The 66,702-nt window shown below is 34.8% G+C and overlaps 3 protein-coding genes and 1 pseudogene across 3 annotated transcripts; 2 read left to right on the top strand and 2 right to left on the bottom strand.

The window, feature by feature from the left end:
* Positions 1–6,256: 6,256 nt before the first annotated feature.
* Positions 6,257–7,174, top strand: LOC142845009 (olfactory receptor 4K3-like). Its single transcript, XM_075963774.1, has one exon. The coding sequence runs from the start codon at positions 6,257–6,259 to the stop codon at positions 7,172–7,174; it is 918 nt and encodes a 305-aa protein (XP_075819889.1).
* Positions 7,175–13,370: 6,196 nt separating this feature from the next.
* LOC142845008 (olfactory receptor 4F15-like) lies at positions 13,371–14,309 on the bottom strand. Its single transcript, XM_075963773.1, has one exon. It carries the CDS (start codon positions 14,307–14,309, stop codon positions 13,371–13,373), a length of 939 nt encoding a protein of 312 aa, XP_075819888.1.
* A 23,975-nt stretch (positions 14,310–38,284) lies between these two features.
* LOC142845007 (olfactory receptor 4K3-like) lies at positions 38,285–39,195 on the bottom strand (annotated as a pseudogene).
* A 19,307-nt stretch (positions 39,196–58,502) lies between these two features.
* On the top strand, positions 58,503–59,438 carry LOC142844308 (olfactory receptor 4F3/4F16/4F29-like). Its single transcript, XM_075962641.1, has one exon. The coding sequence runs from the start codon at positions 58,503–58,505 to the stop codon at positions 59,436–59,438; it is 936 nt and encodes a 311-aa protein (XP_075818756.1).
* The last annotated feature ends 7,264 nt before the right edge of the window (positions 59,439–66,702 follow it).

Here is a 66,702-nt window from a genome sequence, read left to right as displayed (position 1 = left end):
ATGAGACTAGCTTTCCTATCATTTAGTCTGACCTACAACTCACTATCTATCCAAGAATGATCCTCAGGTGTTGCCACCTCCCAAGTGGTACCACAAAAATTATCTAAATTTAAAAACCGAAATAAAAACAACCAAAACAGAAAACAACAAGATGTCATTTTATTAGTAGTTTAAAGAAAATGGAACTTATGTAATATTGAGTTGATGGATCTATTTGGGAGATCCACAGCATGTATTTCAGAGGCTTTCATTTGAGAACAGAGTTTGATAATTAGACTTATGGATTACCATATTCTTTAGATATGGATACAACTCCTAACTCCGACAATTTGTCTCTCTAAAATACTGAGTTTCCATGTACATAATGGATGTAAAAGTATACCACTGAGAATTTTATGAAGTTTAATTGGGATAACGTGCTAAGAATATGTCTTTTGCAGAAAAAATAACAGAAATTTTGCATTGACATTAGCATGGTACATCATATTTTACTTCAGTATGTGTACTACATCTTTATAGGAAATTATGCAATACTAAATAAGTTCATGTTTATATTTTTGATTTATTATTTAAATTTTGTGAAAGATCTAAATACATAAATGGCAACTCCAAAGTTACTTGTACAAACAAAATAAGGTAAACTGAGGAAAATATTCAGTTTGTCAAGAACAGAATTAATATCAAATACAAGAAAAATCCAAGATCCAAAAAAATTAATATGGTATGTACTCACTATTAGTAGATTCTAGCCATAAATAAAGGATACTGAGCCTATAGTTCACAAGCCTAGAGAATCCAAATAACAAAGTGTACCCAAAGAAAAACATATATGGATCCTCCGGGAATTGAAAGCAAACAAGACTGCCAGGCAAAAGTTGGGATCATACTTTCTTCTTCCATTCTTCCATTGAAGGGCATCTAGGTTGTTTCCAGGTTCTGGCTATTACAAATAATACCGCTATGAACATAGTTGAACAAATGCTCTTGTCATATGATAGGGCATCTCTTGGGTATATTCCCAGGAGTGGTATTGCTGGGTCCAGGGGTAGATTGATCCCGAATTTCCTGAGAAACCAAAACACTGATTTCCAAAGTGGTTGCACAAGATTGCATTCCCACCGGCAATGGATGAGGGTACCCCTTCCTCCACAGCCTCTCCAGCAAAGGCTATCATTGGAGTTTTTTATTTTAGCCATTCTGACAGGTGTAAGATGATATCTCAAAGTTGTTTTGATTTGCATTTCCCTGATCGCTAAGGAGGTTGAGCTTGACCTTAAGTGTCTTTTGGCCATTTGACTTCCTCTGCTGAGAATTCTCTGTTCAGTTCAGTGCCCCATTTTTAATTGGGTTAATTAGCATTTTAAAGTCTAGTTTCCTGAGTTCTCTATATATTTTGGAGATCAGACCTTTGTCTGTTGTGGGGTTGGTGAAGATCTTCTCCCAGTCAGTAGGTTGCCTTTTTGTCTTGGTGACAGTGTCCTTGGCTTTACAGAAGCTTCTCAGTTTTAGTAGGTCTCATTTATTCAATGTTGCCCTTAATTTCTGTGCTGTTGGGGTTACACATAGGAAGTGATCTCCTGTGCCCATCTGATGTAGGGTACTTCCCACTTTCTCTTCTATCAGGTTCAATGTGTTCTGACTGATAGTGAGGTCTTTAATCCATTTGGACTTGAGTTTTGTGCATGGTGATAGATATGGGTCTATTTTCATTCTTCTACAGGTTGACATCCAGTTATGCCAGCACCATTTGTTGAAGATGCTTTCTTTTTTCCATTGTATACTTTTGGCTCCTTTATCAAAAATGAGGTGTTTCATAGGTTTGTGGGTTAAAATCCGGGTCTTCTATATGATTCCATTGGTCGACTTCTCTGTTTTTATGCCAGTACCACACTGTTTTCATCACTGTAGCTCTGTAATAGAGTTTGAAGTCAGGGATGGTAATGCCTCCAGACAATCCTTTATTGTATAGGATTGTTTTGGCTATCCTGGGTTTTTTGTTTTTCCATATAAAGTTGATTATTGTCCTCTCCAGATCTGTGAAGAATTTTGATGGGACCTTGATGGGGATTGCATTGAATCTATAAATTGCCTTTGGTAGAATTGCCATTTTTACTATGTTGATCCTCCCAATCCAAGAGCAAGGGAGGTCCTTCCATTTTCTGGTATACTCCTCAGTTTCTTTCTTCAATGCCTTAAAGTTCTTGTCAAATAGATCTTTCACTTCCTTGGTTAGAGTTACCCCAAGATATTTTATGCTGTTTGTGGCTATCGTGAAAGGTGAAGCTTCTCTGATTTCCCTCTCGGCTTCCATATCCTTTGTGTATAAGAGGGCGACTGATTTTTTGGAGTTGATCTTGTATCCTGCCACATTACTAAAGCTGTTTATCAGCTGTAAAAGTTCTTTGGTGGAGTTTTGGGGGTCGCTTATGTACACTATCATATCATCTGCAAATAACGAAAGTACTACGCTGCGATAAAAAACAATGACTTCTCGAATTTTGCATGCAAATGGATGGAAATAGAAAACACTATCCTGAGTGAGGTAACCCAGACACAAAAAGATGAATATGGGATGTACTCACTCATAATTGGTTTCTAGTCATAAGTAAGGATCACGGAGTCTACAATTGGTGATCCTAAAGAAGCTAAGTAAGAAGGTGAACCAAAGGAAAAACATATAGTTATTCTCTTGGCTATGGGAAGTAGACAAAATTGCCGGGGAGAAAATTGGGATCTTGGGGGTGGAGTGGGATGGGCGTAAGGGGAGATGGGGAGAGAAAAGGGAGAAGGGGAGGATGGGGGGAACTTGGGGAAAAAGGAGGATTAGGATAAAGGAAGGTTGGATAGGGGAGTATGGAAGCACAATTCTTAGTTACGGGAGCCACCTTAGGGTTGGCAAGAGACTTGAACCTAGAGTTGCTCCCAGGTGCCCAAGCCGAGGTTCCCAGTTAATTCCTTGGGCAGCTGAGGATAGGGAACCTGAAATGACCCTATCTCATAGCAATACTGACGAATATCTTGCATATCATCATAGAACCTTCATCTGGTGATGGATGGAGATAGAGACAGAGACCCACACTGGAGCAATGGACTGAGCTCCCAAGGTCCCAATGAGGAGCAGAAGGAGGGAGAACATGAGCAAAGAAGTCGGGACCACGAGGGGTGCACCCACCCACTGAGACAGTGGAGCTGATCTACTGGGAGCTCACCAAGGCCAGCTGGACTGTGACTGAAAAAGCATGGGATAAAACTGGACTCTCTAAACATGGCGAACAATGAGGGCTGATGAGACGCCAAGGACAATGGCACGGGGTTTTGATCCTAAGCAATGTGCTGGCTTTGTGGGAGCCTAGCCAGTTTGGATGTTCACCTTCCTAGATATGGACGGAGGGGGGAGGACCTAGGACTTACCACAGGGCAGGGAACCCTGACTGCTCTTTGGACTGGAGAGGGAGAGAGAAAGGAGTGGGGTGGAGGGGGAGAAGGGTGGGAGGAGGGGGAGAAGGGTGGGAGGAGGGGGAGGGAAATGGGAGGCTGGGAGGAGGTGGAAACTTGTTTTTTTTTTCTCCTTTTCTCAATAAAAAAAAGTTGGGATCATGGGGGTGGGGTGGGGTTGGGCATAGGAGTGGGGAAAGGGGAGGGGGGAGAGGGAAGGGAGAAAGGAAAGACTGGGGAGAGTTGAAAGGAGATTTTAAATGATTTTAGCAAAACAATTTACATATAAAGTACTAATATGTAATTTCTTTATAGCTGTTTCTGTCAAAACATAATAGTTTTCACCTTAATTATATATAATGAAGTGAATTTGAAAAAGGAGAAATTGTGCAATCTAAAATAAAATTATTTTGTCTGGTCCATGTGTATTTTAGTGGTTGATCATAAAGTATCAAAAAAGTGAAAAAGAAAAAATTCTCTCTGTTGGCATTTCCAGGTGTGGTGATAATTGTCTAAATGGATACATCAACTGTGTAACTGGAGATATGTTTTCTCTCTTTTTGAAATAATTATTACATTTATTAAAGTGGGTGCATGTGTCATGAGTGTAGGCATGTGCATATGTGCAACAGCACATCTGTGGAGATCAGAACACAGCTGAGTGAGTGGTTTCTACCCCTCCACCTTGTGGCTCCCTAATATTAATTCAGGTCATCTGTCTTAGCAACAAGTCAAACTAACTGCTTTGGCATCTCCCTGGCACATGTGCATCATCTTACAACTTGTAAGTTGCCATCACACAACTTAAAATATTAACTCATATTTACAAAATATTTATGAAAGAAATTAAGGGAACACTTTATCTTTATTATGAGCTCTCATATTCAACTCAAGAAAATTTGGAGGCTAGGGATCCCCAAGGACTATGAAAGCAAAAGGCTTTCCAACTGCATAGTCCTATTTGGATAATGGGAAACTTTCCAAGGCAGATATGACCTTTGTCATTGCATATAAGCCACTCAGAGGTGAAACACACGAGCATCACTGGACATAGCAGAAACAATGATCTAAGAGGTTCAGATTCCAGGGACGATCAGAGGAAACATCATCCGAAAGGAAATATCTGTTTTATAAGGTAATTCTTGTAGTGTGAGTGCATCACAAACTGATTGTCATACTGTGATTTTTTATTGCAACTATTGATTTAAACTTTGTTTTAGTAGCATATTTTTAAATACTTCATGAGTTTACACTGTTTGTTGCATTCATATGTTTTTAAATGTGTGGCCGACAAAAATATTGTAGTTGTCCCTTCCAACTACTCATTGAGACATTTGGAAACATAAAGGAGTTTTATATGCTCATATCTAACGATTTCTTAGGATAACCTTAAAAATACCACGTCTCTTAACAAAGGAAATCATTGTACTCACAGGCCAATAAACTTACTTTAATGTTATCTTTTGATTTTGGAGCCCCTATGTTCTCAGTGATACAGAGAATATATTAATGAAGTAGTTATTAGAAAATAAAGGGAGATGACAGTTATACTGTTTAGAATAATCATAATTCACTAAGAATTTGCCAATTAAAATAGATATGTGAAAATGTCATTGATATTCAAAGAGTTAAATATGTTCAATTTTAAAAACAAAAAAATTAAATTTACATTTACATGACCATTATTACTTCTTAAACTGATCATTTTTATTTATTTGTGTTTGTATTAAAATACCTTGAGAGAAATGTCATTGATTTTTTTGACTTCTTAAAATTAAAATTTTTATTCATAATCTAGGAGTAATATTGGAGATTTGTAATCAAAGAGACCTCATTGTGCACCACAGTTTGATTACTTTATAGATCTGATTGAAAAAAATTAATAAACATCGTTATTGCTATAATACTTCAAATACTTAACAAGAAATTACAAAATATCCTCTAGTTTATTGGCCTTTTAATTTCCCAATTTCAAACAGAAAATTAATAAGAAAAGTGGAGATATTAAGATTTAGAAGAAAAACTCAGAGAAGTAAATAATGGGAGGGAGTTAAGAAAGGAAAAAGAAAAAAGAAGAAATGAAACAAAGTTAGAGAGGCAGAAAAAGCAACTTTCATAATAAATTTTTCAAATTATCATATGAAATCTTACGATTTAGCATTGAAAGGCTGTAAGTATATGACAATAAGCAACATCCATCAGACCTAGCAATACATTATTTTTTAGAGTTATCTCCAGTGAATAAGACCAAACTTCAAGGAAAGACAATGCTAAAATCTTGTCCTAAGCATGTTATTTCTCATTTTATTTGATGATCAATTTTTATCAAATATTTTAATAGAATTTATTCAATTATATCTCCTTATATATAAAATCATAAATAGGTTGGTGCCTAAGAATTGTGTGTTTGTATTTAAAGTATGTCAAAGGCTTCTCATTCTGGAATTATGGCAGTCAAGGAAAGAGACTGTGACTATATCTCAGCTATTCCTTGAAGAAAATTGTCTCTGAATCCATGCCAAAAGATAGATTTATGGTGGGACAATGAACAGAATAATTGGTATTGGTATTTCCTCATAATATATTTATTTACATACTTATAAAGATTATTCTTCAGATGGGTAGTCTTTCCTATATTCACCAAATTACCCGATTAGAAAAAATATGCAAGCTAAAGGAAGTTAATTAAATGACTGGCTACAGTGCTTAGATATAATGTGTACTCTTTTTACTTGATTCTGAACATTAAGTTATTGTATCTGTTTCAGGAATTTTTAGTAAGGCTCTGTCTCTCTCAACATTTGGGAGCCCAGTGTACTAAATGGAAGAAACAAACCAGTCTGTGGTGACCGAATTCATTTTTCAAGGACTTTGCACCTCAAGGGAACTGCAGATGTTTCTCTTGTTGCCGTTTTCTACACTCTACCTGATGATTGTGGTAGGCAACCTCTTTGTGGTGATATTAACCATCACTGATCACCATCTCCATTCTCCTATGTACTATTTGTTAGCCAATCTCTCATTTATTGACTTTTGCCTTTCCTCAGTTACTACCCCCAAAATGATCACAGACCTAATAAAAGAAAATAAAAGCATTTCCTTCGGGGGCTGCATGAGCCAGATCCTCTGCGTGCATTTCTTTGCGGGGGGTGAAATGGTTCTTCTTGTAACAATGGCCTATGACCGCTATGTGGCCATCTGCAGGCCACTCCACTACACCAGCATCATGGACAGACAGAAGTGCATCTGGCTGGTTGTGATATCGTGGATCACTGGATTTGTGCATGGCATTAATCAGCTGATCCTAGTTTTGGAGCTACCTTTCTGTGGGCCAAGAGTGATAGACAGCTTTTTCTGTGATATTCCTTTGGTGATGAAATTAGTCTGCATGAACACTGATATTCTGGGTATCATAATAAATGCTGAGAGCGGTGTTTTAGGAATAACTTGTTTCATTCTCTTGCTGATTTCTTACACTTACATTCTACTAACTGTTCAGATTCATTCTAATGATGGTTCATCAAAGGCACTCTCTACCTGCACCTCCCATATCATAGTGGTTGTACTATTCTATGGTCCTGTCATTTTTATCTATCTGTGGCCAGTCAACATCACACTGGTGGATAAGTTTCTCTCTGTGTTTTATACAGTCATCACACCTCTCCTGAATCCAGCCATCTATACACTGAGAAATAGAAATATTAAGAATGCCATAAAGAAGCTGCTAAATCACATGTGAGTTCTGTAATAATTTTTAGACATCTTATGTTATCAACAAATTCATTGTTTACACATTGTTTTATAAGAATTGTAGTGGAAAGTGAATTGAATAGCATCTTGTTTCTAGAATCTAAATGATGTAATTAGTATATAGTTATGAAAATGACCATTAGAAAATTATATTCAAAATTGTAATACTTATAGTTTTATTACATAAAATGAGTAATAGTTTTGCATAATATACTTATATAGAGAGAAGAATAGAATATAGTGATATGTTGCAAAAATAGTGATTGCATGTGTTCTCAAAGTGTGCTTGTCACTTTAATTAGATTGTTAGTAACACAATACCCTTTGAATTATTTATCAATCTTACCATCTTTTAAAATATGGTATTATATGTCAATCATAATTCTATGTATCAAGAGTTATTGGAGATATCTGTTTAGACTACAGCCACCTAGAAATTAAAATGCTAAACAAAGCACATGATAAAGTTATTTACCTTATAATGTTATAAAATCTGCCAGTTTTCAAGTCTTAACTATTCATTTAGATTCAGAATTTTCAAATATTGTTTTCCATAACTGAAAGGACAATCTATTTATAACATTTGAATGTATTTTCCTCAGTTCATACGTTCTTTGTACGATCATAATTTTATACTATATAATGAAATAACATAATTGTCAAAGCTAGTTAAGTAAACATTATTGTTCCTTTTTGTTGTTTTTTGGAGGGGTCGTTTTTGTTTTTAGAGACAGGGTTTCTCTGTAGCTTTAGACCCTGTCCTGGAACTAGCTCTTATAGACCAGGTTGGCCTAAAACTCACAGAGATCTGCCTGCTTTTGCCTCCGCAGTGCTGAGAATAAAGGCATTCACCACCACCCCTGGCTACATTATATGTTCTTGATAATATGGTATTCATAATAATTCATATTATATACAATTTGGGGTAGAGTATTATTTGCTGAATAAACTATATTTATACATGTTTTCAATAGCTGAGTTCTAACTCATGTCTAAACAGTTATGAAAGTCTGAACTTCTTAAATTTCATGAGCTAATGGTAAAAAACAACATGTATGTATGTTCTATTAATTTAAAGAGGTTGTCATAATATAAATTATCTAACAAAAACACACAAACCACTGTATAAAGTTTTTCTGAAATCATATGACTACAGATAAGCGTTGCTCATGTCTGGTCACAGACTTTGATGTATACATATGTATAGATTCTGGTATCTTTTTCTGAAGAAATTATCTGTAGTGTGTTTATAGATTTAACCCTCAACAGTTTTGTTACCATATTTTCTTAAATATGATTTTGGCAATATCTGCAATAATCCCATTATATCTAATATAATCCTTGACATTTTATATCCCTTTATTGCTTATTACCCCCTTTCCAAGCCATACAATCCATGGGACAACCTTTCTGTATTTATATTTTTTGTTTTGCTTTGTGGTACACTGCAATGATCCATTGGAATCTGTGTATTCATTGTTTGTAATTACCCCTAGGGTACTATGATTGCATCAGTTGGTTGCAATTGAAGAAAAAAGCTAGCACTGTTCCAGAAATATCAGTAGCTCACAGGTCAACAAGGAAATGTAGCAATACATCGGTACTCTCTGAACTTTAATTAACCATTTACTCTTTTCTTGTATGGTACACATGTTAGGAAGCTTTGGTATTTTAACTTTGGTATTTAGCTTTTTCTGTGCCAGGTCTACAAGATTGCATTTCATAATTCTTACATTCTTGCTAAACTCTTCCTCATTCTTTCTCAGCATTATATTATAAGTGATTTTTAATATACAGTTTACCCTCACATACCCACAGTAATACTTAAACAACAAAACACCTTAAGGACTCTGTGCTAAATTATTGAACTATAAAATGACCTCTTATTGCCTTTGTAGGTTATAAGGATATAAATTTCATTTAAATTTTAGCAATCATCTTGGTGACAGTACTTGTTTTTAATGTGTCTCAAGAAGCAGAATGGAGACCACTGAGACAGCTCAGCAGGTAGAGGAGCTTCCTGACAAACCACAGCATCTGAATTAAATCCTCCCCAAGCTCACATGTTATAGGAAGAGTTATAACTCCTATAAGTTTTTTTAACTGACTTTTATTAAGCTCTGCATTTTTCTCTGCTCCCCTCCCTGATTCTCCCTTCCACTTCAACCCATTCCCAATGTCCCCATGTTCCCAATTTACTTAGGAGATCTTGTCTTTTTCTATTTCCCATGTAGATTTGATCTATGTATGTCTCTCTTAGGGTCCTCATTGTTACCTATAAGTTTTGACCTAGCATCTTCAAGTATAATATATATATATATATATATATATATATATATATATATATATTACACTATATATACTACACAAATCATACTCATTCTACTTGCTGTCACTTATTTGCTTATTCTGCACCCACTGGTGACTTTCTTCTTCCAAGTTACCCTTCTTTCATTTATATAAATATAATTTACAATGTTCATCCTCCTGAATCAGTGTCATTTCACTTAACTTGATCTATATTTTTGTTCTTTTGATGATAGCTATTCTGAATAGGCAATAATATTATCTCAAAATCTCAATTATTTCTTTTTCGTGTATTTATTGGTTTTTGTTGAGAAGTTTTGTGTTTTTATTGTTTTGTTTTACTTGTTTATTTAGTTGTTTTGTTTGATTGTGTGTTTTTTTTTGAACTAAGGGTTAAAATAAAGGTCTCATGTATACTAGGAAGTCTTCCTAACACTAATCTATATATTACCAATATATTTATGCTATTTTCATAAAATCGTGAAGTGGGAACTTTCTAAGTGGCTCGGGTTAAATTTGACTGCAGTTTTCCCACCCTGACTTCCCAAGAAGCAGGAATTGCAAGACTGTATCTTCAGGCCAAATAAGTTTGATATGTATTTATACATTCCTAAACATTCAACCTAACACTTCTAAAGATTCAGCTGTCATTAATTTCAGAAGTAGAAAAACATGATCCTAAAAATTATTAAATAAGTACAAGTTAATTCGAAATGTCAAAGAAATCTTTAGCCAAGGAAGTGATGTCAGATGTTTCATAACACTTGACTTCAAAATATACAACAGAATCTTAGTTATAAACAGCATGTGACAGGCACAAAATAATAATGTTAATAAATTTGTAGCTTAGAAATAAACTTACAAAGCTAAGATATGTGGCTTTTTGCAACACGTCAAAAATATACTGTGGAGGATAGGATAATATCTTTAATAAATTCAGAAGAACAAATCTCACTTATCTGTAGTCTTTACACAATAAAATTCAAAATGGATCAAAGACTTACAATAAGCACATTTACACAGAAAACTAAGTAGTTACTTTTTTAAGTTATTTATCTTATTACCTGCAACTTTGAAATTATTGAAGAAGAGGTAAACATTATGGTAATACTTTAAGTATAGGCATGCACAAGAACTTTTTGAATAATGCTTCAAAACCCAGAAAATATTTTGATAATTGGGATTGCATGAAATTAAAAGGCTTCTACAAATCAAAGTCAACAACCAGCAGAGTATATAGACAGTTATAAAATGAGAGAAAAAAAACTGACAACTGTTCACCCATCAAGGGCATACTATTCATGCTATATCAAGAACTAAAAAAATTAAGAAAAAGAAAAAAAGATGCAATAAAAATAAGTGGCCAAATGAACTGAGTAGACATTTTTCAAAGAATAAATATAGATGACTATTAGATACATAAAACAAGATACATCAAGCAATGTTATTTTTTGAAGATTATTACTGTCATTTATGTTTGGGTAAGTATATATGCGGGGGAACAAGTCCATGGAAATCAGAAGAGGAACTCAATTGCTTGAGGATGAAGACACCATTCACTGAAGACACAGATGCCAGAGACCTTGAGTTGAAGCTGATCTGAATACTCTTTCTCTGATAACAAGCTTTTAGGGTAGAAAAGGGACCTACTACTTCATGGTACCTAAATGGCAATAATGCATGGTTTGAATTTGGTGATATATGTGATCAAAATAAAAACAATAGTACTGGTGATTAAATGTCATAAAGAGCTGTCATTATAAAATGATATTTTATGTAGAATAACATGACCAAAAGAACATTAATATTGGGAAAGAGAAAGGTACCCAGAATGACAGAAAAGGAAGAACATGAAAGGTGATAGAGAGGAATTGTGTTAAAAGTACACCAGATGAGTAGATTAAAATGTGATATAAAACCCATTGCTTGTTGAATTTACATTCAATAATACATTTTTAGATGCCTCAAATAGGGGGTAAACAGCAAGTGAATACTTGGAAATAAGTATTTATCCACATTACATCTGTCTTTTTCCTTTTTGTTTTGTTCTTTTTGTTTATGTGTTTGTTTGCTGGTTTATTTATTTTGTTTTCATTTCATAAAACAAGATTTTTTTTGTGTAACCATCGCTGTTCTGGAACTAAATCTGTAGACCAGGCTTGTCTCAAACTCATGGAGTTCCATCTGTCTCTGCCTATTCAGTGCTGGATTAATGTTTTGGGCAAATATCACCCAGCTTCATTTTTGATATTATAATTTAATCACATCATCCTCTCTTTCTCCTCCTTCTTCTAAATGCCCATATTCCTCTATACTCTCCTTCAAATACATGGCCTCTTTTCAATTAATTGTTATTGCATAGATAGATAGATAGATAGATAGATAGATAGATAGATGATAGATAAAGAGATAGAGAGATTGATAGATGATAGATATAAATATATACCTCATTTCTATACACTAACATAGAAACAGTTTTTTAATCTGAAAAAATGCTATAAGATAGAAGAACTCATATTGAAAAGTATAAACAACAATACTTGTTTAATTCCGATCAAAAGCGGCTATTGAGATAGCTTACTGAATAAAGAGGCTTTTCACAAATTAATCTTATGAATTTATATATGATTTGAAATGTTTTGAAAAGTAACTACTCTTGTAGACATTTCTTTATTTTTGAAAAAATATCATCATTGCTTAAATAGAAGAAGTTTGTGGCACATTATAAATTTCCTTATTACTCATTATTTATTTCTTCAAGTTACATGCTATACATTTTGTGTTAGTGCATTTTATATATCTACTACTTTACAAGTATTTTGTCATGAATTGATGGATTAGTCTTCTTAGGAAATGACAACATGCCTACAAGGTCCCCCACAAAGGTGGTAGGGCAGGTTAAATAGCTTCTGACATCCCCAGATATGGTTGATCAACTCAAGGTTGCCAAACAACACTGAAAAACATTGGTGTGATCATGCACAAGAGGAACTTCCTGTATTGCTAGTGAGCCTGGAGTTTAAGGGAGTTCATTGTGCATGTACCTGCCTTCTTCTGGCCATCTCTCCAGGAAAACAAATCTGTGTTCCAGTAAATATTCATGTCAGCCTTTTCAGCTTCTATCTCCAACACCCTGCTCCAGCCCTTCCTCCCTTCTACCACCTTTCTACCCTCTTCTTTTCTACTCCTCTATACCGCCTTCTTCTCTCACTCCTTTTTTCACACAACCTTGAACTCTATGTTTTCCTCTTCCATGTTTACCTACCCCCTTTTTAATACCATTCTTCTTTTCCAGGAGCCACTAAATTTTGAAGTAGCATCCCCTTCCCCATGAATCGTCTCTCCCCGGTCTTGCCCGGTATTCCAGGCTCCTAAATCTCTTGAAATGAAATCCTGCCAATTACATGTTTGACCTTTCTACCTTACTTTCCTCTCTCTGCATTCCCTTTCCAACAAGCGTCCAGATTACATCTATTTCCTCTTCCTGCTGACCTTCACCCACACTATACAGTCTTGCCATTCACTTATTCACCACACACACACACACACACACACACACACACACACACACACACACACAGTTAAAAGCAAGAAGAATGTGATGATCCCCATTTTAATCCTAGGGCTCAGGAGATTGATACAGGAAGATTTTGAATTTGAGGCCTGCTTTGATTAAACTTAGACCCAAACAAGAAAACTAGTACAAGAAACACTGGGAAGCAAAGATGAATTTTTCAAGTGTGAAAACAATATATATTTTGTTACTTTCATTTACCAAGTTGTTGGAGTAGGAATAATAAATCATATCAAAGCAGAGGATGTCATTTATCATTTGTGTTTATAATAGAGTATTCTGGTTGTATACTCTTCTGGGAAATTTAGCAGATATCTTTCCTACTCAGGAGCTGTTTACTCAGTCTTTTCATTGCCACCTTCATGGCTTCGTTCCTCAGTGTGTAAATGGCAGGGTTCAGGACGGGAGTAATCATGGAGTCCAGAATAGCAAGAAACTTATCCACTGGTACAGTAGGTAATGGCCACATGTACACAAAGATGCATGGTCCAAAGAACAAAATGAGCACAGAGATGTGAGCAGAAAGTGTAGAGAGGGCCTTGGACAAACTGCCCAAGGACTGTTTCCATACAGTGAACAGTATGAAGATGTAAGAGACAATCAGTAAGAAGAAGGTAGTGACCGATATTAGTCCACTGTCAACAGTAACCAAGAACTCCATTCTGTAGGTGTTTATGCAGGCCAGTTTGATGAACCTAGGAAGGTCACAATAAAAACTATCTATCTCATTAGAACTGCAAAAAGGCAAATGGACAACAAAAGCTAATTGACACACTGAATGAATGAGACCAATAATCCAGGTACCAATCAGAAGCAAAATGCACTTCCGTGGGCTCATGATGGTCAGGTAGTGGAGGGGCTTGCATATGGCCACATATCTGTCCCAGGCCATGACTACCAACAACACCATCTCACAGCCCCCCAGGACATGAAGGACAAACATCTGGAAAATACAACCCTGGAATGAAATGGTATTGTCATTGGAGTATAGATCAGAAATCAACTTAGGAACAATTGTAGTAGAAAAACATAAATCAACAAATGAAAGATTAGCTAAAAGGAAGTACATTGGTGAATGTAAATGGGTATCAAAGATAACTGTAAGCATGACTAAGAAATTTCCTAGAAAAATTGTTGCATATGATATTGTGGAAAATGCAAAGAGGAAAATTTGTGTTGGTCTGTAGATTGATAATCCCAGGAATATAAACTCAGATACTTCAGAATAATTTGCTTCATTCATTGTATCTTTCTTGAGTTATCTACAATACCCAAAACAAAACAGGCAAAACAGTTACTAGAATAATAACCTAGCAGTAAAATATATTATTTGTAAATTCATTACAAGAAAGTAATTTTATATTAGAAGGTACCCTTTAAAACTATTGAAAAAAATGCTTAAATTGTCCTGAGATACACATTAATAAAAATAATTCCTCCTGGTCATCCATATTTTGAGGAATTAATATCTCTATTCTACTTATATCCATTATGAATATATACTGTTTTCCAAAAACTGTGTTATGCCCTCTGGTAAAACTATAGTTCTGTTCTTGGCAGCATTGAAATCAGGTTGAATATCTGCTTTAAATACAAACCAAAAACAAAAAACATTAAATACAAAGAAAACATTTATGACTAAGATGAAGAGAAAACACAGGGCATGTGTTGATTTATATCAGTGGATATGTGTTGGTTTATATCAGCTGCCTATAATCTGCCAAACACTAGCCATTCCCTTGAAGATGATTTAGAGTGTCCAAGGTTTATGTCCTCTGCAATAACCTTGAGACAAGGGAAGTGTATCAAGAGTAAACACTTGTATTAATAACTTGCTGTTTTATCCTATCAAGAATCTCATACTCACCATGTAAATAGTAAAGCTACTTTTGTACTATCTGAGGAAGCATGAACATAAGAGTAATGATAACTGATTTCCATTGTGTCATCAAATTCTTTATAATCTGATGAAATTCTGTGAATAACACCTCTAGGGAAAAAAGAGTCTATACATTGAAAATTGGAATGTACTTTGCTATGATTTCTTTCTTTCTTTTCTTTTTTCTTTCTTTTTCTTTTTTTTTCCTGGTTTTTCAAGGCAGGGTTTCTCTGTAGCTTTGGGGCCTTTCCTGGAACTATCTCCTGTAGATCAGGCTGGCCTCAAACTCAAAGAGATCCACATACCTCTGGCTCATGAGTGCTGTGACTAAAGATGTGTCCACAGCCTGGCCTTCATATGATTTCTTTAACAGATACTTTCGAAAGAATATCAAAACTCCAACAACAGGAAAATGAAATCCAGTATTATATAAAAAGGTGAATAATATATTTTAATAAAAATTATTATGAGCCGAAATACATAAGAAGCCTATATTAAAGAGTTACATTTCTATGAAAAAAGTGGAGGGTTCTTTCAAACTTAATTTCTTATCTCTGTTCTACTGTAGATGCAGTTAGTAGTTTAAATGATATAAAACTAACATTTCTGCAGTTCAAAAAAGGACTTATATAAATTTTATATAACCTAATATATCAATTTACTTTTTCTGTCTTAGCTTGTTAAATACTATTTTTTTAGGCAACCAAATCAAATAATTTATGTTTATCTCACACATAACTGACCACCACCATGGTCTCCCCACTTGTAATTACATTTCTAAGCTTCTCTCTAGCTTGGCGCTGACAATGATTCATTATCTTGTCATTTCCTCTCCTATGTGTCATTAATCACCAGGTCTGGATCCATATGAAAAAAAATTTATATGGCATAGTCACATATATAGAATATACTGCTGCAACACCAGGTGCACGTTGGAGCCAGAAATCAAGTTCTGTGCAGCAAAACCAGACATGAGAGGCATTATGATTGTTAGAATGTAAGAGTGGATATGTAAGCAAAACAAAACACTGCAGGTTTAAAAAAAAAGCCGCTTAGTGATGATTATACAGATAGTACGTAGGGAACATAATAGCAGAATTCAGTGATTAGTTTGTTATTGAATCAGAAGAGGAAATAGTATTTTTACACAATGTTATGACACATATCTAAAGTATATATAGGCTAAACCTGAATTGAACAATCCATAACATACATTTATATATAAATATAATATAATATATAATATATTTTAATATTATTTTTATATTATATATATAATTTTGTCAAAACATCATGGGAAATACATTTTTATGTATTAGTTACAACCTTATAATTTAAATTCAGAAACAACTAAGCAAGGGATGAAGGCACAATGATAGATGTAAATCAATACATTTTTTCTATTAAAGAAGCTTTAATTTGCCCTAAAAGTTGTGGTCATTCATTGTGAGGAGCTGACAGCACGTACAGCAGAAGGACAAAGTTGCAAATTTTGTATTTCCAAAGAAAAGCATCAAAATCAAAAGTCAGGGCTGAGTTGGTTTAGTTGGTAAAGTGCTTTCTGTACAAGGAAGAGATCTTGAATTTCATCCCAGGAATCCATGTTAAAAATCTAAGCAAAGCAATGTGAGTTTGTAATTCTAATTTGCAGACAGGCAGATCCATAAATTTCACTGACTGAACCAACCAAACCAAATTTTTGAACCCAGTCCAGTAAGAGACTCTGTCTCTCTCATACATGCTCAAACAAACCAAGATAGGAGGTAATTGAAGAACAGCAATGATCGTTGTTCTCTTGCATCCACACATGTGTACCGATACATGAACAAACATACCTATTAAATTAACAAACACTAATAGAAAACAATTTGATAAGATTTATTTATTTATTTTTGTTTCTAAATGACTGCAAAACTGAATAGTTTATACTGTCTTTCTTTTTTTATGTCAAATTGTTCTTAGTATTTGATTATGGCTTGGAAAGCTACCATCATTTATATTGATATTATAATGTTTGATAGAAAGATCAAAATATTCATGCTGCAAAGAGTAGATCTCATTTTAAGGAAAGAAATCTCTGTGCAGGTAACTCATAAAACAAGAGCAAAATGGGCAATAGGGTTATTAACAATCAACCTTATCAGTCATTAGTAGTTTGTTATTGTTTAGTTTAACAAGCAGTGTAATCAAGAAAGAGGTCAACAAAGGGTGATAAGGCATAGATGAGAGAAAGAATTTTCAGTATTACCAATGCTCCAGAACAAAAATTTTTCTTTCACTCTTGAATTACAAATTAAGAACATTTATTAAAATGAGATACCAAGTTGATTTCTAGAAAACTAATGCCAGTGATAGTTTTCTGCATAAGTAAGCAACATTTACTATACTGCCTATATTATTAATGTTCAATAGTACAAACTTATTAGCTATATAACTGCATATGTGCAATGGAATAGTTTGAAGTTATTAGATTAAGTTATTTTATATATGTAAGCCTGAAAATATTTTCAGTTTGAAGATTGGAGAGTATAAAATAAAATTAGTAATAAGAAAACTTTTATTTGAAAAAGAAATGTCTAAGAATGCACATTGAGTATCACCATTGGAGAATCTGGACATGCAAGCTCTCACGTGACTTTTATCTCCTAAGAATATATTTATGTGCTTTTAAGATGGCTAAAACAACTTTATATGTTGTCAAGTTAAAAGCTAATATTTTATAAAAGAAGAGGATCAAGATGAACATCCCTACAAATTCAATAGTTTAATGTCAAAACTACTAAAACACGCTATAGAAATTATAACAAAGAATACCAATATGAAAACAGTGGTTTTCTCATGAAATATCACAATTCACTTTATAAAAAGCTTTCTCAGCAAGAGTTTTATCACTAATATTAAACTCATTTGTGAGCAATCTTGTTAGTTTTCTCTAAAACATTCCCATCCTTTAGCTAGCTGATACTAGTAAAGAAGTAGATGTAAAGCAAAAGAATAGAGGAGAGGGGACATGAATATGGAACTGAAAGAAACAGGAGAAAATTGAAACAAGCAAGAAAAAATACCATAAACACTGAAGGGGAAACAGATGAAAATCACACTGGTGAGATATTTCTTCATGCTTCTCTACTCACTGCTTAAAATTCCATGAGTTCTGCATGCAGACATTTTCTATATAGAGGAAAAAGTTCTTGTAATCCTTCTTCTATTTATCTCTGCAGTCTCTGTTCTAACCTTCTCAAACAAATTTTGTTGTTTTATGACTATACATGCTTTACTTAGAAGATCACTTTATTTTTTTTATTTAGCTCATTACTTCTTATGTCAGTTCACCAAAAATGTCTTTCTGCTTAGTTCTGGATTAGATAGCCTTCCTCTATTATTTTATCAAGATACTTGTAAACATATTGTATTTCCTATTCCATAGAATAATTTGCAATGACTATTCTCTTGGAGTTATACTAAGTCCATGAAGTTCCAAAAATCAGGGAGTGTATGTTATTAAGAAATCCTTGTTCATGGCAAATTGAGATTGAGATAGACAATTATATAAAAAATAAGGATAATTGATAAAGTATTTTATTGATGTTGAAGATTTGCCTTCTCTCTTAAAGCCACTGAAAATGGAGGTCAGAAGACTTATCAATTGCTCCTCTATAAATTATCATATACTTATGGTTGATTTCAAGGAAGTCACTTTAAAGCAAGTTTCTAAGACCTTAGCTAGTCTTTATGGAATTACAATAGAGACAAGAAGTCCTCAAGAAAAGCAAGAAAGAAACCTCATAGAGTAAGGAGTGAAAATTTTGACTTCTTTGTCAAAGTATAGTATAAGTGAAAGTTCAATAAATTTTCTTAAATAAAAATTTAAACAAAGAATAAAGTGCTGTTGTTCTGACCTGAGACATATGCATTGTATACAGAAGAAAAATAATGCTGATTTTAGTAAGATATTGACTTTAATTACAGAATCTCCACTTACCTGATTAATGAGAATAAAGGCAACAGAAAATCCTTATTTCTAGTCATTTTGAGTCTCTTAAGAAACATCCTTGGTACTGGGTGGAGTCTTTGGCAATGTGAAGGCTGGTGGACTGAGTCCCTAGGACTTTTATCGTGGGAATTCCACTATTATAATCCTGTGGATTCAAAGGGTAAATGCTGAAAATTTTGTTAAGAAATTGAGTGATAAACAAAGAAAATTCCATCTAGGAAAGTATAGCAGCATAATAGCCAGGAAATTTAATTAATGGCATTTCAATGTCTACTTACATATTAACTATCATTGACAAAATGGGATGAGTGTAAAAATAATTAGCTAATAATTATTTAAAATTACTTTGTATTTTTATTCACTTAATTACCTTTGCATGTGATTATCCAGTTCACACAGCATCTTTAATTAGAGAATGCCTTTAACAGTCTTGGCACTCATAACAAAAGTAAATTACATTACATAATACATTGTGTATGTGTGTGTGTGTGTGTTGTGATGTTTTATTTATTCAACATCCAAACTCTTTTTTAATGTTTTTACTTCTTTTTTTGATAATATTGTATATTTTATTATATTCATCTTATCAACTCTTCCCAGAAGCCTCCCCTTTCTTTATCCACTTACTTTTGTGTTTTTTTTCTTTCTTTAGATTTATCAAACCTATTTGTGTTGCTCAAAATTTCTTGCACGTGAAGTTATCCTCTACAGAGTGACTAAATTACCAGTGACTACCTATGACCAAATAAGTCTTTGGCCCTAGGAAAGAATCTTTTAACATTTTCTAGTAATAGATGTTTTTCCTGTATAAGGTCATAGATTTAAAACTTTTTATTATACCTGTGTATTAGTGACTCTCTCAATCTTTTTCTGAGAAGCATCTATCGCTGATATATTGAGTTTAACACAGAGATCCAAAACTGGTCATGAGCATAAATAAGGAAGGAACTGAAGATTTATTCATCAACCTTAATGGGACATCTATATAATATGCCCTCTTTCCAAGGCTCAGTGATCAGTGCAGAAGAGCAGCTGGAAAGAGTTTAGAACCAAAGACAGAAAATGGCTACAGAATAATTTCTTTTCTGGACACAATCAGGAAGGGACACATATGAATTCATAAAGGTTGTGGAAGCACACACAAGACTGCAAGCTCAAGTCAGATCAAATCTAAGCAAGGAGAGAACTGGTCAAGAGTCTCAACTCTAACTGAAGTCACATTAGCAATTGATGGCTGCTGAAAGAAGAGTCTCTTTTCTTTAAAAATCTGATCTCTGTCTGGTTAGTTAGACTCCCATTTAAAGTTATATATTCCATAATATGTGGGCTTCACAAACATTATCAAACAGGCTAAAAATGAATAAGATACAATGCTGGGTGGAAGGAGGAGAAGAGTGAAGTTTGTAAGAGTCAGGAGAATGGGAAGAATATGACCAAATATCTGGTCTGAAATTCTCAATGAACTAATAATATCAAACAAATTACCCTAAAGAAATACACAAAAAATGAATTTACCAGTATAAAATTGTTCTTAATCTGGAATTCAAAAATGATTCATTATATACAAAGTATATAAAAGTTATTTTTTCTGCTGTGTAGTATTCCATTGTGTAAATGTACTACATTTTCCTTATACATTCTTTGCTTGAGGGGCATTTAGGTTGTTTCCAGGTTCTGGCTATGAAAAACAATGCTTCTATGAACATAGTTGAGCACATGCCCTTGTGGCACAATTGAGCATCCTTTGGGTATATACCCAAAAGTGGTATTACTGTGCCTTGAGGAATGTTGTTTACTAATTTTCTAAGAAATCACCACACTGACATCAAAAGGGGCTATACGAGCTTGCATTCACATAAGAGTTCCTCCTCTCTATACTTTATCAACCCCCATTTCCCCAGATATTACCTCCCATCCAATCCTAAGGGGAGGTAAGACCTCCCTTTGGTAGTCAACACAGTCTGGCATGCCAACTTGAGGCAGAACCAATATCTTTTCTCCTGTTTCAAGACTGAGCAAGGTATCCCAGCATAGGGAAAGGGCTACAAATAACAGTTCATGAACCAAGGAAAAGTCCTGGTCCCACTGCTGGGGGACTCCAAAAATTAAGCCACATAGCCATCACCCACATTCAGAGAACTTAGTTAAGTACCATGTAGGATACTCAGGCAGGCAGTCCAGAGTCCGTGAGCTCCCACTAGCTCAGGTCAGCTGTCTCTGTGATTTCCCAATAATGATCTCGACCCTCCTTTCTCATAGGATCCCTCTTCCCTCTCTTCAAATAAGCTTCATTAGCTCAGGTTAGAGCTTAGCTGTGTATCACTACGTCTGCTTCAGTCAGTGGCTGTAGATACTAAGATGACAACTAGGGTAGTCACTAATTTTATTATAGAGCAAGACCAGTTCAGGCTCCCTCTCTACTATTGCTAGGAGTATTAGCTGGATTCATTCTTGTAGATTCCTGAGTATTCCCCTAGCACCTCATTTCTTTCTAACCCCAAATGAATCCTTTTATAAGGATATCTTTTTCATTACCACACCTCTCTGTTCTTTGCCAAACTAGGCCACCTCAAGCATTCATGTTCCTGTCCCTATCCCTACCTCCTACTTATTTTCCCAGGTTACCCAGGAGATCTTAACTATTCAACTTTTCTGCAGCCTTCCATGTGTATCCATCTTAGGCTCCCCATTTTTACCTACCTTCTTTGGAGTTGTGGATTTTAGCCTGGTTGTTCATTGCTTCATGTCTAAAATCAACTTATGAGTGACTACATACCATGTTTGTTGTTCTGGTTCTGGGTTATCTTACTCAGAATGTTTTTTTCTAGTTCTATTTATTTTCCTGCGAATTTGATGGTATCATGTTTTTTAAATCACTGAGTAATACTCCATTGTGAAAACGTACCACATTTTCTTTATCCATTCTTTGGCTGAAGTACTTCTAGGTTGTTTTCAGGTTCTGGCTATTACAAATAATGCTGCTATGAACATAACTGAGCAGATATCTATGTGGTATGATTGTGTATTCTTTAGGTATATGCCCAGGGTGGTATTGATGTGTCTTGAGATAAATTGATTCTCAGTTTTCTGAGACACCACCTTGCTCATTTCCAAAGTGGCTTACAAGTTTGCAGTACCACCAGTAGTTTTAGAGTGTTCCCCATACTCTACATCCTCTTCAGTATAAGCTGTCATCAATGTCATTCTGGCAAGAGTAACATAGTATCTCAGAGTTGTTTTGATTTGCATTTCCCTAATGACTCAGTATGTTGAGCAATTCCTTGAATGTCTTTTGGAAATTTTAGCTTCTTCTGGTGAGAATTCTCTGTTTAGATATTTACCCCATTTTTATCTGATTATTTGATATTTTCATATCTACTTTCTTGAGTTCTTTATATATTTTGGAGATCAGCCCTCTGTCAGACATGGGGCTGGTGAAGCTACCCCTGCATCTCTGGGGTGAAGGCTACTTTATCATGCTGAATGATTTTTTGATGTCTTCTTGGATTTGAATTCCAAGTACTTTATTGAGTATTTTCCATCAACGCTTATGAGAGAGATTGGTCTGTATTCTCTTTCTCAGTTGGGCAGCTGTATGGTTTGGGTATTAGGTTAAATGTAGCCTCATAAAAAGAGTTTGTCTTGACAGTGTTCCTTCTTCTTCTATTGCATGGAACAATTTGAGGATTATTGTTATTAGTTCTTTAAAATTCATAGAATTCTGTTCTGAAACCATCTGACCCTGGGCTTTTTTTTTGGGGGGGGGGAGACTTTGGATGATTGCTTCTATTTTTTTTATAGATGCTATAGGTTTATGTAAGTTGTTTATCTGGTCTTAATTTAATTTTTATGTGTTATTTATCCAGAAATCTTTTACATTTTCCAATTTTGTAGTTTTCAAAGTATGACCTAATGTTTCTCAGTATTTCCTCAGTGTCTGTTGCTATATCTCCCTTTTCATTTCTGACCTTATTAAAATGGATATTATCTTTCTGTGTTTTTATTAGTATAGATAAATGTTAGTCTATCTTGTTGATTATCTCAAAGAACCAACTCTTTGTTTCATTGAGTCTTTTTTATTGTTTTCTTTGTTTCTGTTTTATTGATGTCAGCCCTCAATTTGATTATTTTGTGGCATCTAACATTCCTGATGAGTTTGCTTCTTTTGGTTCTAGCGCTTTAAGGTATGTTGTTCAGTCACTAGTGTGAGCTTTCTCTATGTTCTTTATGTAGGCATTTAGTTCTGTGAACTTTGCCCTTAGCAATGTTTTTAGAGTGTCCCATAAGTTTGGGTAAGTTATTCTTTCATTTTTGATGAATTCTAGGAAGTCTTTAATTTTTTTTCTTAACTTTTTTCTTGACCCAGTGATCATTCAGTTGAGCATTGTTCAGTTTCTATAAATTTGTAGGCTTACCACAGTTAATATTGTTGTTGATTTCTAACTTTGAGTCATGGTGATCCCAAAAAGATATATAGAGGATTATTCCAATTTATTGTATCTTTTGAGGTTTTTTTAGTTAATGAGACTGTGGATGATTTTAGAGAAGGTTCAAGAAGGTGCTGAGAAGAAGGTATATTCTTTTGTGTTTGGGTGAAATATTCTATAGCTATCTGTTAAATTCATTTGAATCATAACAACTGTTAGTTCTATTATTTCTCTGTTAAGTTTATGTCTAGGAGACCTGCCCGTTGGTGAGAGTGGGCTGTTGAAATCTCCCACTATTATGTGTTTTGATGTGTGATTTCAGCTTTAGTAATATGTCTTCTACAATGTGGATGCCCTTGTATTTGTGGCATAGATGTTCACAATTGAAACTTCATCTTGATAGATTCTTTGTCTCTGATGAATAAGTTATATCCTTCTCCATCCCTTTTGATTAATTTTAGTTTGAAGTCTATTTTGGTAGTTACTATTATAACTACACCACCTTGTTTTATAGATTTATTTGATTGGAAGTCTTTTCCCAATCCTTTATTCTAAGGTAATATCTCTCTAAGTTTGAGGTGTGTTTCTTGCATGTAACAGAAGGATGGATCCTGTTTTCATACCCATCCTTTTATCCTGTGTCTTTTTAAAGGCAAATTGTGTTCATTGATATTAAGAGATACTAATGACCAGTGATTGTTTATTTCTATTATTTTGGTTTCGTTGTTGTTACTGGTAGTGTTTGTGTTTTTCCTTTATTTGGAATTTGCTTGTGTGAGGTTATCTATTGCCTGTGTTTCATGAGTGTAACTGACTTCCATGGATAGGGGTTTTCTTTCTACTACTTTCTGTAGGGATGGATTTGTAGATAGGTATTGTTTAAATATGGTTATGTCATGAAATATCTTGTTTTTCTCAACTTCAGTGATGGAAAGCTTTCATGGCTATAGTAGTCTGGTCTCACATCCATGATCTTGGTGTCTGCAAAACATCTATCTAGGATGTTATGGCTTCCAGAGTTTCCACTGAGAAGTTTTGTGTAATTCTCATAGGTATGTTTTATGTTACTTGGACTTTTTCTTTTGCAGCTCTTTTAATTATTTATTTATTTATTTATTTATTTATTTATTATTTATTTTTGAGACCATGATTCCCTATAACAGACTTAGCTATTTTGGAACCAGTTCTTATAGACCAGGCTTGCTTCATATTCACAGAAATCTTCATGTCTGTCTCCCAATTGCTGGGTTAAAGGCAGGTACCACCACTGCCTGGCCCTCCATTGCACCTCTTAAAATTATTTTTATATTATGTATATTTAGTATTTTGGTTATTATATGGCAAGGAGAATTATTTTTAGTCCAGTCTATTTGGAGTTTTGTAAATTTCTTATACCTTCATTAGTAAATCTTTCTTTAGATTGGGAAAGCTTTCTTCTATAATTTTTTGTATATATTTTCTGTGTCTTTGTGATGGAATATGTCTTCTATTCCTATTATTTTTAGGTTTGGTATTTTTATGATGTACTAGATTTCCTGAATGTTTTGAGTTAAGAATTTGATATGGATACTTGCATATCACCACAGAACCTTCATCCGGTGAAGGATGGAGATAGAGACAGAGACCCACATTGAAGCACTGGACTGAGCTCCCAAGGTCCAGATGAAGAGCAGAAGGAGGGAGAACATGAGCAAGGAAGTCAGGACTGCGAGGGGTGCGTACACCTACGGAGATGGTGGGACTGATCTAATGGGAGCTCACCAAGGCCAGCTGGATTGGAACTGAACAAGCATGTGATCAAACCAGATTCTCTGAATGCGGCTAACAATGAGGGCTGACTGAGAAGCCAATAATAATGGCACTGGGTTTTCATTCTCCTGCATGTACTGGCTTTGTGGGAGCCTAGTTTGTTTGGATGCATACCTTCTTAGACCTGGATGGAGGGGGGAGGGACTTGGTCTTCCCACAAGGCAGGGCACCCTGACTTCTCTTAGGACTGGAGAGGGAGGAGGAGGAGGAGGGGGAGAAAATGGGAGGAGGGTAGGAGGTGGTAATTTTTAATAAATAAATAAATTTAAAAAGTAATAATTTGATGGATGTAACGTTTTTTGACCAATGAATCTATTTCCTCTATTATATCTTCAACATCTGAGATTCTATGTTACATTCTGTTGGTTGTGCTTGTATCTGTAGTTTCTGTTCATTTACCCAGATATTCCATTTCCATAATTCTATTGGTTTATCTTTTTTTTATTCACTCTATTTCATTTTTTAAGTCTTCAACTGTTTCTGTGACTAGTTTGATTGTTTTTTTCTTGGTTTTCTTTAAGGGATTTATTGATTTCATCCAATTTTCTGTTGTTTTTTTCCCTCCATTTCTTTAAAGGAATTTTTCATTTTCTCTTTAAGTGTCTCTCTCATATTCATAGTTTCTTTTAAAGCTATTTTCTTCTGCTTCATCTGCATTTCAATGTTCAGTCCTTACCATTGTAGAACCACTAGTTTCTGATGCTGCCATATTGTTCTTTATGTTGCTGAATGTATTCTTGCACTGCTATATACCCGTCTCTCCTGCAGTCATTGCAGGGAGGGCCTGTGGATCTGTTGTTTACGTCTATGGCCCAGGTGGTCACTTATGCAACAGGGGTCAGTGGGAATGGGTAGCAATGATGCTGCTGCCTGGTTGCTGGGGTGTGATAGGTGGGGGTGAGAGGCAGGATGTGCCCTGCAGGCTGAGGCAGTCCAGCCACTAGCTTTGGTAGCTGATGTAGCGGGGCATGGTGGGATTGGGAAGGGAGGATGTTTCTTTATGGTCATTGGGGAAAGTAGTAGGTTGGGGTGGGAAAAAGGATGTGCAACCAGGGGGTAGGGCCAAGACAACAGGACTATCCAGTCAGTATCTCACATACTACCTCTTCCTCTAGTCAGAATATATTTTAAGAAAAATAATTTTTTTCAGTAACTAGGCAAGCAAATTATTTCTACACCTTGAAAAAAGCATTGAACAAACTAGAGAAAGAAAGATCATTTCTCAACATAATAAAGATTATATATAGCAATTCTATAGTCAGTATCATGCTAAATGGTTGGGAGAATTATTTCATATATTGCAGGTATCTCTGTTATCACCACAAGCAGTAAGAGAAACATTCTACTGGAGGCAAGAAGGCAGTTTATTTAACAGGACTAAGTAGAAGTATATGTTCAAACTTCAGAAGTTTGCCTCTCAAGAAGCTTAATTTAGACAAATTTAAGAATAGCACATTTTTCTAATGATAATTAACTCAATCCCATGTGCACAATAAAGCATACATAAATTTTCTTGATGAGCAAAAATAAGTGAAGAAAAACCAGATATGACTACCTATAAACTCTTTTAAAGTGCATGCGAAATTTTCCATAAAGATTAGTTTTATGCATTGACTAAAAAAAAAATAAGCTCATGAAAGAGGTCTGGAGAAAGATCTTGTTTGGTTTTTGCCATATATATAGTGCTGGTATGGGAGTTCCTTCTATCTATGTGTTGCTATTATTGGTTAATGAATAAAGAAACTGTCTTGGCTAGTGGTAGGGAAAAAGAACTGAGCTAGGCAGGGAAAACCAAAGTGAATGCTGAGAGAAAGGAAGCAGGGTCAGAGAGAATTATGTAGCCCTGTCGGAGACAGACATGGGAACATTAGCTGGTAAACCACAGCCTTGTGGTGATACACAGATCAATATAAATGTGTTAAATTAATATGTGAGAGTTAGCAAATATTAAGCTAGAGATAATGGGCCATACAGTGATTTAATTAATATGGTTTCTGTGTGATTATTTTATGTCTGGAGACCAGAACCAATAATTGACCTCCTCCAACATAATAAAATATACTGAGCTATTAATCATGGTGTACCTAGGCTACCGGGTAAATAATAGTAACATTTGAAGAAACAACCCTGTGTGTTTAACATTCCTGGCTCTTTACATGCATATCTGTGTGTACAAGGAACTCTATGACTCCTATAATGTATGTAAAATCAGTGAAAAGTCAAAGATGTATTCTTTCTTCAGTCTGGTTTAATATATTGCTTGGAGGCTTGGATAGAGCTTAAAGACACAAGAATAAAATCAATGGGAAGGGAAAAGTTAAAGTTTTCTTATTTATAGTTATTATTACTTTACATATAAGACACTTTAAAGATTCCACCAGACAATTTGGAGTTTTTGTCCTTTCTTTTACTGTTAGCATACAAAAGTGAAGCGAAACACTTCAGATGTTGGGGGAAACACGAATCAAATAATCCCATACTAGCTCCGAATAGGGTATACAAAGTTTTTTCTTTCTTAAAAGGGAAACTCACGAATCACAATGAGGAAATAAGGACTGGGTACTACATCCAGGTGTTTCCCACAGGAAGAAGAGGGGTGAGTGGACAGTACCACAGCTTTCTGGTACCCAAAGCCACAACCCACCTGATCCAGCCTCTCAAAGGCCATTGGCTGAAGGAGGTTCTTTATCATCTCTCTATTTTGCCTAAATAAGAGAGTTCCATACCAAATACAAAACTATATACAATAACAACAGCTATCAAGTATGAAAATTAGAATTACAAACAACATAAACAATATTAAGAAAGGAACATATGATAAATGTTTGAATAAGGACTCTACCCTAAGGAGTCTTAGTCTTTTATTAAAAATGGCTTAGCTAAATCATATGAGTAAAATGACTATGACTATCTAATCTTCAACCCCATCCAAGGTCTGAGAAGGAAGGTCTACGTGGGTCTATATATGTTTTTCTTTGGGTTCAACTTATTACTTGCTTTCTCCTGGGTCCTGTACGATAGGTTTGTTGCCCTTTGTTTATGACTAGTATCCACTTATGAGTGAGTATATATCATATTTGTTTTTTGGGTCTGGGTTACCTCACTCAGGATAATGTTTTCTAATTCCATCCATTTGCATGCAAAATTCAAGATATCATTAAATTTTACTGCTGAGTAGTACTCTAATGTATAGATGTGCCACATTTTATTTATCCATTCTTCAGTTGAGGGGCATCTAGGTTGTTTCCAGGTTCTGGCTATTATAAATAATGCTGCCATGAACATAGTTGAACAAATGCTTTTATAGTATGATTGAATATATTTTGGATATATTTCCAAGAGTGGAATTTCTGGATCCTGAGGTAGGTGTATTCCCAGTTTTCTTAGAAGCCGCCACATTGATTTCCAAAGTGGTTGCACGAATTTGCATTCCCACCAGCAACGGATGAGTGTTCCCCTTGCTCCACAACCTCTTCAACATAGGTTATCATTGGTGTTTTTGATCTTAGTGATTCTGATGGTATCTGAAAGTTGTTTTGATTTGCATTTTCCTGATAGCTAAGGATGAATAACATGTTCTTAAGTATCTTTTGGCCATTTGAAAATCTTCTGATGAGAATTCTCTATTTAGTTCAATACAGTACTTTTTAATTGGGTTATTTAGAATTTTAATGTCTAATTTCTTGAGTTCTTTATATATTTTGAAGATAAGTCCTTTGTCTGATGTGGGCTCTGTGAAGTTTTTTCCTATTCAGCAGGCTGACTTTTTGTCTTTTTGACTATGTCATTTGTTTTACAGAATCTTCTCAGTTTCAGGAGGTCCCATTTTTTATTGATGCTCTTATTGTCGGTGCTATTGGGGTTATATTTAGGAAGTGGTCTCCAATGCCCATGCATTGAAAGTTACTTCCCAATTTCTCCTCAATCAGGTTCAGTGTGGCCAGATTTATATTGGGGTCTTTAGTCCATTTGGACTTGAGTTTTGGCCTGGTGACAGATATGGAGCTATTTTCATTCTTCTACAGGTTGACATCCACTTATGACAGCACCATTTGTTGAAGATGCTTTCTTTTTTCCATTGTTTCTTTATTTGCTTCTTTGTCAAAAATCAGATGTTCATAGGTGTGTAAATTAATATCCAGGTCTTCAATTCAATTCCATTGGTCAACGTCTCTGTTTTTATGCCAATACAAAGCTGTTTTCATTACTGTAGGGATGTAATAGAGCTTGAAGTCAGGGATGGTAATGCATCCGGCAGTTCCTTTATTGTACAGGATTGTTTTGGCTATCTTGTATTTCTTGTTTTTCCATAGGAAGTTGAGTTTCATTCTTCTAAGTTCTGTGAAGAATTGTGTTGGGATTTTAATGGGGATTGCATTGAATCTATAGATTGCCGTAGGTAAGATTGCTATTTTTACTATGTTGATCCTTCCTATCTAAAAGCATGGGAGATCCTTCCATTTTCTGGTATCTTCTTCAATTTCTTTTTTCAAAGACATAAAGTTCTTGTCAAATAGGTCTTTCACATCCTTGGTTAGTATTACCCCAAAATATTTTATATGACTTATGGCTATTTTGAAAGGTGATGTTTCTCTGATTTTTTTTCTCAGCTACTTTATCCTTTCTGTATAGGAGGGCTACTGATTTTTTTTTTGAGTTGACCTTGTATCCTGCCACGTCACTGAAGGTATTTATCATCTGTAGGAGCTCTAGGGTAAAGTTTTTGGGGTCAGTTATATACACTATCATATCATGTGCAAATAATAAAAGTTTGACTTCTTCCTTTCCAATTTGAATCCCCATGATTTCCTTATGTTGTTTTATTGCTATTGCTAAAACTTCAAGCACTATGTTGAAGAGATATGGAGAGAGTGGATAGCCTTGTCTTGTTCCTGAATTTAGTGGAATCGCTTTGAGTTTTGCTCCATTTAATTCGATGTTAGCTGTCAGCTTGCTGTATATTGTTTTTATTATATTTAGATATGACCCTTGTATCCCTAATCTCTCCAAGACCTTTATCATGAAGGAATGTTTTATTTTATCAAATGCCTTTTCTGCATCCAATGAAACAATCATATGCTTTTTTTCCTTTCAGTTTATTTATATGGTGGATTACACCGATTGATTTTCATAAATTGAACCAGCCCTGTATCTCTGGTTTGAAGCCTACTTGCTCATGATAGATAATTTTTTGATGTGGCCTTTGATTCAGTTTTCCAGAATTTTATTGAGAATTTTTGCATCCATGTTCATGAGTGAGATTGTAATTCTCTTTCTTGGTTGAGTTTTTAAGCGGTTTTGATATCAGGGTAACTGTTGCTTAATAAAAAGAGTTTGGCAATGAGCCTTCTGTTTCCATTATGTGGATCACTTTGAGGAGTATAGGTATTAGATCTCCTTGAAAGTTCTGGTATAATTTAACACTAAAACCATCTGGCCATGGGCCTTTTTTGATTGGGAAGTTTTTGATGACAGCTTCTATCTCCTTGAGGCTTATAGGTCTATTTAAATTGCTCACCTGGTCTTGATTTAATTTTGGTAGGTGGTGTCTATATAAAAATTGTCCATTTCTTTTACATTTTTCAGTTTTTTGGAGTACAGATTTTTGTAGTAGGACCTGATGATTCTCTGAATTTCCTCAGTCTCTGTTGTTATATCCCTCTTTCCATTTCTGATTTTGTTAATTTGTTTGTCCTCTCTCTATTATTTGATTAGTTTGGATATGGGTTTGTCAATCTTATTGATTTTCTCAAAGAATCAGCTCCTTGTTTCATTGATTCTTTGGATGGTTTTCTGAGTTTCTATTTTGTTGATTATAGCCCTCAACTTGATTATTTCCCGTCTTCTTCTCCTTTTTTTGAGTCTGCATCTTCTTTTTTTCTAGAGCTTTCAGGCATGCTGTTAGGTCATTGATGTGAGCTTTCTCCATTTTCTATATGTGGGCACTTAGTGCTATAAACTTTCCACTTAGCACTCCTCTCATAGTGTCCCATAGGTGTGGAGATGTTGAAACTTCATTTTCATTGAATCAAGACTTTGATTTCTTTATTTATTTCTTCCTTGACCCAGGGGTGGTTTAGTAGTTGACTGTTAAGATTCTATGAGTTTGTAGGCTTTCTGGAGGTAGTATTGTTGTTGAATTCTAACATTACTCTATGGTGATCTGATAAGACAAAGGAAATTTTTTTTATTAAACCCCACACACTAATAGTGGGAGAATTCAACACTCCACTCTCAACACTGGAGAAGTCAGTCAGACAAAAAATGAACAGAGAAATGAGGGAACTAGCAGATGTTATGACACAAATGGACTTAACAGACATCTATAGAATATTCCATCCAAACAGAAAAGAATATACCTTCTTTTCAGCACCTTATGGAACCTTCTCAAAAACTGACCACAATCTCAGTAATAAAACAAACCTCAACAAATATTAAAAAAGTTGGAATAACCCTATGTATCTTATCAGATCATCATGGTTTAAAACTAGAAGTCGGCCTGGAGGGATGGTTCAGCCGTTAAAGGCTAGGCTCACAACCAAAAATATAAAACTAGAAGTCAACAGCAGTACTAATTCCAGAAAGCCCACAAACACATGGAAATTAAACAATGCTCACCTGAAGCATCAATGAGTCAAGGAAGAAATAAAGGGAGAAATTAAAAACTTCCTAAAATTCAATAAAAATATTTTTTCTTTGAAAAATTCAGCATATACACACAACATATTCAACTTTATGGGACACAATGAAAGCAGTGTTAAAGAAAAGTTCATAGCACTAAATGTCTACATAAAGTAGCTGGAAAAATTCCACATTACTGAATTAACAGAACATTTGAAAATTTAAGAACAAAAAGAAGCCAACTCACCTAAGAGAACTAGATGGCAGGAAATAATCAAATTGAGAGCTGAAATCAACAAAATAGAAACAAAAGGAACAATGCAAAGAATCAATGAGACAAAGAGTTGGTTCTTCAAGAAAATCAACAAAATAGACAAACCTTTATCCCAATTAACAAAAAGCCACATAGAGAATATCCAAATTAACAAAATTAGAAATTAAAAGGGGACATAACAACAAACATAGAGGAAATACAGAAAATCATCAGGTCATATTTTACAAAGATAATTTTTAAATATGAAATAATACTGGTGCTCCTAGCATGTGACAGATGTCATTACTCACCAAATTGTCTAATTAGCTCAACCTATGTCCTGCTGTGTGTCATCCCAGTTGTTACCAACATAATTCTTACCATCCAGTGACCTTGTGTTAGGACCTCCTCTCATTGTCACTACAGTGTCATTTCAGCTGTCATACCACATCAAAATCCTTAATACATAGGATGTCTACCTAGTTTTGTGAAATTTGCAAGATCTGAAATCATTGTTGAATCTCCAGTCACGGAACTTGTACTAGTTTGTGCAGATGCTCTTGTAATGATAACCTCCGGAGCCTGACGTGGTGCTGAGTGACAACATGGAAATTCACTGGAGGAGAGTAAAGAGGGACCTTGGTGCAGAGCAATGCATGACTTCATAAAACATTGTTTTATAAAGTAAATGATAGTTTAGAAAATTTGAAGAGTATAACAAAATATTACATATAACTGAATCAACATTTTAGATGGGTTCTGTGAGATTGATATTTGGCCATATTTAGATATATTGAATGTATAATTTCTTATGTTCAAGAAATAACTAAATATTAGCCGAAAACCAATAACTACTACTTCTGATTCCTGTCAGTAATCTGGTGTTAATTTTAAAAATGTTTTCTAAGTTGGCTTTAGCCAATCTTACAGGTGTAAGATGATATCTCAAAGTTGTTTTGATTTGCATTTCCCTGATCGCTAAGGAGGTTGAGCATGACCTTAAGTGTCTTTTGGCCATTTGAACTTCTTCTGTTGAGAATTCTCTGTTCAGTTCAGCGCCCCATTTTTAATTGGGTTAATTAGCATTTTAAAGTCTAGTTTCTTGAGTTCTCTATATATTTTGGAGATCAGACCTTTGTCTGTTGCGGGGTTGGTGAAGATCTTCTCCCAGTCAGTAGGTTGCCTTTGTGTCTTAGTGACAGTGTCCTTTGCTTTACAGAAGCTTCTCAGTTTTAGTAGGTCCCATTTATTCAATGTTGCCCTTAATGCCTGTGCTTCTGGGGTTATACCTAAGAAGCGATCGCCTGTGCCCATCTGTTGTAGGGTATTGCCCACTTTCTCTTCTATCAGATTCAGTGTTTTCAGGCTGATATTGAGGTCTTTAATCCATTTGGACTTGAGTTTTGTGCACGGTGATAGATATGGGTCTATTTTCATTCTTCTACAGGTTGACATCCAGTTGTGCCAGCACCTTTTGTTGAAGATGCTTTCTTTCTTCCATTGTATACTTTTAGATCCTTTATCGAAAATGAGGTGTTCATAGGTTTGTGGGATAAAGTCCGGGTCTTCTATACGATTCCATTGGTCGACTTCTCTGTTTTTATGCCAGTACCACCCTGTTTTCATTACTGTAGCTCGGTAATAGAGTTTGAAGTCAGGGATGGTAATGCCTCCAGAAGATCCTTTATTGTATAGGATTGTTTTGGCTATCCTGGGTTTTTTGTTTTTCCATATAAAGTTGATTATTGTCCTCTCCGATAGTTTCCTACAAGTTGGAATACATTATAAACATTTTTCCTTTTATATAAGTTTTCTGTGTATAAATAACAGCTTCACTAACGTGAATATATTATTTCTATTATATTTTATTGAAGTATCTTTATTTTTTAAAGTAGTTGGATGTTATAATATTCACCCAATAGCATGTTGTACTGGCATCGTTTAAAGAAAATTTCATTTAATGAAATATTATTCTAAGACTATCTTCCTTTAGCTGATACCTGAAATTATATTTTGAGTTTCAGTGAAAAAGTGTCTTTCCTCAGAGTTTCACTTGTGAAATATTTATACTCATAGTTTTCTACAAACAAAACACTATCATAAGATTTTAAATTTACACATCTTTCACTACATGTGATGGTCTATTTCTTATATTAATTATATTGACTTCCTATTTTTCATAACCTTTATTTAATATAAATTATATTTGATCTTTATTATCATATTTATTGTCTCATATTTATTTCAACATAAAAGCTTGTATAGAATATTTAAATTATGGAATGCAAGTGCACCCATTCTTCTGCAAACATTGTGGGTCCATACTTGCTATGGTCTTTTTCCCAAAACCAAAAAGAAAGTGAAAATTTTTCATTTTAAAAACATTTATTTTAATAACATAAAGGTAAAATTACTTGTAGTCACAAAAGTCATTCTTTTTTCCCTCTAAGTTTGTTAGTTTGGTACTATTTTACAGAAAATTTCTTCCTTTTTAATTGATTTTTATTGAGCTCTACATTTTTCTCCACTCCTCTCCCTGTCTCTCCCCTCCCCTTCAACCCTCTCTCAAGGTGCCCTTGCTCCCAATTTACTCAGGAGATCTTGTCTTTTTCTACTACCTATGTAGATTAGATCTATGTATGTCTCTCTTAGGATCCTCATTGTTGTCTAGGTTCTCTGGGATTGTGATTTGTTGCCTGGTTTTCTTTGCTTTATGTTTAAGAACCACTTATGGGTGAGTACATGTGATAATTGTCTTTCTGGGTCTGGGTTTTCTAGCTCCATCCATTTTTTTTTCCTGAAAAATTCAAGATGTCGTTTTTTTTTTTTTTTTTTCTGTAGTACTCCATTGTTTAAATGTACCACATTTTCCTTACCCATTAGTCAGTTGAGGGGCATTTAGGTTGTTTCCAGGTTCTGGCTATGACAAACAATGCTGCTATGAACATAGTTTCACACATGTTCTTGTGGCATGATTGAGCATCCTTTGGATATATACCCAAAAGTGTATCCTGGGTCTTGAGGATTTTGTGTGTAAGATTTTGACAGTGTCTTGAATGCCATATTTATTGTATATGTGTAGTGCCTGTGGATGCCAGAACAGGACAGCAGGTCCTGTGCAATTGGAGTGATTGATGGTTGTGAACCACTATGTGGCACTGGAAAACAAACTAGGTCTTCCACAATTATGCTCCTAACCACAGAATCATCACTGTAGCTGTGAAGAACAATTACTTCATTTACCAAACAAACTACACTTACCCTGTATTCACATAATATGTATTGTGATTAAACTTTCATAAACATGGAAATTGAGATATTTTTGTGGAAATATAGATCATATATATTCAGAAAAGTGGTTGCCAAATTAATGTTAATTTTATTTATTAGTTTTCTCAGAATCCTCCTCAATGTTTTTATTATGGCTGTACTAATTAACATTTCTGTTAACAGTATAGAATAATTCACTTCTCCCCATCATCTTGCCAAAAGTTTTTTTAAAGTTTCATCAGTGTATATTCATTATGCATAATGGTGAGTTTTCATTTTAATAAAATGAGAATGAAGTAATGGATTATATTCATTTCCCAATGTGGTTTCTTGCCAAATTACCATACAGACCAATTCCCTTCATCTTCCCAACTAATTTCACTTCTACTATAATGAATTCTTTTGTGACTCAATGGGTTTCTTAGGGCTCTTTACAGGAGCATAACATTTTGTCAGTGGATTCATCACTGAAGAAAATGGCTCTCCCTTCCTTATCTTCTCTTGTCATGGAGTAGTGACGCCTCTTAGAAGACCCCTTTCATGAAAGAATTTTGTTGGGCACAGTGCAGTAGAGATCTTATGAAGATAATTATAGCTGTTGTGAGTTTGAGTGCAACAGCTCTGTCATGCCCAGGAGTCAACATTTCACACACCTCTACAGTTTATCAAATTCTTCCATTCATTCCCTTCCTCAATCATTAATTATTCCTGAGTCTTAGAGGAAGTGATATGATCTACTTTTTTATATATCATTGGTCAATCACACTCACTTCTTCTCAGTATTTTACGAGCTATGTATCTGTGCTTTCACCACCGCTCATTGCATAAATTATCTTCTCTGACAAAAGCTGGAAGTATATGTTGTGCTATGTGCGTAAACATAATTATATAAAAGGCAATCAGACAGGCAACTCATGTGCACTTACAGGAACAACTGTTTCCCCAGTAATACCTATATCCTTTCCCAGACATGGCTTTTTACTAGGGTTAAAGAAACAGATACAGATTCTGTCTTACTTATCAAGCATCAAATACTGTGAGAATTCGGGGGGGGGAGCACTTAATGTGTTAACCCTAGACAAAGAAGAGCTAAGGAATACTGAGAACTGAAGAAGCAATCTTCTCCATGAAAGAGCATACCTATTGGCTATCAAATAAAAGATAGTCAGCCAGGAACACATAAGCATACAAATAGAAGCAAGCAGCAAATAAACTGATAAAATTGCATTTGTATATTTAGAAGTGTGTTTGTGTATCTGTTGTGAGAACAAATGAAGAAAACAAAGCCTTCAGTTTGAAAGAGAACAGTAGTGCTAGATATAACTGAAGAGTTGGATGGAAATTAAGGAAGGAGAGAAAAGATATAGTTACAGGAGTCTCAAATATATAATTTAAAATGCTTTAAAGATTATGAAGTAGACTTTATTAAATTCTACAATTAAGAAGATCCAAGTGGCAAAGAAAGTATATAACACAAAAAGAATGTAAGACCAACTCTGGGAACTAGTAAAAACTGATGATAGGCTTAAAGCAGCATATAACATTAGAAAAGTACAAAAGGAAATAATGAAAAATATTTTCTAGGTTGAATCCAGCTTTCTGGTTGAGGCAATTGAAGCTGCAGTCAAAAGCAAGTTCAGTTTTAGGTAAGAGTACAAGTTCCATGAATGAAAACCAGAAACCGCCAAGACAGTGATCATGTCATAAATGATTGAAGCCTTCTGGTCTGTAGAAGGAGCAATACTATACATATCAGAGAGGTACACCTCTCGCTGGGAAATGGGGGGCAGTAGCTCGAGACTGTTAACCATTTTTTCTTTTTTTCTTTTTAATTTTGTGTGTGTGTGTGTGCATCTGTGTTTGTTACATGAACATGTGAATATAGGCACCCATGTAGTCCAGAGACGTCAAATCTCCTATAATTGAGTTACAGGTGATTGTGAGCTACACGACATGAGTTGTAGAAACTAAATTTGAGTTGCACTCTTTAATTGTTAACCTTTCTCCACCACTGCATTAACAGTTGCTAAATATTATGATTGCTATTAAGTATCAATAACACTTTCTGTTTTTAGTTTTTGTCAAATCTTTCTTGTGTTTATCTCTTTAATCCTTTGGGTAGATGACCACATCTGTCAAGAGTGGGTCATTGGGAGGCCCTTCGCTTACGACTGGCAGCTTGAGCAGGGGATTATTTCCTGAATAATCCTTTTAATGCTAAACAGGTAGAATGACCTCAGGAAAGTTCTACAATCTCAACACTTAAGTTTCTAAGGAGACTTCAGAAACAAAGAAGACAACTACAATCATTAATAGGGATATGCTCAACTTATGACTCATTGAGACAGCCCTATTCCAGAAGTAGAAACTTTGAGCAACAAAAGACTCATATTCAACATGGTGACTTAAATTGGGGGAGGGTAGAAATTTATGACACATGTTTTGATAACTGATTTTATAATGGTATAAGAAAGATTAGAGAAGATGGGCAGTGGTGGCACATGCCTTTAATCCCAGCACTCGGGAGGCAGAGGCAGGCGGATCTCCGTGAGTTCGAGGCCAGCCTGATGTACAAGAGCTAGTTCCAGGACAGGAACCAAAAGCTACGGAGAAACCCTGTCTCGAAAATCCAAAAAAAAAAAAAAAAAAAAGAAAAGAAAGAAAAAAAAGAAAGATTAAAGAAACAGCAAGTTTAATAGGTACCAGTTATTTGTCATTAACTTAAATTTCACTTGAGATTAAAAAATTCATAGTTTAAAAGACTATTAACATCTTATAGACAGAAGGTTATTTTCCACTTAATGATCATGAAATGTATAAACAGACATTTTAAGGACCATTTTATTTAACTTCCATGAATTTGAGAATGTTTATAGTCTATAGAAAAAAGACAAATGTAATATTTTTAGTATCCTAGAAGTTAATATTCTAATGATGCAAAATCCTAAAATAGAAAATTTATATGCTAGCATTGTAATCTCTTCATAGCATTTCTAATCTCTTTGTTTCTTAAAGTGTAAATGGCTGGGTTGAGGAGAGGTGTGACGACAGCATAAAACACTGCCAGAAACTTGTCCACCCAGGTTATGCTGACTGGCCACAGGTAGATGAAGATGCAGGGCCCAAAAAATAATATGACCACAGTGATATGAGCAGTGCAAGTAGAGAGGGCTTTGGATGTCCCATCCTTTGAGTGAAGACAGACAGTAATCAGAATATGAGAATAGGAGATCAGCAACAGAATGAAGCATATGGTTGCTAGCACCCCACTGTCAGCATTTATCAAAATTTCTAAAACATATGTGTCCATGCAGGCTAACTTGATGACCAATGGAATATCGCAGAAAAACTATCCAATTCTCTGGATCCACAGAAGGGCAGATTAATGATTATAACCAATTGGCTTATTGAATGCACAAATCCAATGATCCATGATGACATCACTAATCCAATGCATGTATGTCTGTTCATGATGCTGGAGTAATGGAGTGGCTTACAGATGGCCACATAACGATCATAGGCCATTGAGACAAGCAGTACCATCTCGCCCCCTCCAAAGAAGTGTCCAAAGAAAATTTGACACATGCACCCTCCAAAGGAGATAGTCTTTTTTTCCTTGAGAAAGTCTGTGATCATCTTAGGTGTAGTGACTGAAGAAAGGCAAAAGTCAATGAATGAGAGATTGGCCAACAGGAAATACATAGGAGAGTGAAGATGAAGGTCAATGGTGATTATGACTACAATAAATATGTTGCCCAAAATGGTGATTAAATAAAGTGAGGAAAATATCACTAAGAAGAAGGCCTGGAGCTCCCAAGAGTCACAAAGCCCAAGAATAATGAATTCAGATACTTCAGATTGGTTTAGTTCTTCCATTTAGTTTAGTTTCAAATTAATCTAAAAAATACAGATTCTGTGAATATCAGAAAATTAGATTCTGTGAATATCAGAGGATATGAATTAAAAGGAATTTTTAATTTATTCTGGTAGAAGTGATTGATGTTGGCTTTTGGGTATAACATTTCCCGTAATAGTCATGCATGGTGTGTCCTAGAATCTTTACTCTCATTTATTTACACAGATTAATTCTTGTGTATGTGTATAAGAAGAAATGTATGCTAATGCCAAGGGCCATTGATGAAATAATAACACATTGTTCTCAAGTGCAGATGAAGTATAATTATGTAAGAGGTAGATTTTAGTAAAATATAAATTTTACATTCAAAGTAGATTTTTGATATAGGTTTTATAAGATGAAACACAATGGAAAATAATCATACTTTGTAAGCACTTGATACAATTATATGTAAAAACAAGGGAAACAATAGAAAAGTAACAAAGTCAGGTGTTGCCAAAAGTAGGTATGAAACTGAACAAATAAGCAAATTAAAGATAGTCTCAGTTTTTTTTATTTCTTTAATATTATCATATCACATCTGTGTAATCTTATCATTAAGTAAACAGGTATGAGTGGTGATAGACACTGTAAATGAGGAATATCATTAGTTTCATATTGTATATCTGAAATAAATGTGAATTTTTCAAAAAGAATCCTTGGCAGAGAGATGATAGGAATATAAAATTCTATGTAAACTTAAAATATTAGAAGAATAGCTCTTTCGTAAATCTTCATAATTGTATGATTAAAGAGTGCATAAATAAATAATTTATTAAAAATTAGGAGTAGTAATACTAGTTGATAAAATTGTCAACATTGCTTCACAATGACAATAGTTAATTTTATATAAGGGTTGAAAAGCCAGTGAAAAGTAAGATGTTTAGCCATCTGTAATAAAGTCATTACTATTAGAAAGAAATGTTCTCTGATCATGAATTTCGAAGATTATGGACTCTGCAAAATTACCTAAAGTATACCTGATTACAGTGTATCAGGGAGTCTAGTTTTCAGAAAGCTCATTTAGGTGTTGGAGAGATGACTCAGTGGTTAAAAGCAATGGCTGCTTTTCCAGAAATGAGGACCTGGGTTCAATTTAGAAAACCCATATGACAACTTATCTAGCTAAGTGTATTTAGACAGAGAACACACTATTTGATATTAAGTTTCTACTGAAAAGAAAATAGCCTCTGAGAAACTGAAACCTGGAAGTCACCTTAGAGTTAAATGAAACCAAGACTGGGGGGAAAAACAGGGACTGAACAGGTGCAAGTTACTTCCAAGTTAGAAGACCCTAAGTACCTGAAACTGGGAATACCTATCTATTCTGTTTCGGAGTAAAATGGCTTTTTCATTTCTAGCCTGCTTGTAATTTTCCTGATGACTTTCATGTTCCTTGGGCTGAAAAACCATAACATTTAAAAGAGATGTGTGTTCCCTGAGTTCACCAATAGAAGATACTTTTAGTTACTCAAAACAAATGACATATACAAGCTCATTAGGTTCCTTATGAGAACACTAGAGAATTCTTTTCACAAATCATTTGAATTAAATATTTTAAACATATTTCAGTCAAGTCAGAAAGTAGAGAATTTCTTTCTCCTTGTTTTGCCTCTTCCTCTATATTTTCCTACCTCTTACTTATCTCATTGTCCCTTCCATTTTCCTTCTCTTTCTTCCATGTCATCTTTGCTTCTCTATCTTCCTCCTCTTTACTTTCTCTGCCTCCCTTTTTAACTATCCCAATTTCAATAGATTTCCTACACATCATCAAATACCTCTAAAATGACAATTTCTGTTTCCTTATAACTGATGATAGATCATCATCCTCTATCAAAATTAGGTGATATCTTAGGATTTGATTTATAAGTTAAGACTGTTAAAAAAATTAGTCACAACTTCATAATTATGGTAAGAATCACATACAATGTAGAGCTGAAAAGTCAGAAAATAAAGTATACAGCAACATAATTAAAGATCTAGAAGGATTGTCTTCTAGATATAAAGCTGATTACAGAAGGTCTTAGTTGTTTGGAAACAATAAGACTTTTATAAGCTAAGGAGAAAACTCTTTCTAAAATTATATTTTATGTGTAAATATATATGTATAACTATATAAAAGTTTATACTTGAAATATATATATTTAAGCTACTTATGAAAATATTCTATATATTTACTAATATAATGTTATTAATCATGACTCCTGGATTTCTGCCTATGTAGTCTGCTTACTTTCATAATCTTAATAATATACATAATTAAAGTTATTAATGTAGTGTTTGTATTTCACAGTCTATAGTCAACCAGGTTTGAAGTAAGAACATAACTAGAAATTGTCAAGTGTGCAGTGATTTTTCTATAATCAATGTATTGAAACTACTTAATATTGAGTAAGTACACTAAATTCTTCTAGGAATTTTCTACTTCAGATTTTTATGGTTTTAAATATTATGTTACACCAAAAAGTAAAATGCTCTGATTATTTTCTCAGTTGAAATTTGAAAGCTATTAGTGTTTAATAAAATTATAAAAGACATAAATTTATACTAAACAAATACATATTGGTCTCATTAACAATGATATTATAGTTGACTTTCAAGCATATCCAATGTAGCAAAGGTAAATCTGCATTTTAAAAGAACATACTTCTAAACTCTAATTCATGAAATAAATCTTGACAAAAAGAATCAAACCATGAACATCCAAATAAAAAGACCATTGTCTTCTCAAACAATTTTCATATTTTATAGTTGCTTATTTCAGAAACATATAAAAATTTATTCTGTGTCCCTGTCAACCTCTCTGACTTCCACATGCCAGTTACCTTCAGCAAGTGTGTGACTAATTATCACAACATCAGAAGTGTACTAGCATGCATAGCATATATTCTTTAATGTTAGCCCACTGTCTTCTGTGATTTCTCCCTTCAATTCCTTGAGTTGGTTCCACAATCACAATCCTATTCTCTCTGTCTCTCTGTCTCTCTCTGTCTCTCTGTCTCTCTCTGTCTCTCTCTCTCCCTCTCTTTCTCTCCCCCTCCTATATAATTAATAATCAATTGTTGATTATCTGGACATTTCTTATTATAGTCACCTCTGTGTCTGCAAGAAATATCTTACTCAGTGAAAACTATGTATCCCGATAGTTCAACCAAGTCACCCAAAGGATAGTCTTACCTATGGCAAAATATTCTTCTTAATGCTTATAGATATCACACATCCCAAGGCAGTTTGATAAAAATCTTGATATTCCTGAAATCTCTGTGGGAGTTCCAAATTCTCCCTATAAATACTTTTTGTAAGATGGTTAAAAAAACATTGTAGAATTATCTTAAATACCTATTTGAGAAGGGGATTAAGAAGAAATAAACAGCAGTGTATAGATAACATTTTATCAGAGAGAATTAGTACCTGACCAAATGTTCTGGCATAGATAAGTTACTATTCATAGTCATAACAGGACTCCAAAATTATGTCAAAGTGAGGCAAAACAATCCATTTTCTGCTGCACCAAGGGTTAGTAGAAAAGTTTAAGGTTTATATTTAGTGCAGAGTAGCCTCATGGGAAAGAAATTTACTTCTATCTATATCATATTCCTTTGAGACATCACAGATTCGGAATTGAAAATATCAGCAGGCAATGCATCTATCTGTATTAAAGTAAAAGAAAGTAGAGTGCGGATACAAAACAAATCTTTAAATGACAATCATTAAGCAGGATTTTAAAATATTACATTCTTTAACATTTCTAAAAACTTGATACATTAAAAGACTGAGTGTTATTTTTTCCATAGATGCTATATGACTTTGCCAAATAAGTAGATAACTATGTTTAAAGACTGATATGTTTAATTTGTCATCAATGTTTTCAGTCATGCTTATAATGAAAATAGTCAGAGGGGAACAGAAAATATGTTACCATCTAAAGTTTCTGTGTTAATATGAACAATGATCTATGTGCAGCATATCAAATTATAAAATTTTCTGTTGACTGGATATGTAGCTCAGAAGTAAAGCACTTGTTTTAGTACCACCCCCACAAAGATAATTATAAAAAGAATAACTAAATAATTGATATTATCATAAATAACGAATAGTATTGATATGTAAAAGTAGCACATGTTCTTACCATTGGGCCATTAGTCTGGCCATCTCATTATAAGTAAATAAAGTGTGTATTTTAAATTTCATTACATCTGAGTCTTAGTAATACTATGTGTTATTTATTATTTCTTGGTAATAGTTATGCATCCTAAGATATGATTATATAAACTGGAGGAACTACATAAAGCAGAATATAGGATGGACTTCATGGCTGGTACTACAAGTCTAGCCAGCTACCAATGGCTAGTGTCTAGAGATATTTGTAACTCTTACACCTTGTGAAGTAAACTTCTTTTTGTGACATATAAAGAGTATTGCAGCCGGGCTATGGTGGCACACTCCTTTAATCCCAGCACTCGGGAGGCAGAGGCAGGCAGATCTCTGTGAGTTCGAGACCAGCCTGGTCTACAGAGCTAGTTCCAGGACAGGCTCCAAAGCCACAGAGAAATCCTTTCTCGAAAAAAAAACAAAAAAAAGTATTGCATACACTAACAACTGGCTGAAATACAAAGAACAACACACCATGAGCTATGCAAAACAATTCCTTCACCAAAAGCTCAAATAATATCAAGGAAGAGTGGGCAGAAAGATTTTAAGAACCAAATATCTAGAACTCCTGCTATAAGTAATGCCATCCAAGGAATCTTCAAGTGTTAAATCTCAACAATATGGTCATACAAAGAAGACATACATAATGACCAGTGTGGACTAGAGATATCTCACAATCCCGATCCCTAGATGAAGAACATTTGCACACACATCATGCAGATGTATACACATACACATTAAACAATATATATTAATTTAAAAATGAATCACTAAGCCTATTGCCTGCAGCCTTTACTATAAAAATCCTTATGAAAGATAAATGAGAATATATTAGGTATATTATGCCATAATAGTCATTCAGTTTGGATTTAAACAGTATTTTTCAAATGAGTTCTTGACTATGGATTTTTTTACCTAAGAATAAGGGCACAATTTTCCTATATGCATGTTCATCTTTTCCTTTATCTTAATATAATAGTATATAAAATATGCCTGGATTCAAAACAATGTTATAATTAATAAATTAAATATTATTTTTAAACTATCCACATTAGGTGTTATTTAGGATACAAAGGAATAAATTGAGAATAATAAACAGTATATTGTTTACAGTATATATTGCACTGTATTTATATATTTATGTGTTATGTTTTATGTGTTTATGACCATAGATGGATAACATTTAGTGTGCTTATACATGTTTTTTGCTGAGCAAAATGTCTGTCATTTAGTAAACCTAGCATTAACTAATGAATAAAGGCCATTTGACTGAATTCTTCACAGAAACAAGAGCTCTAACCCAATTTTTTGAAGTTTATTAGGAATCTTATTTATTCCCATAGTAAAACTTATATTACATAATTATATCACACTTTTATTACAGAAATAAAATAGATCTATAGGAGCTGAGAAAAGTTAAAACTAAAATGGGCATGAATTATTACTTGCACGTTATTGAAATGAACTGTTATGAGACAACTGGGTTTGAATACTAGATAATTTTACCTTGCTACATATTACTTTTGTCTATATATGAAATGTATAGTTATATGTAGAATATAAATATCAATCAATATATATGTTTTTAAATGAAAACACTAATTACATAAATTGAACTAAAAACTTGGTATCAGATGTTCTCTAGAATATTCCTTGAGTATCTATCCATGCTGGGCCTCCCAAAGTAAGTTAAGAAGTTATATTGCATAACACAAGGTTTTATTTCACTTTTTGAAACAATTTGGGGGTATGGGATATATCAAGAAGATTTTAAAAATAATCTTAAAAAGGGAAAACAAGATGAAAGAAGGAAAAAGGCCAATACACTGATTCTAAGGACTTGACTACCTCACACACAGAGAGAAATTCTGAACATGGTGTCTGTTAGGGATTTCTAACAGTAGATAGGTATTATACGACTCAGGAAATATTCCAATCATTTGCTACCTTTGATTTTCTTGTTTTGCTTCTTGTGTGTCTGATCCTGGTCCTTCTGTCATAATCTTAGTAGGACAGTTTGAACACAGCAACACACTGAGCTTTCAAATTTTACTCTAATTTCATCTATTATAACCTTTATAGTGTTGTCTTGATTTATTCCTACTATTTCCTTTCTTTGTCCATGTCCCTTGTCCCTCACATCTTCTCCTTTAGCATCAATCAAATAGCTGATCTGTGTTGCTTCGTTTTTCTGATCTTTAGGTTGGACCCTAATAGCTGTCTGGGTTTTTATTATTCATGCTACATTTGTTATCCACTGTTAGGGTTATGAATTCAGGAAAATTCATTTGCCTATTTACAGCCACCAGTATAGGCCAAAGATACATGCTACTGAAGTCACTGTCCTACAGGCTAGGTTTTTCCTTTTTTTTTCCCTGGTCTACCTCCCTGAGTCCCATTCTCTGGCTGCTGACATACTAGGTAGCTGCCTTGAAATCCAGTCAGGAAATATACTGTTCTACACAGTAGCAATAGACCTCACATCTTTATCAACTTTGGCAGCAGATTTGGCAAGACAATTGGAATTCTAAAAAAGGGAGGGATTAATTACAAGAGAGAGTTTTTTTGTCACACTAAAAAATGGGAAACACCATTACATTGAAGGGATTTGTTTCTCTGTATGATAATACAATGAACAGTTTGAAAATGGGGGGATTAAATAAGAAAATAACTAATTCAGATGGGAATTATGCAATGTCTAATGTAAACAATCAGTATTATCATTTTTTGTATCACTAAAAAAGTTGGTTAATCAGAGTGCTGAGATACAGGCCTTAGAAAAAATAAATTAGACAAATCAGAGAGATATTCAAATCCAGACAGAGAAATTTAATGGAGAACCAAATTCAACGTTGCATTATAAGAATAAGGGAAACAGCCTAATATTTTCAAACAACCAGTCTTAACATATCCTGTAACCATACAGGAATTGCCAAATGATAGAGTAAGAGCTGAATGAACTGCTGTCCCAATGTTAGAATTAAAGAGATTCAAGGAAGCAATAAGCTCTTAATGTCTTGCATTTACCCTTTGTGAAGCAAATGTTAAACTTGTGGTCAGTTTGTAATAGAATTATCCCTATTGATTGAATAGAGTTGGTTAAAGCTATTTTAGAGTGTGCTAGGAGGAAAGTTCATAACACTAAGGGAACACATAAAAAAATGGAGAAAGCTCACATCAGTGACTTAACAGCATACCTGAAAGCTCTAGAACAAAATAAAACAACAAGAAGCAGACTCACCCAGTACAATAGAAGATAAGAAATAATCAAATTGAGGGCTGCAATCAACAAAGGAAAACAAAGAAGAGAATACCATGAACCAATAAAAAAGAGATAGTTCTTTGAGAAAATCAACAAGATAGAGAAACTCCATTCAAAATAATCAAAAGTCAGAGAAATAACACCCAAATTAACAAAATCATAAATTGAAGATTAACATAACAACAGATACTGAGGAAATTCAGAGAATCATTAGGTCATACTACAAAAACCTGTACTCCACAAAATTGGAAAACATAAAAGAGATGCCCTAGCATACTACAAAAGCATTTATTCAACTATGTTCATAGCAGCATTATTTGTAATAGCCAGAACCTGGAAACAACCTACATGCCCCTCAATAGAAGAATGGATAAAGAATGTTTGGAATATGCCTGCATTAGAGTATTATTCAGTGGTAAAAAACAATGACATCTTGAATTTTTCATGCAAATGGATGGAAATAGAAAATACTATCCTGAGTGAGGTAACACAGACCCAAAAAGATGAATATGGTATGTACTCACTCATAAGTGGATTCTAGCCATAAATAAAGGACATTGAGCCTATAATCCGTGATCCTAGAGAAGCTAAATAAGAAGGTGAACCCAAAGAAAAACATATAGTTATCTTCCTGGATATTGGAAGGAGACAAAACTGCCAGGGAAAAATTGGAAACTTGGGCGTGGGGGGGTGGCGGTAAGGGAATATGGGGAGAAAAATGAGAAGGTGGGAATGGGGACAGACTGGGAAAATGGGACGGTTGGGATGGAGAAAAGGTGGATATAGGAACAAGGAAGTATATATCTTAATTAAGGGAGTCATTTTAGGGTTGACAAGAGACTGCACTCTAGAGGTGTCCATGGAGATATCCCCAGCTAGATCCTTGAATAGCTGAGGAGAGGGAGCCTGAAATGGCCCTATCCTTTAGCCATACTGATGAATATCTTGCATATCACCATAGAACCTTCATCAGGCAATGGATGAAGCTAGAGACAGAGACCCACATTGGAGCACTAGACTGAGCTCCCAAGGCCCAAATGAGGAGCAGAAGGAGGGAGAACATGAGCGAGGAAGTCAGGACCGCAAGGGGTGCGCCCACCCACGGAGACGGTGGGACTGATTCAATGGGAGCTTACCAAAGCAAGCTGGACTAGGACTGATGGAGCATATGATCAAACCGGATTCTCTGAATGTGGCTGACATGAGGGCTGACTGAGAAGCCAAGGACAATGGCACTGGCTTTTGATCCTACTGCATGTACTGGCTTTGTGGGAGCCTAGCCTGTTTGGATGCTCACCTTCCTGGACCTGGATGCGGGGGGAGGACCTTGGACTTCCACAAGGCAGGGAACCCTGACTGCTCTTTGGACTGGGAAGGAAGGGGGAAGGGAAGGGGGAGGGGGATGGGGGAGGAGGGGGGAGGGAAATGGGAGGAGGTGGAAATTTTATTTTTAAGTAAAAATAAAAAAAAGAAATGGACAATTTTCTAAATAGATACCATAAACAAAGGTTAAATCAAGACCAGGGGAACAATTTAAATAGATCTATAAACTACAAAGAAAAAGAATCTGTCATCAAAATCTCCTAATCCCCCTAACCACCCCCCCACAAAAAAAAACAGGGCCAGATGGTTTTAGTGCAGAATTTCTACCAGAAGTTCCAAGAAGAGTTAATACCTACAGTCCTTAAAGTGTTACGCAAAATAGAAACAGAAGGAATATTGTCAAACACTTTATAAGACTACTATTACCCTGATACCCAAACCACACAAAGACTCAACTAGGAAAGAAGATTATAGCCCAATCTCACTCATAAACTCACATGCAAAAATACTCAAGAAAATACTGGCAAACTGAATCCAAGAACACATAAAAAAGTCATCCACCATGATGTAGTAGATTTCATTCCAGAGATACTGGGCTGGTTCAACATATGATAATCTTTCCATGTAATCCATCATATAAAGAAACTGAATTTAAAAAACATATGATCATATTATTAGATACTGAGAAAGCATACAACAAAATCCAATACTGCTTCATTATAAAGGTATTGGGGAGATCAGGAATACAAAGAACATATCTAAATATACTAAGAGCAATGTAGAGCAAGTCAAGAACCAGCATCAAATTAACTGGAGAGTAACTCAAAGCGATTCCACTAAAATCAGGAAAAAGACAACACTGTCCACTCTCTTCATATCTCTTTCATATAATTCTTGAAATATTGATTATAGCAATAAAACAACAAAAGTTGATCAAGGGGATTCAAATAGGAAAGAAAGAAATCAAACTTCCCTTACTTGCAGATGATATGATTGTATATGTAAGTTATACCGAAAATCTTACCAGAGAACTCCTACAGCTGATAATTACTTTCAGTGATGTGGCAGGATACAAGATCAGGTATAGAAAAATCAGTACCCTCTTATGTACAAATGATAGAGAAGCTGATAGGGAAATCAGAGAAATTTGAATTTTCACAATAGCCACAGAAAACATAAAATATATCGGGGTAACACTAACCAAAGAAGTAAAAGACCTATTTGATAAGAACTTTCAGTCTTTGAAGAAAGAAACTGAAGAATATACAAAAAACTGAAAAAATCTTGCATGCTCCTAGATAGGTAAGAGCAACATAGTAAAAATGGGAATCCTGCCAAAAGCAATCTATAGATTCAATGCAATCCCCAACAAAATCTCAATACAATTCTTCACAGACTTTGAAAAAACAGTAATCAACTTTATATGGAAAAATAAAAACCCAGAATAACTAAAACAATCCTGTACAACAAAGGAACTTCTGGAGGCATCACCATCCCTGACATTAGCTCTATTACAAAGCTACAGTAATGAAAACAGCTTGGTACTGGTATAAAAAGACAGAGGTTGACCAATGAAATCAAATCGAAAGTCTGGATATTGATCCACACCTATGAAAACCTGATTTTTGACAAACAAGTTAAAATTATACAATGGGCAAAAAAGCATCTTCAACAAATGATGCTGGCATAACTGGATGTCAACATGTAGAATAATAAAAATAGACCAATATCTATTCCCATGCACAAACTAAAGTACAAATGGATTAAAGACCTCAATATAAATTTAACCACATTGAACATGAAAGATTAGAAAGTGGATTGTAGTCATAGATGCATGAGCACAGGAGATCATTTCCTAAATATAACCCCAGTAGCACATACAGTGAGAGCAACAATAAATAAATGGGCCCTCTTGAAACTGAGAAGCATCTGTAAAGCAAAGGAAACAGTCAATAAGACAAAAAAGTAGCTAAATGAATGGGAAAAGATCTTCACCAACCCCACACCAAACATAGGACTGATCCCCATAATATATAAAGAACTCAAGCAATTGGACATCAAAATTCTAAATAACCCAATTAAGAATATAGTACTGAACTAAACACAGAATTCTCAACAGAAGAATCTTAAATGGCCAAAAGATACTCAACATCCTTAGCCATGAGGGAAATGAAACTCTGAGATACCATCTTACACATGTCAGATTGGCTAAGTTCAAAAAAAAAAAAAAAGCAAAGATCTCTTGTGCTGGAGAAAGTGTGGAGTAAGGGGAATACTCATCCATTACTGGTGGGAATGTAAAATTGTATAACCACTTTGGAAATCAGTATGGCAGTTTCTCAGAAAATTGGGAATCAACCTTCCTCCAGATCCAGCAATACCACTCTTGGGCATTTACCCAAAAGATACTCAATCATAGTACAAAGGCATTTGTTCACTTATGTTCACAGCAGCATTATTTGTAATAGCCAGAACCTGAAAACTACCTAGATTCCCCTCAACCAAAGAATGGATAAAGAAAGTGTGGCACATTTACACATTAGAGTGCTACTCAGCAGTAAGAAAAAAATGACACCTTGAATTTTGCATGCAAATGTATGGAATTAGAAAATACTATCCTGAGTGAGGTAAATAAGACCCAAAAAGATGAATGTGGTTATTTACTCATTCATAAGTTATACTAGCTATAAACAAATGATATTGATTCTATAATTAAAGACCCTAGAGAAACTCATTAATAAAGTGATGCCAAAGAAAAACATACATAGATCCACCTGGAAATTGGAAACATATGTTCCTTGACAATATTGGGAGCATAGGGGTTGGGGAGAGGGAAGGTGGAAGAAGAAGAGGCTGGGAGAAGGGAAGGTGTAAGGAGAACTTGAAGAATGGTATAGTTGAGATGGAGGAAGGACAGAGATGAGAGCAAAGAAATAGATATCTTGATTGAGGGAGCCATTATAAGGTTAGCCGAAACCTGGCTCTAGAGAAATTCCCAGGAATCCACAGAAATGACCTTAGCTAAATCCCTACACAATAGAAAAAAGGAAGGACCCGATTTTGACTTGCCCTTTAGTCAGACTGATAAATATATTAAATATCACCATAGAACCTTCATCCAGCAACTGATTGAAACAGACAGAGACCCGCATTGGAGCACTGTACTGATTTTCCAATGTCCAGTTGAAGAGTGTGAGGAATGAGTATATGAACAAAGAGGTCAAGACCATGATGTGTTCACCCACTTAAACCATCTACCTGACTAATGGGAGCTCACCAACTCCAGCCGAACTGGGAAGGAGCAAGCATAGGACCCAACTAATTCTTCTGAATTTGGTAAACAGTTGCATGGCTGGAGCAGATTGAGTTGCCACTGGCAGTAGCATCAGAATTTATCCCTATTTTTGGCTTTTTGGGAGCATATTCTCTTTGGGTGGAACCCTTGCTCAGCCTAAATATAGTAGGGAGGGCCTTGAACATTTCCCAAAACAGTGTGCTTTACCCTTCCTGAGGATTGGATGGGGGTGGAGGGTGAGGATATGCGGAAAGAATGAGAGAAGTGGGAGGAGTGGGAACTTAAATTGGCGTGTAAAATTAAAAATATAGCTTGATATATATATATATATATATATATGTATATATATATATATATGAAGTTTCAAAGCAAAACAATATGAGTAACTTTGCTAGAGAACATTCCTGAGATAGCTTGGCAAAAGGGGGGTATAGAAGGACTGAACTCTGCCTATCCTCATAATTTACCTGATGCTCCATTTAAAATTAGTGAACTAATTTATTTGGTATACATTTCAATACACTGTAGTATTCACTGTGACATAGGTACTAGTGATCATTCTTATTAAGTTCTGCCGTAATAAAAGAAGTGAGGTGGAAAGAAATCCAGAATGTCCAGTTGGAGAAGAAAAAGACTACCAAGACACTTTAGACTGCATACAAGGCTTTGCTGAAAGATATAGAGAAATTGAGAGTCCTCATAGAAATTTGAATAAAGGGAGAGATGCCCTTAAGAAAAGATCCCATATTTTATAACTGTTTCCTCCTCATTTAAAACCTTGCATCTTGGAGGGAAATTTCTTAAGGGAGGATGTAAATAGGGTTATGAAACAAAAGAATGCTCTTTGAGGTCACATATTAGAGTTTGTGTATTTAAGATATTTACATTATGAGTCATAATAATAACAAAATTACAGTTATGAAGTAACAATAAAATAACATTATGGTTATAGGTCACAACATGAGGAACTGTATTAAATGGTGGCAGAATTAGGAAGGTTATGCACCATGGTTCTAAGGGGAGGTAAAATACTACAGAGAAACTATTTTTTTTATTGAGAAAAGGAGAAAAAAAACAAGTTTCCACCTCCTCCCAGCCTCCCATTTCCCTCCTCCTCCTCCCACCCTTCTCCCCCTCCTCCCACCCTTCTCCCCCTCCCCCCACTCCTTTCCCCCTCCCTCTCCAGTCCAAAGAGCAGTCAGGGTTCCCTGCCCTGTGGTAAGTCCTAGGTCCTCCCCCCTCCGTCCATATCTAGGAAGGTGAACATCCAAACTGACTAGGCTCCCACAAAGCCAGCACATTACGTAGGATCAAAACCCCGTGCCATTGTCCTTTGCGTCTCATCAGCCCTCATTGTTCGCCATGTTCAGAGAGTCCAGTTTTATCCCATGCTTTTTTGGTAACAGTCCAGCTGGCCTTGGTGAGCTCCCAGTAGATCAGCTCCACTGTCTCAGTGGGTGGGTGCACCCCTCGTGGTCCCGACTTCTTTGCTCATGTTCTCCCTCCTTCTGCTCCTCATTGGGACCTTGGGAGCTCAGTCTAGTGCTCCAGTGTGGGTCTCTGTCTCTATCTCCATCCATCACCAGATGAAGGTTCTATGATGATATGCAAGATATTTGTCAGTATTGCTCTAGGATAGGGTCATTTCAGGTTCCCTATCCTCAGCTGCCCAAGGAACTAACTGGGGACCTCGGCTTGGGGACCTGGGAGCCCCTCTAGGGTCAGGGGAAACCCAACGAAAAACATATAGTTATCCTCTTGGCTAAGGGAAGTATACAAAATTGCCGGGGAGAAAATTGGGATCTTGGGGGTGGGGTGGGATGGGGGTAAGGGGAGATGGGGAGAGAAAAGTTAGAAGGGAAGGAGGTGGGGCCTTGGGGAAACAGGAGGATTGGGATAAAGGAAGGTTGGACAGGGGAGCACGGAACCACAATTCTTAGTTAAGGGAGCCACTTTAGGTTTGGCAAGAGAAACTTCTTAAGACAGGAAGTAAACAACTCATGTAGCTTCAGGAAGTCACTAATTCTAAGCAGATTCACAGGTACCCTCCAACCCACAAGATTATATAAACAGTAAGGTTGTTGCAAACTGCTCAAAGATAAGTAATGAAGTCTCTTAGACTATCCCAGCTGTCTGGAAGAAGCAGAAACCGGCTGATTATCCCATAGGATACAGAGAAGAAACCAAATTAAGATATTAAGCTAACAAGAAGAGGGTCAGACCTATTGGAGCAACTAGAGGATGCTCTTTAACCTACTAAGCTACATGTAGGTTTAGAGGTTTGATTCAGCTTCCCAACTTTGTGAGCTGTCATACAAGTTGGTGTGGCTTCAGTGATATAGCAGTCTTTTGAGTCATTTTCTTCTTCTAAATAGTTCCTAACTCCCATGTACACATACACACACATACATACATACATAATATAAAAAGGATTTGATACACTGAATACCAATATTTTAAGAAAACAGATTTACTTTAAAAAGTGTTCATTCTCTCATCACACTGGAATAGATCATGACTTCTGGAGAAGACAGAACTGAATGCTGGGAAGAAGGGCAGAGTGGCAGACACCATGGATCTCCTGTCTGAGACATGCTGGTTAGAATCTTGCAGGTAGATATAGATATTATAACTGTAATTCTTGCTGAACAGCTGTTTTGTTATATGTAATTTTACTGTGTTAAAGTTAAAGCCTTCCTTTTTGTTTAAACAGAAAAGGAGAAATGGTGTAGGAGTTCCTTCTCTTTGTGTGTTGCTTTCATTGGATAATAAATAAAGAAACTAGCTTGGCCTAGTTGATAGGGCAGAACTTAGTTAGGTGAAGTAGACAGAACTGAATGCTGGGAAGAAAGACAGAGTGGCAGACACCAGAGATCTCCTGCCTGAGAGGGACATTGGTTACAATCCTGCTGGTAAGCCACAGTTATGTGGTGATATGCTGATTAATAGAAATGGGTTAAATTAGGATGTAAAAATTAGCCAATAAGACGTTAGAGCTAATGGGCCAGGCACTGTTTAAATTAGTATAGTTTCTGTATGATTATTTCTGGTATAAGCTAGCCAGGTGGCGAGGAAAAACAAGCGGGGCCCTCTCTCCCTGCAACAGACTTCTAAAAAGGATAACAAGCAATAACTTTTACTTTGATGGGAGTCAAATCAATTGACCAAAGAAATCAAGAAAAAATTTTGGAAGACTATGAAACCCCACTTAGATATAAATATGAAGTAAATAGTTAAGAGTACCGTATATTTCATCTTTCTATATATTTCTTTAAAATGAGTATTACAATAATTTAATAGATACAAAACAGGTATCATCAGTGATTTTAATAAATCCAATAACTCAGTATACATCAGATCTCAAAATTAAGAAAATATTACCACAGCCACATAATGATTCCTTATCAAATAGAGCAGTCAATTTGCTAATAATTTCTGCATCTGTTAATAGCTGACTCTTGGGAAAAGCAATATTCAAAGAAGGCATAGTTCCTATGGAAAACTAATAATAATGTAGATATTGAGCAGAATTCCCAATTGTATTAATTGTTTGTTTCCCTGCTGATAAGTACGTTTGTGTCATTCATTATAATGGTGAATGGTGAGTTATAATAAACAATAACTCTCCTTGTGTTTCTCATTCCGTGCAGCTGCTGAGGGTAGAATCTATGCCTGCTTGGGTAGGTGCAGCACCATTCTTTAATATTTTAGTGTCAGTTGTACACCTCTCAGCTTGCTCTGTGTTTTTGTTCTTCATAGTCTACTATTTTGTGTCTTTATGTTCTTTCCTGGCACACCTCTTCCAAGTTCTCTTTTAACCTTTGGTTTCATTTCTCACAGTTGAAACTGACTTGGAAGGAATTTAAATATTCTTCAAAGAAGTTATATTTTAAAGTTATATGTGTATTATTTTGATTCTTCTTTTTCCTTTTGTTCTGAACATAAAATCATAAAATAAAAAAACAATGTATCTTATATATCTCAGAAATTAAATTATTATTGCCAATCTGAAAAGATACAGAATAGTTGCCCTATATATTACCAACTTTATATGATGGATAAAGCTTATCTAGTACTTATGTATTCTAATTTATCTATTACTTAGGTATTGTAATTTCAAATATATATGTATATATATTACTCTTTTCTATACATTAACTTAGAAACATGTATTCTTATTTGAAAAATAGTATAATAATAGAAAAAACTCACACTGAGAAGAATGAATTGAAATATTTATTTAATTACAAATATAGGAAGTTGTCACAAAAACACAGTGGGCAAGAGTGGATAATTTCAAAAATTATGGTTATGTATTGTATTTCATTTAAAATGTGCTTGTAGAAATTTATTTATAATGTTGATAAAATCATCATTGCTTAAATAAAAGTTTAGGGCACATCATCAACCTTTGCATAATGATATTATCTTTTCTGTTCTACCACTAGTTATTTATTTATTCAAATTGGATGCTACCCACTTTGTGTTAGTCCACCATATATATCCAGTACTTTTCAGAAATTTTGCAGTTTAGCCATGAGTTATTACTATGGGAAATGGAATATTAGTCTGGCCTTGCTTTATTTTATTACTTTACTTTGTATTCTCATTTTATATAGAGTATCAAATATAAAAAATGTTTTAATAGAATGTACACACTCTGCTCTTTTTTACCTTCTTCTGGAAAAAAGAGACCATTAAAGACTTATTATGTTGTCTTAAATTATCTTGACACAATATTACTTCTTTTTCTTAATTTTTGAGGCAGTTCTGTAGATTGGCAATTAATTACTGAAACTTAGATCTTGTTTTTTTTTCTTTTCTTTTCTTTTTTTTTTTTGAGACAGGGTTTTTCTGTAGCTTTAGAGCCTGTCCTGGAACTAGCTCTTGTAGACCAGGCTGGCCTCAAACTCAGAAAGTTCTTCCTGCCTCTACCTCCCAAGTGCTGGAATTAAAGGTGTGCCCCACTACTGCCCAGATGTATCTTGTCTTTCAAATTGCATTCTCTGAATTAGATTCTTGCCTATTTCAAAACATACTGTCAATCTATAATTCTAACAGGCTTTTCTTTACACTTTAGATTTAATATTTCACATATAATCCAAAGTTGACAATTTAAAAATTACATTTAAGTCATATTGAGTAAATTATTGCTAAATGCTTTATATTGTCATTATTATAAATCTATAAATCAGTTTGAAATATTGGTAACTCATGTGCTATATTCATGTGTTATAATCATAGTGGAAAAGTTCACTGAAGTATAATGACATTTCACCAAAAGTTTTATTCAAAGGCTACAGAATTTCAAATTGCTTCTCAATAAATCCACCCAAAAATTAGGTTGAAAAAGTCCCATTGAGCTGGATCAATAGACAGAGAGTTCCACAAACATCCCCATAAAATGATTTAAAAACAGGAAGAAAGAGAAAATACTATCATTCATTTTAGTCAAGATAAAGAAATTTCAGAAATAGAGGCAAAAGTGACAATAAAAATCTAGAAGAAGGAATTGATTAAATAATTATTTGGAAGTAAATATAGGAAATGCATAGCATCTAGTCCATAAAAATGTTGGTTCTGAAGTAAAGTAAATATTACTTTATATAATATAACACACCTCTGCTCACATTCTGAGAAAACACAATTATTGTTCCTGACAAATGGAAAAGCATGTAACTTATAAATGTCAGAAAACCAACGTTACAAATGTATAGCTAAAAGATCTTGATAAAAAAATGAAATTCTTCAATAGTGACAAGGAAAGTGTGTTTAATATGATTATTAAATAGAGTATTGAGAGTTATATCTATTTTCCCTAACACACACTGAATAAAGGAAAGTATCATAGTAGAATTAATAAATTAGTGATGACATTACAAAGGAGACGTTGGAATGAACAGGTTACTTAGTGCAAAAAATTTCAGGGTCTCACTGTTTGTTTCCTTGTTTGGATTTTGAGAGAAGGACTCCGGTAGCCAAAGATGGCTTACAACTCACTATCTATCCCTGAATGATTCTCAATTGGTAATCCTCTGATGTTGCCCACTCCCAAATGCATCCACACTTATCATCTAGGTGTAACAATAAAAGAAAAAAAGCAAACAAGACAGAACCATCAATATAAAAAGTCACTAGTCAGTAGAAAATAAACATGGAATAAATTTTAGTCAATTAACTGTACTTGAAGAAGAGTGTAGCTTATAATTAAGGGTCTGTCATTGAAAAAACACAGAATGATAATTAGGAGTATGGATTACCATATTTTTAGTTTTGGATAAAAGTCCTAACTCTAATACTTCATTTTTCTAAATGTTAGTGTCTCTGTGTATAAAATGGATCAATAAAACAGAACTGAAAATTGTGTGAAGCTTACGTTAAATAAAGTGTTAAGCATAGAGAGCCTTTCCCAGAATAAATGCTTGATACAACGTATGTATAAATATTATCATTAATAATTATAGTTGCCTTCCAGGTGAACACTCTATTATTGTAGGAAGTAATACATGGATAAATCACGAAAAGCCTGTATTACTGTAAGTAAATATTAAAATGTTGTGAACGACCTTAATCTGTGTATCTGTCTTCCACAGAAAACTGTGAAAACTAAAGAAAAACAAAACAAACTAACAAATTGACAGGTACAGCAGGAAAAATGCTTAGTTAGTCAAGAAAATGTTGGTATTCACAACAAAGTAAGAAAGGCAGGTAGGAATACTTTGCAAGTCATTTCCAAAGTATTAATGTGAAATTAAAAATATTGTCTCCTCAGGGGGGACTCATGGTGGGAGGTGTTGGGAACATAAAGGCAACCTTCAAAGTCAAAGCAAAACAAAACAGAAAAAAATATATCTGGTTATGTAAAAAAACAATGAAAGCAGCCCATTTTTAAACATTTACTATGCTAGCAACTTTCTTGTACTTAAGAATTTTTTATATTAAAGAAGGTCTTTAGTTAACCCAGTAGACTATCATTCTCCTGTTTTGGCATTATATGCACTGCAACTAAAGAAATAAGCTGAGTTACACTGTTAGTTTCAATCTCTTTTTTTGCTATAATCTTCCAATCTCTTGATGTGTGATATTCTGATCACTATATTGCCCTTTTCAAATGTTATTCATATACCTCATATTATGATCAATACGGTAAACAAAATAACTAATAATAATCAATGGTAAGACAGATAACCCACAGGTGACAACTTGATTATTTTCTATCAACAGGTACCTTGAAATACTCTCCTCGGTTCCAGTCAATGGATCAAACAAACGACACTGTAGTTTTTGAGTTTGTGTTGGTGGGACTCTCTGGTTCCTGGAAAACTACAATTTTTCTCATATCCACTTTTTCTTTGCTCTATTTAAGCATCATCTTGGGGAATCTTCTTATTGTCTTTTTGGTAATTACTGACTCCCACTTACAGTCTCCTATGTACTTTCTTCTGGCCAACCTGTCCCTCATTGATGTAGGACTTTCCTCTATCACAGTTCCCAAGATGATCTCAGATCTTCTGAAAGAACGCAAAGTAATTTCTTTCCATAGTTGTATGACTCAGGCCTGTTTTATCCATATTATAGGAGGAGGGGAGTTGGTGCTACTTATAGCCATGGCATTTGACAGGTACACAGCCATCTGTAAGCCACTACACTACTTGAGAATCATGAGCCCTAAATTATGTATTTTATTTGTAGTCACTAGCTGGGTCACTGGTGTGGTCCATGCCCTGGCCCAGTTCTTCTTTGTTATAAACCTGCCTTTTTGTGGTCCTAACAAAGTAGACAGCTTTTACTGTGACTTTCCTCAGATTATAAAACTAGCATGTGCTGATGGAGACAGGTTTGAGCTTGTTATTGCTGCCAACAGTGGCTTCATAAGCATGGGGACTTTCTTCCTGCTTCTCCTCTCCTATATGTTCATTTTGATAACAGTCTGGAAAAGGTCTTCAGGGGATTTATCAAAGGCTCTTGTTACTCTGTCAACACACATCACTGTGGTTATTCTTTTTTTCGCTCCATGCATGTCTATCTATGTTTGGCCTTTCTCCACATCATCAATTGACAAATACCTGTTTATTGTTGACTTTGCAATCACACCTGCCCTGAATCCTGTCATCTATACACTTAGGAACAAAGATATAAAGGTAGCAATCAAAAGATTGTGCAAAGTGACTGGTCATGATAAATATTGCTGACTAATCTGGTGTGGGAACTCTAAAAGTATATGTTCAAATATACATTGGAAAATTCCACTCAGGAACAGGCTCAGTAATTTTGCCAATTGCACATGTCACCTACCTGACAACCTATATCCTTTTCAACAAATCATTAATGCCTTGGTTTTTTTCTTTTGAGAAATTAGAATATATCAGTATGTACTTCTTTTAAAAAAACACTATGGCTAGGTAAATATGTTTTTTTTCTACATTTGTAAAAATCTAAACACAACAATGATTTAATGGCATTCTATAATGTTCAAAAATTAGCTTCAAATGTGTTTAGGTAAATAAATGTACAATCACAATGAATGTTTCCATATTTATGTTTACTGTCTCAAATGATTTAGGTTGGATTCTCTCAAAACGTCCACAGAGTTTACATTTGAATATAAACAGCTTATTTAGAAGAGATTTCATGGTCATCAATGGAAAATTAACACATTATTAGCATCTACTGACTCTTCCCTAAAGGTGACTATGTAGTTGCTGTAATCTAGAAGGGTTTCATTGTAATATAATGTATGCAGTGTGGTTCTTTATATTGTTAATGAACATTACTTCTTTGATATCTTCAATCTGTTTCCTAGAAAATTTTCTATTGTGCACTTTAGAAAATCTGGAAAAGGGGTCAAGCAAGATTGATGATTAATTCACTAAAGGTAACCATGAAGTAGATTTTCTATAATCATCTAAAGGTTATGTAACTTATAGAACTACATGTCAAACTTTTCCACTTTTATTATGTCTTAGAATAAAATTAGCAAAAGAAAGTTACTTATCCAATAACATGATTTAACCACAAGTGCAGAGAGAACAGGCCTTAAATCAAAATGGAATATAAAATGTGACTATGAAAGCCAAAGCCATGATGACATAATAGCTTATAACTTATCAGATATTTATAACTTCTCAGATGTGTATCAAAAATGATATACCATTTTAGGGTAAAAATTTGTAAAAAGGAATTCTTAGATTATTGGTACAAATAGACACTTGTAAAGTCAATGTTGATAATAATCTGGAGGATTTCAACATTCTCGAAATTAAAGAAAGACTATCATGTGATTTATGGTCAACATGAAAAGTGATTCCTGTGTCAATATTTTTAAATGATTACTAGGTCAAGGCATATATATAATACACATGTGATGGATGAAATACTATTACATATAAAACAAATAGGTGGATTACACAGTATATGTGGAATAAATTCTATGCCATGATGTTAAGTCTTTAAAAAGAGGAATATAATGCCATTGGTTAATGTAAAGAACTTAATGCTAAATGTAAAGTCAGACACAAAAAACTGTAACATGGGCTCTAAATATATACAAAGATTTAAATAGTTAAATTAACAGGAAAATAGTAAAGCTGTGGTCAACAATAGTAGATCAGAGAAAAATAGAAAATTTCTAAGTTTATAGTTATATGTGGTAAATAATTCTTGAAAATTAATGTACTGAACTAAAACTACAGGTGGCAAGTTGGTATTTAACTGGCAACAATATGAAGTAACTATATTTCTTTTGTTAAATATGTACTTTCACAATATTGACAAAATTTGATAGTGCTCTCTTAGGTCCCCCTTTCTTATATTTCCCCATGTAAATACACAGGTGTCCCTTTATGCCTTTATGTATTTTGTTTGACTTATTGATGCACTGGTATTAACCATGTCATCTTTGTGCCAATTATTTTGTAATTATTCCTGATGAATGTTGGGTTCATCAGTGAGTAACAACAGAGAAGATGTCTAGTCTTACCCCAAGCCATCAGGAACTCATATTTCAGGAATGAGGTTTAGGACTACATAGTCTACTCATGGATCTACAATTAACTCTTACCTTCATGCCACTGTAGGCAGCCTGGAAATTATAATTACATTGGTGCTATGCCGACAAAATAGCACCTCAGAGCACTTCTCACTTCGTCAGAGATTTTTTTTAATTTATGTCCTCTTCTTATTGTATAAGTGATTTGAAATCCACACATTACTTGTTTTCCCATGCCCACAAACATAACAACAAAACATCTTGAGGACTTCTTGCAAAACTGTGTAGTTAGATTGTAAAATAAGTACTTACTCACGTGATTTTTTTTAATAGTCCAACTTTAAATTTTAGCAATTCAATTCAATTTCCTCTAAGTAATGTGCCTTTCAAGAAGTACAATGGAAGGTGATAATATGATTTTTCAGGTATTGGAGTTGAAGCCAAAACAGAGGATCTGAGTTTAATCTCTGAAACCTACCCAGTAGAAGAAGAAACTAACTTCCACTAGCTGATTTTTGAGGTGGTTAAAATTAAGAAAATTTTTAGGGTCTCAGAAGAGACTTCAAACTTTTAAAATCTGTTAAGATTGTGAAAGACTTTGGAACTGAAGCTGGACTAAGTGTTTTTCTTTTGCATTATTATATTGTCAGATCATATAATACCCAAGTATTTGGATATGGTAGTTTGGATGAAAAATGTCTACCATAGTCTTACATATTTTAATGTTTGATGTGTAATTAGTTGAACTATTCATAAGGGATGGGAGATAAGGCCTATTTGGAGAATATATGTCACTAGGAAGAAGCTTTGAGCTTTTAAAGTTCATGCCATTCCCACTTAAATCTCTCTCTCTCTCTCTCTCTCTCTCTCTCTCTCTCTCTCTCTCTCTCTCTCTCTCTCTCTCCCTCCCTCTCCTTCTCTCTCTCTCTCACTTATGGGTGACATGTGAGTTATCAGGCACTGCTCCAGCACATTTTTGCCTGTCTGTGGTCAAGCTTTCTGCCATAAGAGCAATGGACTCTAATGCTATCAAACTGTAGGACCCGAAATAATTGTTTTCCACTACACATTGTATTGGTCATAGGTATTTTCTCATGGCCTTTAAAGAGCAACTAAGAAAAGGAGAGTGGAAATGGAAGAGGTTGTGTTTTATCTAAACATGCCATATCACCTATACAGCCATACTCTATAAATTCCATATTTGGTAAGAAAAACTAACATATCTAAATCAGATGCAAAGAAAATTGCTTCTTATGGGTCATATATTTTATCTTATGTTATGAAATACCCATTTCCAAGTACAGTAATGTAGGCAAGTGAAACTCAAAGGAAACCATCAAAGAAATCCAAAATGGTTAATCTGATCAATTGTTTTGGGAGACTGGGAAAAAACACCTATGTAAACATTATAAATAAATAGTTAAGAGTGTGTCATAATATTTTTTGTATTTTAGCTATATATTTATTTCTAGAGAAAACTAAAAATAAAAGATATTAAATGCTATTCCCAGATATGTCTCTGTTTCTGCACATACACATAAGAACCATTTGAACCTGTGTACCATTAGTCATAACAGAGAGTGTTGAATTAGATAAGGAATAAAACTCCATGTGTTTCTCATTCTTCAAAGATACCAAGAGTGGAATCTATGCCTGATGGTAAGAAGAGCACCATTCTTTGGTCTTCTAGAATTAGGTCATTCCACCCTCATCTTGTTCTTTGTATTTGTTCTTAATGATCTTCTTTTACATCTTTGTTTTTCTACCTCAGCTTACCTACATGAATGAGGTCAAATTAAATTAATTTGTAGCCTTTGATTTCTTTCCTCAGGGAAGGAACTGAGTTGAGAGGAATTCAAATATTCTTCAAAGCATTAATATTTCAAATTAATAGATGTAGTGTTTTGACACTTCTACCTCATTTTCTTTCCAAATATAAGATCATAATTTTCAAAGCAATGTCTGAATTATAACAATCTCATTATAATTCAATTATTGCTTTCAACCTAAAAAGTCTTAGGACTCTTAATATAATAGCAAATATGTATAATAGATAAAAATTATTTACTGTTTATGCCAGAATGTTACATTGGGTTAGAAATGGAAATTTCTTCCTCTAGAAAATGTAAAGTGTTTCTATGCATTGACTAGGTTACATCTTATTTTTAATGAGAAAATTACGAATATTGTGATAAATTAAAGCAAATCATATATAAAAGGATAACAATGATCATCATTTAATTCCTTTTAGATTAGGCTGGCAATGTATATTATTGTATAAAGGGGCATTTCATGTATTAAGATTCTTAGTGTGACTATAATTTGAATTGTGTTTTAAAAAGTTGTCCATTTGCATCCTTATTTTTTGATAAAATCATTATTGTTTAAATATTAAAAGATTGTAGCACATTCTAAGTTATTGCATATATTTTGGTTTCTTGCACACACTGTTAATTTCTTCAAATTTTATGTTGTCATGTTATATTATTCCATCACATATCCATTACTGTTCAGCAATTTTGTTGTTAGTCCATGGATCAGTCCTTTGGGAATGGATAGTTTCATCACTCTGAGATGTGTTTATTACTATGGTTTGATTTCTTAGTTTATTCAGAGCTTCAAAATATTAGAATATTTTAAGAATATTTGCACCATCTATGTTTATGTCATCTTACATATGTAACTAACTGTTACAGATTTTCCTGGTTGGTTGCTAAAATTATCTTGCTGTTTATAATATCCCTTCTTTGTCTTAAGTTTAAAGACATTTATGTAATTTGGCAATTAATAACTAAGTTTTGTCACGTTCTTTCAATCAGAATTTCATTGGTCTAGAGTCATGGCTGCTTGACAAAATACTGCTATTCCATATCCAAAAATAAACTTATATTTTGGTTTAATGTTTCAATTTTATTAATTTTACTTTTGGTTTTTATGGTTATTTATTATTTATTTAATTATTTTACATGCAGACAACAGTTTCATCTCCCACTCATCCTCCTGATATCCAGCCATACTCACCTCCCAACCCCATCCCTACTCTTCTGTTTCTATTTTGGAAAGGGCAGAGCTACTGAGGATATTAACAAAACACGGCTTCTCAAATTGGAGAAAGAATAAACACCTCAAGGCAACCCAATATGAATAATAGAGTTCCAAATGCCAGCAAAAGAGTCAAAGGCAGCTCTTGCTACAACTGATATGAGTCCCATAAGAAGACCATGCTACACAACTGTTACATATATTCAGAGGACCTAGGTCAGTCCCTTGCAGGCTCCCTTGTGCATTCAGTCTCTGTGAGCTCCTGTGAAGGCAGGTTGTTTGATTCTGTGGATTTTGTTATGATGTTCTTGATGATCTGGGCTCCTAAAATCTGTCCTTCCTCTCTTCCAAGAGATTCCTCAAGTACAGCCCATTATTTGACTCTGGGTCTCTGCATCTATTTTTACCATTTTCTGGATGAAGCCTCTCTGGTGACTATTGGGTTAGGCACTAATCTATAAGTATAGAATAATATTATTTTTTTTAATTTATTTATTTATTAAGGATTTCTGCCTCCTCCCCGCCACTGCCTCCCATTTCCCCCCCCTCCCCCGATCAAGTCCCTCTCCCTCATCAGCTCCAAGAGCAATCAGGGTTCACTGACCTGTGGGAAGTCCAAGGACCACCCACCTCCATCCAGGTTTAGTAAGGTGAGCATCCAAACTGCCTAGGCTCCCCCAAAGCCAGTACGTGCAATAGGATCAAAAACCCATTGCCATTGTTCTTGAGTTCTCAGTAGTCCTCATTGTCCGCTATGTTCAGCAAGTCCGGCTTTTTCAGACCCAGGCCAGCTGGCCTTGGTGAATTCCCGATAGAACATCCCCATTGTCTCAGTGTGTGGGTGTAATGGATGAAGAAAATATGGAATATATACATATTAGAGTACTACTCAGCAGTAAAAAACAAGGACTTCTTGAATTTTGCATACAAATGGATGCAAATAGAAAACACTATCCTGAGTGAGGTAAGCCAGACCCAAAAAGAGGAACATGGGATGTACTCACTCATATTTGGGTTCTAGCCATAAATAAAGGACATTGAGCCTATAATTCGTGATCCTAGAGAAGCTAAATAAGAAGGAGAACCCAAAGAAAAACATATAGGCATCCTCCTGAATATTAACTTTCATCAGGCGATGAAAAGAGAGAGAGACAGAGACCCACATTGGAGCACCGGACAGAAATCTCAAGGTCCAAATCAGGAGCAGAAGGAGAGGGAGCACGAGCAAGAAACTCAGGACCGAGAGGGGTACACCCACACACTAGTATAATATTATTATGCATTATCACGTTGACATTTTATTCTCCACTAGTGTATGGTTGGTTCTGTACTAGGTGTCTAGACCATGTAGCCTCTGGATCCTATCACTTCAGGCAGTGTCAGTGGCGATCTCACTCTGTTGGCATGGGACTCGGGCTGAGCCAATTATTGTTCAGCCACTCCCACAAACTCTGTGTCATACTTACCCAACACATTCTCTAGGCTTGAAAGATTGTAGGGTGAAGGTTATGTGGCTCTGTTGGTGTACCAGTCTCCTTATTGGTACTCTTATTTGATCAAAGGAGGTGGTCAGTTCAGGATCATTGTCTACTTTTGCTAGGAGTCATAGTCAACATTGTCAAAAGGACAAAACAGCAGACTACAGAATGGGAAAAGATCTTCACCATCACCAAATCTGACAGAGGGTTAACATCAAAACTGGTTTTAGATTCCATATTAATCCTGTAAGAAAAGCTAAGATAAATAATGCAAGCAAGAATTCATGCTTCTGAACAATTGGAACACTCTTCTAATGCTAGTGGGAATGCAAACATGGACAGCTACTATGGAAATCAACATAGTGCTCCTCAGAAAATAGGAATAAATCCACCTAGAGACACCCTGTCCTACTCGTGTGTGTATACCCAAAGGATGCTCATTCATATTACAAGGACACTTGCCCAGTTACATTCACAGTACCTTTATTTGTAATAGCCAGTACCTGGAAACAAGCTAGATGACCTTCAATTGAAGAATATAAAAAGAAAATATAGTACATTTACAAAATGGCATACTACTCAGCTGTTAAAAATTACTGACATCATGAAATTCAAAGACAAATGAAGAGAACTAGAAAAAAATCATCCTGGGTGAGGTAACTCAGACTCGGAAAGACAAACATGTTATGTACTCACTTATAAGTGGATATAACTATAAAGTGAAGGGTGATCATGCTACCATGCAGAGATCAAGAGAGGTTAGATAGCAAGGATAGCACAAGGGATACACTCTGATCTCCCTGGGAAGGAGAAATAGAAGAGATTTCATGAGTGTACTCCAGGCACATGGGGATGAGAGAATGAGGGATCAGGTGACCCGTTCCGAAAGGAAAGTACTATAAAAGACGCCTGGAAAGGGGGTTCATTTCAGGGCAGGGAAACTCTCAG

Source organism: Microtus pennsylvanicus, chromosome 2 (assembly GCF_037038515.1).
Source record: "Microtus pennsylvanicus isolate mMicPen1 chromosome 2, mMicPen1.hap1, whole genome shotgun sequence".
NCBI lineage: Eukaryota > Metazoa > Chordata > Mammalia > Rodentia > Cricetidae > Microtus > Microtus pennsylvanicus.
This window is presented reverse-complemented; position numbering and strand designations above follow the sequence as displayed.

Bases quoted from the DNA above. Each gene is read 5' to 3' on its own strand.
- LOC142845008 (XM_075963773.1), bottom strand. From the start codon at position 14,309: ATGAATGAAGCAAATTATTCTGAAGTATCTGAGTTTATATTCCTGGGA.
- LOC142845009 (XM_075963774.1), top strand. From the start codon at position 6,257: ATGGAAGAAACAAACCAGTCTGTGGTGACCGAATTCATTTTTCAAGGA.
- LOC142844308 (XM_075962641.1), top strand. From the start codon at position 58,503: ATGGATCAAACAAACGACACTGTAGTTTTTGAGTTTGTGTTGGTGGGA.